This window comes from Myxocyprinus asiaticus, chromosome 42 (assembly GCF_019703515.2).
Source record: "Myxocyprinus asiaticus isolate MX2 ecotype Aquarium Trade chromosome 42, UBuf_Myxa_2, whole genome shotgun sequence".
Classification (NCBI taxonomy): domain Eukaryota; kingdom Metazoa; phylum Chordata; class Actinopteri; order Cypriniformes; family Catostomidae; genus Myxocyprinus; species Myxocyprinus asiaticus.
In genome coordinates this window covers 27516495-27569475 of record NC_059385.1, presented here as the reverse complement: position 1 = coordinate 27569475, position 52981 = coordinate 27516495, and the positions used below count along the sequence as shown (strand labels likewise).

At 37.7% G+C, this 52981-nt stretch overlaps 1 protein-coding gene and 1 pseudogene across 2 annotated transcripts; one reads left to right on the top strand and one right to left on the bottom strand.

Annotated features, from left to right (window-relative positions):
• Positions 1–3058: 3058 nt before the first annotated feature.
• On the bottom strand, positions 3059–9714 carry LOC127433057 (peptidylprolyl isomerase domain and WD repeat-containing protein 1-like; annotated as a pseudogene).
• On the top strand, positions 9040–52749 carry LOC127433054 (trafficking protein particle complex subunit 13-like). 2 transcript variants are annotated; one of them, XM_051684679.1, is made up of 13 exons: positions 9040–9279; positions 24248–24316; positions 26096–26195; positions 31196–31280; positions 31370–31497; positions 32409–32481; positions 32778–32822; positions 36177–36194; positions 45243–45376; positions 47777–47975; positions 49414–49514; positions 49606–49753; positions 52461–52749. In XM_051684679.1, the coding sequence occupies exons 1-13, from the start codon at positions 9234–9236 to the stop codon at positions 52566–52568; spliced, it is 1254 nt and encodes a 417-aa protein (XP_051540639.1). In that variant the 5' UTR covers positions 9040–9233; the 3' UTR covers positions 52569–52749. The 2 variants fall into 2 exon arrangements, with proteins under 2 accessions (XP_051540639.1, XP_051540640.1); XM_051684680.1 differs by lacking the exon at positions 36177–36194.
• Positions 52750–52981: the final 232 nt, after the last annotated feature.

Sequence of the window (52981 nt, the reverse complement as noted above, 5' to 3'; positions counted from 1 at the left end):
CATTTACATATTACATATTCTTCATCTATAAATCATGATGTGGCTGTATTTAAACACTCCATTATTAGACAAAGTTTGTTTTTAGAAACAATTCTTTGGTTTGAAACATTGTTCCTCATTGCTATGTAATGTTGACTAACTGTACTTAGGTAAAGAGCATGTGTGGCACATTTCCCTCTGACCTCTCGGAGGATCTCAAGTTGTAAAAGATCGTGTTCTTAATGTGGCTTTTGGAAACCTCAAGAAGCACAGTGCACATCCAAACATTTTTGTCTTGTTGATTTGATGAAGGCTTTTTGTATAACCATTCATAATGTTATGCTATTAAAAACAAAGCTGAAAAACACTGGGCATTGTGTTACGAATGATGCAACAAAAACATGATTATTTAAAAAAAAATTTAAAAAAATGTATTTGACAAAATCAGAAGAGTAGAGTTGTGACTGCACATCTGTTTGATGGTGATGTTTATGATGCTGATGTCTTCATATGGCTTGTCGGTTTTGGGGTTGACTTTAAAACTGGAGATCCTCTGGACCATCTCCATACCTTTCGTGGTCCTCCCAAAGACAGTGTGCTTATTGTTCAGCCAGGGCTAATTGTAGAGGAAACGAGACAAAAAGAGGATTTTTTTTTTCTCCCACACAAAATTTTCAACATTGTGTAATACACCTGAAGTGAACAGATGTAGGACAAAATTTTTGGTTCCTCCTCATGGTTTTGGCTTTTTAATGGTTCCATTAATGGTTCTTTTAGTACTTTTGAGGATGAAGTATTTGGAAATAAGAAATGACATTCTTACTAAATTTACTGCATTTAGAAGTCTGTTACCAAAGGATGAGATCTTTTCAGAGTTAAGCAGAACAAATTCAGATGTGCTTGTTATATGGAACATTAATCAATCCACAAACTGTGTCCTCTGTATTTAAATTTAAGTGTGTTTGGAATTACGCTAAAGTGAAAATAAAAAATGTTAAGCATGAGGGAACCATGCTGCAAAGCGCTGCTGACATTTACAGTGTACATTTTCACATACGGAACAAGCCAAAATTCTTGCGAAAAGCAATTAAATGAATCAAGAATGTGTAGGGACAAGACTGTTTATCAATGCAGCCAAATAAATCTGTCAATGGTGGGTATGCGTTTCAACATCCACATCACTTCAGTTGCGCACTCTCTCCTAAGCGCACACAAGGAGAGATAGAAGCCGCACATATCAAGGAACGTAAAGATAGTTCAAATGAAATTTGAGGAGCTATGGTTAAAATGGTTTTCTTATGTTTTATCTATCAAAATGACGGACATCATTTGGAATTATCTGTCAGTGTTTAAAAAGTGGAGGTGGAAATTAAATTTTTTAAATAAGATGGACATTGACTCGGTGTTCTGTCGAAGTTCCCCCTATGTTTCCCCTTAGGTTAGTGTTCCCCTAGTGCCGTTAAACATTAAACATAGTGGGAACAGACTTCGACACTAACCTTAAGAGGAAACGGGGAACATACAGTTGAAGTCAGACGTTCACATACAAGCTCAACCAAATACATTTAAACTCAGTTTTTCACAATTCCTGACATTTAATCGTAGAAAACGTTGCCTGTCTTAGGTCAGTTAGAATCACTACTTTATTTTTAAGTGAAATACTCATATAATGTGAGTATTTCAGCTTTTATTTCTTCCATCACATTCCCAGTGGGCCAGAAGTTTACATACACTTTGTTAGTATTTGGTAGCATTGCCATTAAATTGTTTAACTTGGGTCAAACATTTTGGGGAGCCTTCCACAAGCTTCTCACAATAAGTTGCTGGAATTTTGGCCCATTCCTCCAGACAGAACTGGTGTAACTGAGTCAGGTTTGTAGGCCTCATTGCTTGCACATGCTTTTCAAATCAAATCACTTTTATTGTCACACAACCATATACACAAGTGCAACTGTAGATGAAAGTCTTGGGTGCAGTTCCGAGCAACATAGCAGTCATGACAGTGATGAGACATATACCAATTTACAATAAACATCAGATTTACACAACACAATAATAATATACAATGTACAGTATACAATACACACAATATAGAATACACATACAATAAAAATAGTATATAAAATGTATATAAAATATACAGTAGGTTGTATTGTACTGTATTGACATTCAGGCTGTCGGCTGATAGTCAGTTGCCAGTGTGTTGTTAAGAGAGAATATAATTTATGACAGTCCAGTGTGAGATTAATAAAGTGCAGTGCTGATGTATATTGATCGTGAGAGATCAAGAGTTCAAAAGTCTGATTGCTTGGGGGAAGAATCTGTCATGGATTCAACTGGTGCAGGTCCTGATGCTGCGATACCGCCTGCCTGATGGTAGCAGTGAGAGCAGCCCATGGCTCGGGTGGCTGGAGTCTCTATTGATCCTCTGAGCTTTTTTCACACACCGCCTGGTATATATGTCCTGGAGGGAGGGAAGCTCACCTCCGATTTTGTGTCTGGCAGTACGCACCACCCTTTGCAGGGCTTTGCGGTTGTGGGCGGTGCTATTGCCATACCAGGTAGTGATGCAGCCAGTCAGGATGCTCTCTATAGTGCTGGTGCAGAACCGTGTGCGGATGTGGTGGTTCATTCCAAACTTCCTCAGCCATCTCAGGAAGAAGAGGCGCTGGTGAGCCTTCTTCACAATGGCCTCAGTGTGGATGGACCATGTGAGTTCCTCTGTGATGTGGACACCGAGGAACTTGAAGCTGCTGACTCTCTCCACCGGTGCTCCAATGATGGTAATGGGGCTGTGTTCTCTGTCTTTTCTCCTGAAGTCCACCACAAACTCCTTGGTCTTGCTGATGTTGAGGGAGAGGTTGTGCTCCTGACACCAGCGTGTCAGAGTGTGCACCTCCTCTCTGTAGGCTGTAGGCTTTTTCAGTTCTGCCCACACATTTTCTATCGGATTGAGGTCAGAGGTTTGTGATGGCCACTCCAATACCTTGACTTTGTTGTCCTTAAGCCATTTTGCCACAACTTTGGAGGTATGCTTGGGGTCATTGTCCATTTGGAAGACCCATTTGCGACCGAGATTTAACTTCCTGGTCTTGAGATGTTGCTTCAATATATCCACATAATTTTCCTTCCTCATGATGCCATCTATTTTGTGAAGTGCAACAGTCTCTCCTGCAGCAAAGCACCCCCACAATATGATGCTGCCACCCCCATGCTTCACGTTTGGGATGGTGTTCTTCGGCTTGCAAGCCTCACCCTTTTTCCTCAAAAACATAACAATGGTCATTATGACAAGAATGTTCCATTTTTGTTCCATCAGACCAGAGGAAATTTCTCCAAAAAGTAAGATCTTTGTCCCCATGTGCACTTGCAAACTGCAGTCTGGCTTTTTTTATGGCAGTTTTGGAGCACTGTCTTCTACCTTGCAGAGCAGCATTTCAGGTTATATCGATATAGGACTAGTTTTACTGTGGATATAGATACTTGTCTACCTGTTTCCTCCAGCATCTTCACAAGTTCCTTTGCTGTTGTTCTGGGATTGATTTGCACTTTTCACACCAAACTACGTTCATCTCTAGGAGACAGAATGTGTCTCCTTCCTGAGCGGTATGATGGCTGCATGGTCCCATGGTGTTTGTACAGATGAATGTGGTTCCTTGGAAATTGCTCCCAAGGATGAACCAGACTTCTAGTTCCCAGTTCTCCTCACACCTTTTGACTGATGAATTTCCAAAAAAATTTCAGTAAATTTTACATAATTTTTCCTGTTACTTGGATTAGTGGATAAGGATTTTTAAAAATGATAGGATCGCACTCACAAAAGAGTATTTTCTAGTCAGTGAAATAATTTAAAACCGAGCATAACATGAAAACATTTATATTCACTATATAAGTTAATATATAAACATAAAATATAAAATAAATTATATATTTTCACTATAAGTACCATTGCTTTTCCATGACTTTTTCAAATGAACCTAATTTCCATCACTTTTTCAAGCTTCGAAATCCCTATTTAAAAATCCCCTGATATTTCCAGGTTTTCAATGACCGAGGGTACCCAAAATAAACCAATAGCCTGCACAGCCTTGGTGATGTCAGCCGTAAAAGGAAAATAATTTTTAGAGGCAGAGCAAGTTACATTTTGATGAAAGACTATGAAGTCAAGTGTTTTTCTTTGGAAAAAAAAAGTGCACTTATGAATTGTGCACAATAAGACCAGGAATATGTATTAAGAAAGAAAATAGTGTCCATTTTTATTTCATGCTGATTTTAATATGTGTGTACTAGCCCAGCTATGGTAAACTTTACCTGTTAGTCTCCACATTTATAACCTTGATGCCCAGCATTGTGCCGTATCGCACAAAGTGTCCCGTCTCATCGAAGATTATATTGGTCAGTCGGATGCCATCCACCTTCTCCAGCTCTCTCTCCTCCGCCATTCTGCATCCGAACTCCATATCATACAACTGCTGCCTCATCTGCTGGAGCTCCGTGAACATCTGCCATTGCACAAAGATAAACTATTTATAAAATAATATAGTTTACTAGTTCTGAGGTATTTTAAGAAATTCTTCATGAAGCTTTAAATGAAGAGTTCACCCGAAAATGAAAATTATATGATCATTTACTCACCCTCGTGTTGGTTCAAACCCATATGACTTTATTCTGTTGAACACAAAAGGTGAATATTTAAAGAATATCCTGGCCACTTTGTCACATACAATACTGAATATGAGACTGGGACTGTCAAGCTCCAAAATGACAAAAAGTGTCATAAGGGTATTGTTAAAATAGTCCATATGACTCATGCGCTACATTCCAAGTCTTATGAAGACATATGATAGCTTTGTGTATTTTTCTTTGCGCACTGTAGCTCTCAAATTAAATATAGCAGCATTAGATGTGGTGCATCAGGTTTGAAATCAATGACATTTGGTCCCAAGACATGCGAGAACCAACATTTTTGGTATTCATACAAATTTCAGGCCAAAGTATACTTTGGCTGTCCGCATTGCATGACATGAAGGTGAGTAAATGATGACAGAATTCCCATTTTGGGGACAATTCAGACAAAGAACTGCTGAATTAAAATTGTGAATGTTAGGCCAAAGTTTAGGTTTACTAATGTAATATGTAATATTGTAAATGTAAAACACTAATTCACCGTTAATGATTCGTCGAACACCCTCGTCAACTTCCCAGTCAGGAAAAGGAAAATCCTCACTTTGCGATCAATGGCGATGGTGGCCATTTTCTTGCCGTCTTGGGAGAATGCCACGCTGGTGGGATATGTCTTGCATTTGGCAAACTCATACAAGTCTGTGTCTTGTACTCCCACTCTACCTGCCATGGAAATTTTAATTCACTAGGGAGTCCCGTCAAGTATTCCAGCATCCCTGCTTTATCAGCTGACACAATGACATTAAACTTTGTGTTCAGACGGATCTGGGACAGTGGTGCAGTGTGCACCTGGTCAAAAGTGTGCAGGGGCTGATTACTTCTTGCCCATCATAAACAAAAAATCTTCCCTGTTGATTTTTCCGAACAGGCACTGTGGAGATAGCATCACCTGGATTATAGATCCAGTTGCACTGGCCCAGATAGAAGCTGGAAAATTATTAACACAAAAATGAACATTTGAACCAGGACAAACATGTAAGGCAAGACAGTGATTACTTGCAGGCCAAGAAGAACAAGATTTTACCCAAGTTTGAGCATGTTAATCATGTCAAAGTTGATGACATCAAAAACTTTCATAGCCTGATCGTCACCCATAAAGCAGAGAATTGCACCCTCTGCACTCACAGAAATACACTCGACCACACCTACAGGCCAGAGAAAACATGTGAAAAAAGTGTGAGTGCAAATTGGTTACAACAGAATTCATGGACCGTTGAAGAGGAGCAATACAGAAGTTTGGTCTCATAGACCAAACAAAGAAAGAACTGAACAAAAAGGCTGTAAATATTTATAAAGATGTTTATAGCATGGGATTTTTAATATGATGACACATGGATCCATGTCCAAATCAACTGAATCTCAGACACTTCCCGGTTGAAATCTGTTTTTCTTTATACTTTTTCTGGAGAATGATAAACATATCCACTACCAGTCAAAAGTTTTGAAACACTTGACTGAAATGTTTCTCATGATCTTAAAAATCTTTTGATCTGAAGGCGTATGCTTAAATGTTTGAAATTAGTTTTGTAGACAAAAATATAATTGTGCCAACATATTAATTTATTTCATTATAAAACAAAAATTTTATAAAAAAATTAAAAAAATTACCAAATAATAAAGAAAAGCAGCCAATAAGTGCCCAACATAGATGGGAACTCCTTCAATACTGTTTAAAAAGCATCCCAGGGTGATACCTCAAGAAGTTGGTTGAGAAAATGTCAAGAGTACATGTCTGCAAATTCTAGGCAAAGGGTGACTACTTTGAAGATGCTAAAATATAACACAGTTTTGATTTATTTTGGATTTTGCTTAGTCACAACATAATTCCCATAGTTCCATTTATGTTATTCCATAGTTTTAATGACTTTACTATTATTCTAAAATGTGAAAAATAAATTATAATAAAGAATGAGTAAGTGTTTCAAAACTTTTGACCGGTAGTGTATGATTATGAAAGACAAAATATTAAGTGCAATAGATCAATTTGCTGTGTAATCCATTATTTTGTTCTATTATTTTATAACTTCTGTTGAAAAAATTAATCTTAAAAAGGTGGCAGCATCATTATTTTATTTTTACACAAAGAAGGGAGGTCGATTACTAAAATCATTTGACTTCAGCACCCCTTGTTGCATTATGTGCCAATAGTGTGTCCAAAATTGGAAAAAACACTTGTGTTGTTTCATCAAAGTTTGAGTGCCAATAACATCAGAAGTATTTAATATATCTGAATAACCTTTTAGATTCTGGTTCAGAACAAATGTTCCTTTTTGTATCATGTAGCATATTTAAGGTTCTATATGGTTAACTCCTTACACAATGAATGCATTTTTAAAAGATTTACCTTTTAAAGGGTAATTTTACCTTTTAAAGGGCATTACCTTGTCTCTTGTATGCTGTATTTAGTTTAGGTCAATCCACTCAATCCATGCCACATTATCAATCAGGTAGAACTACTCTTTCGACCACTAAAAATGGCTTCACTTAATAATCTTCCAGATTTGTCTAAAATACATAGTAAGCCAAAAAGTTCAGAAGAATTGTAGTCACAGAAAATATGAATAGTTTTCTTTAGCACATTAAATACTGTTGCCCCACGTAGAATAAAGAAAGTTAAAGAGAAAAGCCCTGCACCATGGTATAATGATCACACTCATGTTCTCAAGAGAGCAGCTTGGATAATGGAGCGCAAGTGGAGGAGTACAAAATTAGAGGTATTGCATTGTGCATGGAAGGATAGTGTCTCGAGCAACAGACAGGCTCTTAAAGCTGCCAGGTCAGCATATTTTAGCAAACTCATAGTAAATAACCACAACATTCCTAAATGTTTATTCAGTAACTGAAACTAAGCTGACAAGAAACAAAGCTTTGACTGAACCAACTATTCAATCGCAGCACATTAGTAATGACTTTATACATTAATGATAAAATTAAAACCATCAGAAACAAAATTACAATTATGCAACCATTTGCCATAGCACCTCAAAAGACAGTGTCTCATATTATTCCTTATGTGCAACTTCAATCCTTTGCTGTTTTAGCTCAGGAAGAGCTAACAAAACTTATCAAAACATCAAAAGCAACAACATGTATGTTAGACCCCATACCTACTAAGCTCCTGAAAGCGGTGTTTCCTGTTATCTCAGAATCTCCTCTTAATAATAATAGCTCCTCGCTATCCTTAGGACATGTCCTAAGAAACTTTAAGCTGGCAGTACATGTCTCTAAAAACACAAGCAGGTCAGCAAAGTAATACACACAACTAGCTAACTGAATCATACACATAAAACCAGCCTGTTATGAAGTATCAGCAAGCTGCCCTGCTGTCATGGAAACCAATAAGGCTCGGTAGCTGCTAGCTAGCAGCTAGGTATCTGACTAATTTAATATTGTTGTGTACTGAACAAGAGAGCACTGACAATGCAGTAAAACATCTGTCGACTGAACACAACTCCAACATCAACACCATCGTTGTTTATTTATGTACTATTTAGTTAAATGTTTTTTTTTCATGATACATAGCGCTGTCAAAGGCAAGAAAGTTTTCTTCTGGTGATGTTTGGCAATCCAGTTTGGAGTTTACTTGTAAACAAACAAGTTGTTTAATTCATTCTTGAGGTCTAACAAACATGTGGGATGCGGTTCTGCCCCCATTAATGATATGAAATGTCTATTGTTATAAATATCGATATATATGAAAAATCGTGATAATTTTTTTGGGCCATATCGCCCAGCCTTAGCTTGATCCTGGAGAGTTGGCTAATTATAGACCTCAAATCTCCCATTTATGATGAAAATACTAGAAAAGGTAGTGTCCTCCCCCTTATTTTCTACAGAGAAATGGTATCTATGAAGAATTTCAGTCAGGATTTAGGTCCATCAAAATCTTGATTTTCAAGAGTCCAAAACTACACTATTATTAAGAATAAGTGACCCAAGTGGCTTTTCAGTTAGTGTAATACTAAATCTAGTTTTTGTATTTCAGAAATGAAAATAACTGGAACAGTATGGGCTGGAATCAAAATTCTGTTCCATTCTCCTCTGACTCCTTTTGTGTCCCCAAATTTCCTAAAAAAAAAATAAAAAAATAAAATAAAAAAAGCAGTTTATCCAGAACACTTAATCCACCATTGACATCCATAATAAAAAAAAATAAAAAAAAAAATAAATAAAAAAATAAAAAAAAAAACAGCCTCTTGTCTGGTTATCAGAACCCTTCTACCAAGCGAGAGCATACAAAGTTAGCAAAGCAATGCATAACAGCGGTCCCATGCATCAGTGTGCTGAATAAAGCGGTCCCATTCTTAAAGTCCACATGGCCTTTTTTTCGCAAAAACACAGACAGAAAACAACACGTAGCCAATATTTAGGGGAGATGCAGTAGATTTTTTCAATGTCTTTATACAAATGATTATAATAAACTACCAAAAGTATATATTTTTTGCCAGTGATGAAGAAATATCCAACGATTTCTTGCTTCCTGTGCCGCTGTAATTAGAAACGCGGTTTGTCTCTCTCTGCTCGCCGTGATCCGCTGCTATGCAGGTGAAAGGCACAGTGTAGCTGTCACTATGGATGTGAACCAGGCAAAACAAGAGCATCTGCTCGCGTTAAAAGGTACTGCGCGGTTTACTCTCTTTACTATAGTACTGAAACACACGCAGAATGTCTGAACAAGCATGCGTATCTACCTTCATGTATGTAACATTGCTGAAATGGCCACTGCAGCTGAGAGATCATCACTGCTAGGCTGCTAATCATTTCTGCTAGCAATCCAATGTTTATGTCCAATAGAAATGACCGTGTCTCTAAACCGACACATAGACCACATGTTTGGCATCATTGCTTTGCTCTGTGCTGTAATAAACAGTTACTGCCAGTCTGATAGTTCACGGGGTGGGCGGGCTTATCTCATTCTCATTGCATTCACTTTGAACGGTGACTCACAGAAAAGTACTTGAAAGCGAGGCTCTGAAATGAAATGAAATTAGATGAATTCGACATAGTCAGCCTTTTCTGTGGTTCTAAAAAGCTTTAATGCTGCCATATTACTTGCAGAATATCTCTTAATTGGCATGTAACTGGGTTTTTTTTTTTGACATGGTAAAAGGACATAGCGTGTATAACAATCTTTTTTATGTTTTTAAGGGCATTATTCTGAACTAGTGGTCTTTTCTGTATAAGTTCTCCCCTATTTACCGATTTCACTGTATTCAGGTAACAAAAGTAACAGACAGACACACACACACACACACACACACACACACACATACAAGAAAATGTGTGTGTGTATATATAGTGTGTGTGTGTGTGTGTGTGTGTGTGTGTGTGTGTAAAACGATATTAATAAATAATGTAATATATTTTTAAAAACTATTTAACAATCAAATCTCCTAAAATTCCTTCCATAATTACCTGCTGTCCATTCCAGAACAATACATTGTTTTGGTGGTAAATGTACAAATCTGGTTTCAAAAACTGTATGGGGTTCTCAGTAAGCTAAATGTTATAGCAAACCACATATTTAATGTGCCATATGTGGGACTTACTAAGAGTGTCATCATGGCACATGTTCTAACAAAAATGAAACATAAATTTCTTTCATCAATCATCAATCAATATTTATTTATAAAGCACATTTGAAAACAGCCATGGTTGACCAAAGTGCTGTACAAGGTAAAATGGTTATTGCAGGAAAATAAAACGTACAAAAAAAGTAGATAAAAATGCAACAATAATAAGATAAAACTGGTCACAATAATTAGAGTATTGAAAGCCAAAGAGAATAAATATGTCTTTAGAGCAGACTTGAAGGTTGAAATTGAGGGAGCTAATCTAATATGTAGAGGTAGACTATTCCATAGTTTCGGTCCAGCAACTACAAATGCTCGATCACCAAGTTTTTTTTAGACTAGATCTAGGCAGAGAGAGTAAACCAAAATCTGAAGATCTCAGAGCTCTAGACGGAGTATATGGCTGAAGCAAGTCTAACAGATATTTAGGGGCCAAATTATGTAGTGCTTTGTAAACAAACAGTAAACTTTTATAGTCAGTTCTGTACTTGACAGGAAGCCAGTGCAAAGCAATTAGAATTGGTGTAACTGACTCGTACATGCGAGTCCCCATGGTAAGTCTGGCAGCTGCATTTTGTACCAGCTGTAGACAAGAGAGGGAAGACTGAGAGACACCGTAGTAAAGTGAATTACAATAATCTAAACTAGAGCCCTACCGATATGGGATTTTTGAGACCGATACCAATTTTAGAGAGGGAAAATTCACCGATTACCGATATCTTGGCCAATATATTTAATTTTTGAGCTGGAATGAAAACAGACCTTTTCTATGTGGATTTTTCACCGATATGTCTATGCAAAGGTACTCAGAAGGCTGCTTTCTTTAACAAATATTTTTATCAAAGAATATTTGACATTATTATTATACATTGTCAACAAATTCTAGAAATGAACATTGAGAAAATAAAGAATAAATAAAAATAAAATAAATAGCTTAATAAACATCAGTACTGTATGTTTAGTATCAGTCAATTGCTTACCATTTAAATAAAGAATAAATAAAAATACAATAAGTAGCTAAATAAACATCAGTATTGCTGTTTAGTATCAGTCAAATGCTGACTATTAAAATAAAGAATAAATAAAAATAAAATAAATAGCTAAATAAACATAAGTATTACTGTTTAGTATCAGTCAAATGCTGACCATTAAAATAAAGAATAAATAAAAATAAAATAAATAGCTAAATAAACATCAGAATTACTGTTTAGTATTCTGCTATACAAGTTCAGAGGAAACTTTCATCGGTGGAAAACCAGACTTTTAAATATTATATTTTATAAATGCCGCGACTGGAATTGTTCGTTTGAAGGGGGTACCAAACTGTGAATCCTGAACAAAACAGTTTGGTGAATAAATGTTTACACATTAGCTTCCACTCAGCTGACAACAATGTAAGTAGCTGACGTGATTAGGTAGTTAGCTATAAGCTCGTTGTCACGGAGAGTAAAAGACGGACGTTGTTTATTTTACTTTCCAGCATTGTGTTTCACCAGCTAGGTAACAACATAGCATGAAATCAACACTCATCAGACACAATCCACCACTGCACCGTTGTCTACTGAGCTGCAAAAAGATTCTCTGATGTTCACCTTTCAATATGCTACATTATTGACTGCACTGACAAACTATAGCTGGCTAACAGCAAATAGACATGAGTGACATGGTTGTCAGGGACAAGGTTTTTTTGTTTTTGTTTTTGTGATTAACATTTTTATTGATTTTTTTCAAAGCAAACAAAACAAACAAATCATATATACAATAAATCAACATTAACTCCCACTACTACCCCTCCCCAATCAAGAACCCCACCCGACCCCAAACGAACATCCCATTGGTCTTGCCTAAATACACACTTATACAGAGAATAAAATAATAATAATAGTAATGAATAAATAAAAAAATATTATATATATATATATATATATATATATATATATTACACTATATTGCCAAAAGTATTCGCTCATCTGCCTTTAGACGCATATGAACTTAAGTGACATCCCATTCTTAATCCATAGGGTTTAATATGACGTCGACCCACCCTTTGCGGCTATAACAGCTTCAACTCTTCTGGGAAGGCTTTCCACAAGGTTTAGGAGTGTGTTTATGGGAATTCTTGACCATTCTTCCAGAAGCGCATTTGTGAGGTCAGACACTGATGTTGGACGAGAAGGCCTGGCTCGCAGTCTTCGCTCTAATTCATCCCAAAGGTGCTCTATCAGGTTGAGGTCAGGACTCTGTGCAGGCCAGTCAAGTTCTTCCACACCAAACTCGCTCATCCATGTCTTTATGGACCTTGCTTTATGCACTGGTGCGCAGTCATGTTGGAACAGGAAGGGGCCATCCCTAAACTGTTCCCACAAAGTTGGGAGCATGGAATTGTCCAAAATCTCTTGGTATGCTGAAGCATTCAGAGTTCCTTTCACTGGAACTAAGGGGCCAAGCCCAGCTCCTGAAAAACAACCCCACACCATAATCCCCCCTCCACCAAACTTCACAGTTGGCACAATGCAGTCAGACAAGTACTGTTCTCCTGGCAACCGCCAAACCCAGACTCGTCCATCAGATTGCCAGATGGAGAAGCGTGATTCGTCACTCCAGAGAACGCATCTCCACTGAGTCCAGTGGCGGCATGCTTTACACCACTGCATCCGATGCTTTGCATTGCACTTGATGATGTATGGCTTGGATGCAGCTGCTCGGCCATGGAAACCCATTCCATGAAGCTCTCTACGCACTGTTCTTGAGCTAATCTGAAGGCCACATGAACTTTGGAGGTCTGTAGTGATTGACTCTGCAGAAAGTTGGCGACCTCTGCGCACTCTGCGCCTCAGCATCCGCTGACCCCGCTCTGTCATTTTACTTCGGACTGGACTTGTTGCACAGGTGGCATCCTATCACAGTACCACGCTGGAATTCACTGAGCTCCTGAGAGCGGCTCATTCTTTCACAAATGTTTGTAGAAGCAGTCTGCATGCCTAGGTGCTTCATTTTATACACCTGTGGCCATGGAAGTGATTGGAACACCTGAATTCAATTATTTGGATGGGTGAGCGAATACTTTTGGCAATATAGTGTATATATATATATATATATATATATATATATATATATATATATATATATACATACACACACACACACCCATATACATATATCCATATACGCATACATATACATACACATTCTCATACACATATATACTTAAACATATAATAAACATACAACTCTAAACTATATTCCTCTCTCCACAGACCTACTCCGAGAGCCCCCCAAAAACATCAAATATTTACCCCATTTCCCATTAAAAGAATCCCATATCCCCAGCCTTCTACATATTACCTCTTCGAAGGCTGCCACCCTTCCCATCTCCTCGCACCACTCCCGAACTGAGGGTGCTCCCTCCGACTTCCAACCCCTTAAATCAATCTGCCTGCCTATCATCACACTGGTGTGGACCCAATCTTTTATGTATTTATTGCCTACGTTGATGACCGCCCCATCACCCAAGACACAGAGTCTGGGGCAAAACGAAATCCGAATGCCCAACATGTCACATACAAAACTCTGTACCTTCAACCAAAATTCCTGAATCTCAACGCACCACCAAAAAACATGGGCCATTTCTCCATCCTCCGATTGGCAATGCAAGCAGGTGGGTATGTCTTTAAGACCAAGCTTATACAGTCTAGAGGTGGTCCAATAGAATCTGTGTAGAATCTTGAACTGTATAAGTTGCACCCTTGCGTCCCTAGATGCAGTCTTGATGTTTTTTAGAATCCCAGCCCACACTCCATCTTCCAATACCAAATTAAAATCTTTCTCCCATAGTCTCTTGATAGAGGTTAAAGCTCCATCCCCCAGTCTCTGAACTAGCAGGGAGTAATACACTGATGCCTCATGACCCTTTCCGAAAGCAGTAATCACCACTCCCAAAGTATCTGCCGCTTTAGGGGGGTGTATGCTACTCCCAAAAATAGAACAGAGCAGGTGGCGCAACTGTAAATACCTAAAAAACTGAGATCTGGGAATCCCAAAATGTTGAACCAAAGGATCTCAACACTCCACTCTCATATAGGTCACCAAGTGTATTAACCCCCCTCACAATCCACTCTGACCAGCTGAAGGGGGACTTATCAGTACATAATTCAGGTTCAGCCACATGTTCGAGGCATTATGTTGTAATATATGCAAATGCGAAATAACGGGGTGCAACTTAGCTTCTCCGGTTAGTTTGATAGAAAGGCTTTGTAATGGCGAAATAGGGGCGAGGACTTCTTGTTCAATACAAAACCAGGGAGGGGCTCTCTCAGGTGTAAGCAACCAATGAGCCAAATGCCTGAGACTGAACGCATAATAATAAAACAAAATCTTGGGTAGGCCTAGCCCACCTTTGTCAATCTGCCTATGCTGCTTACTGAAATGTAACCTGGGACGTTTACCATTCCAAATGAAGGACTTCGCTATGCTATCAAATTGCTTGAAATAAGAGAGGGGGACATCTACAGGGAGAGACTGTAGCAGGTAGTTGAATTTTGGAATACAATTCATTTTAATAACATTAACCTTCCCAATCATCGATAAATGTAATGAAGCCCACCAGTCCACATCGCTTGAAAATCATTTTATTATAGGGGGCCTGGGTAGCTTGGTGGTAAAAGACGCTGGCTACCACCCCTGGAGTTCACTAGTTTGAATCCCAGGGCATGCTGTGTGACTCCAGCCAGGTCTCCTAAGCAACCAAATTGGCCCGATTGCTAGGGAGGGTAGAATCACATGGGGCAACCTCCTCGTGGTCGCTATAATGTGGTTTGTTCTCGGTGGGGCGCGTGGTGAGTTGAGTGTGGATGCCGTGGTGGATGGCGTGATGCCTCCACACGAGCTATGTCTCCGTGGCGACACGCTCAACAAGCCACGTGATAAGATGCGAGCAGATTCGTCCTCCGCCACCCGGATTGAGGCGAATCACTATGCAACCACGAGGACTTAAAAGCACATTGGGAACTGGGCATTCCAAACTGGGAGGAAAAAAAAATATTTATATTATAAGGTCAAAATTAACTCAGACAAATTTGCTGGGAATAAAATACCCAAATATTTGATGCCCTGTTTGGGCCACTGGAAGGCGCCCAGCTGGAAGGCCACTACTGGACAGTACGCTGTCAGAGCCAAAGCTTCAGATTTAGCCCAATTGATTTTGTATCCTGAGAACTTAGAAAAGGAATTAATAATTCTGGCAAGACATAGATCTAGTAGGGTCAGAGACAAATAATAAAATATAATCTGCATAAAGCAGAAGCTTATGCGCCATACCTCCAGCAATCACCCCTGGAAAATCATCCTCCTTTTTTATCGCGGCGGTTAATTCTTCAAGTGCAAGACAGAACAATAATGGGGAAACAGGGCAACCCTGCCGAGTGCCCTTATTCAGAGTAAAATAATCTGAAATTAATCAATTTGTTTGTACCGCTGCTACAGGGTGTCTATAAAGTAACTTAATCCAGCCAGTAAATGTACTCCCGAACCCATATATTTCCAAAATCTTAAAAAGATAATCCCATTCTACCATATCAAATGCCTTTTCGGCATCAAGTGAGATGGCAGAGACCGGAGACTGATCATTCGCTACTGACCACATGATATCAATGAAACGCCTAATATTATCAGAAGAGGTACGACCCCGGATAAACCCCACTTGATCTATATGTATAAGAGATGTCATAAATTTAATCAATCGGTTAGCCAGAATTTTTGCCAAAATTTTTACATCTAGCTGGATCAGGGAAATTGGACGGTAACTTTTACACTCGCTTGGATCTTTGTCCTTTTTAAGATTCAGACTGATCCGGGCTTATGTCATGGTTGGAGGAAGCTTTCCATTCTTTAATGATTCTGTATATACTTCTAACAAAAGTGGAGCCAATTCTGTAGCATAAGATCTAAAAAATTCAGCAGCAAAACTATCTGGCCCCAGAGACTTGCCTGTAGGTAAAGCCTTAATTACCTCATCAAGCTCCTCCAATGTTATCTCAGAATCTAGAGAATTTTTTTGCTCAGTCGTCAATTTAGGGAGTTCTAATGGTTCCACAAATTTTCTAATATCTTCATCAGTAGATGAAGACGTGGAACTATAGAGATCGAGATAGAATTCTTTAAAGGCATTATTAATATCAATGGCCGAGGTAAAAATTTCACCACCAGCATATTTCACTGAGGGAATGGTAGAAAAAGACTCTCTCTGCTTTATATATCAAGCCAAAAGCTTCCCTGTTTTGTCCCCCTCAAAGAATGACTGTCTTGCCCTGAATAACCAAAACTCCACTTTCCACGACAAAATAGTATTATATCTGTATTTCAATCTGGTCAGTTCTCTGAGGCTATAAGATGACATTCTGTGCTTCAGCTCTGCCTCGGCACTTTTAATATTCCCTTCCAACTCCACGAGTTCTCGTACTTTGGATTTTTGGGTGAATGAGGATACTGTATGATCCGACCCCTAAGAACCGCCTTAAGTGTCTCCCAAGCCACGCCCACAGAGGATACTGATGACCAGTTAGTCTCCATATAAACATTGATTTCAGTCTTTAACATTTGTTGGAATTTTGGATTTTGCAATAGGGATACATTAAAGTGCCAACTATATGATTTCTCTATATATATTTTCTCTATATGTGGCAACACCTCTAAACTCACCAGGGCGTGATCTGAGAATAAAATGTTTCCAATTGACTAATCAACAACAGATGAAATGAGGGACTTAGATATATATAAAAAAATCTATTCTAGAATAAATCTTATGGACTGATGAAAAAAATTTATAGTCCCTACCAGATGGGTTCAGAAGTCACCAAATATCTACAAGACCAAGATTTTTACACATCCTGTGAAGCGTCAATGTTGCTCTAAGGGGCTTACACAATTTTGCTTCACTGTGATCAAGGACTGAGTCCATCAAAAGATTAAAGTCTCCTCCCAATATTATATCATGAGGGGTGCCAGCGGCTTGCAACATCCCTTCAAGGTCTATAAAAAAGCCCTGATCATCAGCATTAGGTGTGTAAATATTAGCCAAACTCAACCTTTGCCCCTGAATTTCTCCTAAAACAATAATGACTCTTCCTAATATATCTTTAATCTGTTTGAGACATTTGAATTGTAGATGTTTATTTATCACTATAATGACTCCCCTGCTCTTACTTGAGCCAGCACTAAAGAAAACATGTTCACCCCATATCTTCCCAAATTTTTCCGCTTCCTGCGAGGAGAGATGCGTTTCTTGAAGAAACAGTATATCATATTTCTTACATTTAAGAAAATGTTTATGTTTTTTTATGGGGTGCCCCAACCCATTCACATTCCATGTGGAGAGAGATAACCTACTCATAATAACATTTGATATTTTGAAATAATAGAAAAAATAAACTGTGTCAAAAATAAGATTATACAGATCACCTGTGTTCCTCCACAAAACAACTTCCAGCTGATATAAAGCCATTCAGTTTCCTCAGACAGACAAACAGTTGTTCAATGAGCCGGCTGTTATGAGTGCAGCAGATGACGTAATCATTCTAATGTCCCTTAAAAATATTCCACAAAAACAAACTCCAGCCAACAGGAGGCGCAAGCACAAAGAATGAACAGATTCATCCACAACTGTCCCGTGTTATTCCACAAAACAAGCTCCAGCCGCTAGGCGGAACCAGCACAAAAAGAAACAAAATAGGTATCCCGGTTCCTCGGATGATCAAGAGTCAAATTCACTCGGAGGCCGCGCAGAAAAAAAAAACCCACCATGACTTACTCAGTCCGTCAACTTTATAAAGGATGTCCTTTATGTGAGCATGTAAATATTTTGCGGTCATCCATAGTGACCATTCTCAATCTGGCCGGGAACTTCAGAGTAAAAGCGATCTTCCGTCAATGCAAAAGTTTCTTGAAAGAGTTTCATGAAACAAGACAAACTCCAGCCGCTAGGCGGAGCTAACGCAAAAAGAAACAGAAATGGCACCCAGCTTCCTTAGATAGTCGAGTGACTGAACAGCGAGTCAGTCCACTCACATAAGAAACGCCCAATGGTTTTGCTCGCCCATAGTTTCTATGTAGGCCAGTGCCTTTTTGGGGCATAAAAATACTTTGCTGCCGTCCTTGGTGTCTATTCTCAGTTTGGCTGGAAACATCAGTGCAAAAGCGATCTTCCATTGATGTAAGAGTTTCTTACATTCCTTGAACCGATCGCGTTTCTCTCTTGTCGAATTCGCAAAGTCCGGGAACAAGAAAATATTGTGATTCTTCCAAGAAAGCTTTCCTTTGCTCCTCGCCTCGAGATCTTTATCGGATGATCTCAAAAACTTTGGCCAGAATTGATCGGGGCCTGTCCCCCTCAGCAGATCTGCGAGCCTGGACCCTGTGATCTTGCTCAATTTCCAGCTTATGGCCTGTTATGTCGAGCAGATTCGAGAATAGCTCGTCTAGGAATTTCACCATATCTCTGCCTTCATGCTCAGGAATTCCAACAATCCATACGATATTTTGTCGGCTCCTATTTTCCAAATCTTCCAGTTTTTCCAAAATGCTTTCCACGTCTATTTTGGTCACTAGCGGATAATTCCCTTTCCGATGACTCCAGATAGATCCATTTCTCAACATCTGCCACTCTTGTAACCAACTCAGAGAATTTTGTTTCCATTGCCGTAATCGATCGACGTATTACAGCGAGATCCTCCAAGTCAGCAACAACCTTTGTCAGCATCACCGAGATGTTGGACAATTGACGATGAATTTCTTCTCCCGTCGTGCTTTCCAAATCGAGTTCCCGGCTTGCAGGCCCATCAGAGGTTTCAGCTAGAGCACGTAAGTGTCTTTTAATGTCTCCAGAGTCTGAGGATTTTGACTTCTTTGCCATGTTCTCAAAGAGAAAGTATGTAACTGGGTGTATCGAATCTCACCAGATTATAACATGAAAATAATTTAAAAAACTAGCAAAGTGCACAGAGCTTGTTGCTCACATGTCTGCCTCTCACATGGCATCACGTGACGCCCCATCAGGGACAAGGTTAATGTTATATTAGTTATATTGAAAAGGGAAAATGATGGGGTCATTGTTTATTAAGTATATATATATATATTAGGCTGATAATAACGGCTGACCGATATATCATTTGAAAGTTGCACGTGGATAAAAAAGGTTTAACTTTGGTGAGAAGGTGAAGATGAAAAAAGCATGACTTTACAACCATACTAATTTGTTTATCGAATTTAAAATGATCAAATTGTACACCCAGGTTTCTGGCGCATTGTGTTTTATATGGGGCAAGAGAACCTAGGTCGAGGTCAGCAGCACAATTTTCCTTAGGCCCAAATAAAATAATTTCTGTTTTATCTTCATTTAGGTTCAGGAAGTTATTTGCAAGCCATAACTTAAACTCTTGTAGACAGTCCAACAAGGGTTGTAAGGCTGATTTATCATTATGTTTTAGTGGAAGATAGATCTGAGTGTCGTCAGCATATAAATGAAAAGCAACTCTGTATTTATTAAAAATAAAAGTGAGAGGGAGCATATACAGGGAGAACAACACTGGACCAAGGATTGATCCCTGAGGAGCTCCACATTTGAGAGGTATGTTAGAGGAGGAGTGATGACCAATGCGAACACTGAACCACCTATTTGTCAAATAGGAGCGGAACCACTGTAGTACAGTACAACGAAGGCCCACTGCTATCTCCAAGCGAGTCAACAAGATCTCAGGGTCAACCAGATCAAATGCAACACTCAGGTCTAACAAGACTAAAGTCATGGATTTCCCTGAATCAGTCGGTGAAAATATCGTTTGAAACTTGAAAGAGCCGATTCAGTACTGTGTAAGGGTTTAAAACCAGACTGAAAGATTTCATGTATAGAGTTAACAGTCAAATATGATTGTAATTGAATCAATACCACTTTCTCTAGAATTTTCTAAATAAAAGGTAGATTAGAAATCAGCGAAAATTAGACAAAGTGGAGGAATCAAGGTTTGTTTTTGGTTTTTTTTAGATATGGTGACACCACAGCATATTTAATTTTCAACTGTCAAAATGAATAAAGCACAATACATGACTTTATTCTTTAGTCATTTTCTTCTTTTTGTTAGATCATTTGGCTTCTCAGTCTTTATATGGAGTAGGTTAGTGCAAGGGTTTTCAAGCTGGGGTCTGGGGGCCACAAAGGGGTTCTGGGGGGTCTGTAAAAAATTTCTGTAATTTTAACGGTAAAAGACTGTAAAAATGCTACAGGAAAAAAAACGTACATTTGTTAACGAGTAGTTACCGTAAAATATACAGTACTGTGCAAAAGTCTTAGGTACATAAGATGTTTCACAAAAACATTTGTCTTAAGATGGTTATTTATATCTGCTACTTTAGTGTGCCAATAGGAAAGATACATTTTATACTCCCAAACATTCCTTTTGCAAATAGAAAAGATTAGAATAGAAGAACAGGGAGCCCTGCAACAGATGGCATGGCCCTCACAGAGCCCTCCACTGAACATCGGGTCAGTCTGGGATTACACGAAGAGACAGAAGTAATTGGAACTTCTGCTTGGAACATCCTATCTGCCAGCAACCAAGAAAAACTGTATCCAGGTGTAAGTAGGAGAATTGGTGCTGTTTTGAAGGCAAAAGTGGTCACACCAAATATTGATTTAGCTCTTTTTCTGTTTATTGGAATTTGTATGACATTAATTGATTAATGAAAACTATTTATGTCATTATTTTTTTAAGAAATCCTCAGAAAGTTTTTCAACTTTTGCACAGTACTGTACGTTAATTTTTTAAAATATATTTAAAAAGACAATACTGCAGTTTTACAGTAAAATGCTGTAAAAATTACATTAAAAAGAATTTAAATGTAAAAAGTATGATTTTCCCGGTAAAAATGTATATTATGTTTAACAAGAGAGTACATGTACTTTTACGGTAAATTATTGTTAAAATTACGGTAAAAAACAGTAATCGAGCATTCCCAGAATTCCCTGCGTGAACCATTACATTTCATTATATTTTATGGGAATAGTTATGTTTCTTCTTATTTTTAATAACAGTCATGTACTTTGGTGTGTTCTGTTTTATATTTGATGTAGTGTAGTTAATGTTTACTGCATTATTTAAATTTCACATGTGTTACCCTGATTAAGTGTTTAGTGTTTGTGTGAGTGACACTGATCACTGTCTCTATATGTTTATTGGTCATTGCTCCTGGAAGGGCCACTATTGGTGAACTTCATGTCATCATGTGCCCTTCTGTAATTACTACGGTGATTAACAATACAGTTTCAGAAGGTTAATATATTAAAATACATCATAAAAACAACCGTTTTAAACTAAAATGTACAGGTTGTTCTATAAAGTTTTATATTTTCACTGTATTTTATTACATAATTATTCTGGCAACCACAGCTGCCAGTTTTTGTTTTTTTACAGTGTATACATAAATGTACTATTTAAAACAAATCTTACTTGTAAAAAATAAGGGTTGTAATTCACTATTCTCTGTAAAGCTGCTTTGAAACAATATTAATTGTGAAAAGCACTATACAAATAAATATGAATTGAATTGAAAATGTTTTCTTTGAGTTTAAACATCTAACATTACTCCAATAGAAAAAAAGACACTGTTAACTAAAAAGTACATATTTTCCATATGTAATTTTAATAATTAATTTAGCTATAATTACAATACAAAAGCCAGTTATTTAATTTTTACCAACAATATGTCTTTGTAATTTGCAACTCAAGGGCAGATTCTAAAGTTTGAAAACTCCTGTGTCAGTGAACCTGCTATGAATCAACAGGTTATATTACAGAGCTTAGGGGAAAACGTACCTCTTTAGTGGACTATGCAAAGAAAAAAGCGCAATAGTCAGTAACGTAATTAGCAACACACAGAACTGCTCAGAGCTTATGATGCTAAAGGAAGAGAGCAGCTCAATGCAGTATTCAGTGTTCAGTACATTCTTTCCATATTTCTTAATTTTGTGAGTTTAAACAGCAACGAATGCGATTTGTGAATTTGTGATTGGTACTGTATAGCTGAGGACTGGAGTTTCAGGAATTGAGGTCAGAGTATTCTGATAGCACATGTTAAACACCTTCCAACTCTGCAGGTGGTCGCTACATAAAGGTGTAGCACCAAAACAGCACCACACCAGAGTCAGCAAGTGACAAGAGTGTTGCAAGCTTAGAACTCATGATGGACTCTGCAGATTTGTGGAGGTTGCATTTCTTTGACATGTAGCCATACCTTAATGTGTGAAACAATCTAGTTAATTGGGAAGTTAATGTCCTGTGGTGTGACATGCTATATATACTCCATCTAAACTAGGCAATGTTAAACAAGATTTTGCTAATCCTTTAAGGATTATTTTGCATGCATCTCTCATGACATGACCCCATGTACATTGAGAGACTACATAGAATATTTGTACTTTAACCTTTAAACGCATACTTCGGGTCTTTAGTGACCTGGGACCTCATTCCACCCCCTGTACCTCATCCATTTTTTTTTAAGAGTTATGCCCACACCTCTTTAGTATTCCTCAAACTTTCTCTTCTGAATTGTCTAAAAAATATATATTTTTCAATATAAACAATATCACAATATATATTTCCACTTTTATAAATCATATTTTTTTGATTATATCATATTTCTATTATTATAACAGGATATATATTTATTTATTACAAGACAAATGAGTAACATATTCATAAAAATAAATACTATATCACTTTGATTTTCTGTGTGAAAATGGTGAATTATCAGTATCCCATATGCATTTACTCTTACATATTATACATGTTATTTGTTAGTCAAGGTGGCGTTGATGTTTCAGTGATTTATTTGATTTACATTTGACATTGCTATTTGTCTAAGCAGCAGCGTGGAAGTAAACTATAGCAAGTGTAACACATGAACAGTATTATTTGGCTATTGCCATTTGGGTGTACTACTGAAATTCTGTAAGTTGTGCATCTATTTAGACTCAATAAGTGCCTGAGAAAATACATTTGTGTAGCTTATGTGTATCTTGTGTGTAGCTCAATATGTGTTTGACAGCTAGTTGAGTCTCATAAAATTACAGTGTGGAAGTGATGAATCCTGTTCTATCATTTGTTGCATCATCTCTTTGATATATGAAAAATAAAACACCAAAATATATTAGAATATATTCTATTCTATTATTTTCTATTTGTTTTGAAAATGCTTAAAAAAATTACACTGTCTGGGCATTTTGTAGATCTGTTTGTGATTGCTAAAGACCTGAGGTATGTAATAATGTTTGGTGAAACACCCATGCATTTAAGGGTTAAGAAATGCATTGTCGGGGGCCTGGGTAGCTCAGCTAGTATTGACGCTGACTACCACCCCTGGAGTCTCGAGTTCGAATCCAGGGTGTGCTGAGTGACTCCAGCCTTGTCTCCTAAGCAACCAAATTGGCCCGGTTGCTAGGGAGGGTGGAGTCACATGGGGTAACCTCCTCGTGGTCGTGATTAGTGGTTATCGCTCTCAGTGGGGCGCGTGGTAAGTTGTGTGTGGATCGTGGAGGGTAGCATAAGCCTCCACATGCAGAGTTTCCGCGGTGTCATGCACAATGAGCCACGTGATAAGATGCGTGGATTGACGGTCTCAGAAGCGGAGGCAACTGAGATTTGTCCTCCGCCACCTGGATTGTGGTGAGTAATCGTGCCACCATGAGGATTTACTAAGTAGTGGGAATTGGGCATTCCAATATTGGGAGAAAAAGGGATAAAAAAAGAAATGCATTTGTCACACAAACTGCAGGACCCTTTAAAATGAACTAGCGAAGGCAAAAAATTATTCAACAAAAGTAAATAACTTGAGAAAGTGGTTTCGCCTTCAATAAAACTTTTGAGAAGTAACTAAACTGCTAATTATATATGTAGCCCTACATTATGCATATTTAATACTGAAGTAACTCTTATTAATAGTCTGTTACTGTACGTTTCTCTCTCCAGTGATGAGACTGACCAAACCTACACTTTTCATGAACATGCCCGTAACGTGCGAGGACCGAGATCTTCCAGGTAGAATTCAATAATACTCAACATGCTGTTGTTTTAAGAACAGCTACTCCAAACATCCATGACAGTTTTATGCTATTTTTGCTCTTGTTCATATGTTTGGATTAATGACTATTTTATCACCAAAAAGGAATCTTTTGAAATATTAAGAATAAGATTTTTATTTTTACACAGATTGATTGTTAAAATAGCTGGGATTCCGCTCGTAGTGGTTGCCTTATATACCAGCCACTGTGGTGGGTGACCCATGTTCAGTTTCATATATGGGTGATTCTTCAACTTTCATGTCCCAGGGGTTGATTTTGATTCAAACAGACAGATTTAAATATATATATATATATATATTTGATAAATGGTCACATTAAAACTGACTTAGAAATGTTTTACCAGGCCTTCATCATTTATTTTTGGTACTTTTCAGATGCCTTTTTATGTATAGATTTAACTGTTTTAGTTTTGTCCCAGACCCAGAATTTAAATTTACCTATGAAAATCCATTGTATACCATGACTTTTGCCATTTAATAAAAATTTTTCTAAGTTGTTAACTAAGTCAACAAAAGTGTCATTATAGAGCATGCTTGAGATAAAGTGAGTGATGTTTTTGCTTTGAAGAAAACAAAGAAAAATGAAGGTAAAGAATATTTTATTGGGTGTCATTTCCAATCAAGCTGTAATTTTGCCAAATTATTCAAAAAGTGTAAAATATTATTTAATTGTGTGTATTTAACATACATGTTAGCTAAATGAAATTAGCCTCAGCAGTTTTATTTCAAAAACATTAAAAAAGTAATTTCCATCAGCGTCCACCACATAATTCTATTAAACACAATATAGAATTTGACGTGCTGGAAATTACACTGTAAAAAATTACAAAAATGGCATAAATGTCTTAATGCATGTATATACATTATTGGACATTGGTAGTAGACATTGGAATAAAAAAAAATAGTGAGAGTGTGAAAAAGTTTTATAGAGTCTTTACTGTCTAGAAATCCCCAGTGCTAAACTGCCCAAAGTTGAAGAAACACCCATATATTGTGAGCTATTTTATATATATATTGTGAGCTCATTCACCAGCTGCTATGGCTGGTGGCCAAGAAAATAATTTCCCAACCTGATTACACTACATCAGTTGTTGTTTTAATATAAAGCATTCATCTCCCATCCATCACTGAGTCCAGTGATTTGTTTCTCTCGGAGCTATAAGCAATTTGACACTGCCTCATGTATCAGCAATTTGCAATATTTGTTTTCCCTTTTGCAAAGAGCCAACAACTCTGAAATGTGATCGCCGCAGCGCCGCATGTCATTATGACAGTTCTGAGTAGCACTTCTATTTATATTAGGGGCTAAAATAATTTCACTATAAATCAGCGTGAATGAGCAGATTGTAATATTGGAAACATAAAATGAATGGAATAGATCAGACACCATCTCATATACCTTTGTTTTAATTTGTTTAAATATTCAGCAGAAGCATGACTTGCAAATTGTTTGTCTGGTATTTGGACATCAGCTTTGCTGTTATATCAAATGACACTGGAATGCAGTAAAATGTAATTGGTTTTACAGACCTGTCACGCACAGAAATAATGTATACATGTTGGCAAATTATCAAAGCCCTGTGGCCTACATCTGTGGCCTTCAAAAAATTATTGACTATGCATAAATCAGTCAGGAAGAAACCGATCTATTGATTTAGATGTCTAATAGAGGTCTAAATGTAAAATCTGGCTGTCAGTCAAGCAGTTTTACAGCTCAGAATATGTCATGTTCACAGGTGATTTGTTTATACGTCTCATGAAAGATGACCCGTCTACTGTGAAGGGGGCAGAATCACTAATCCTTGGGGAAATGCTCACCCTGCCACAGAATTTTGGGTAATGTATTTGAATCAAACATACTGTATCGCAAGCCCTTTTGACATTTAATCACATGCAGGATGTGAATATTAGATATTAACAATTCAATTTTCACTTGTTACATGATACTAATTAACATCAGGAATTGCATTGGCACTCGGAGAAACATTCATTCTTGATATCAAAAATGATGTCATTACTTGCGGAAATACCCATTCTTGATTTCAAAAATGGAATTTCATCTAGTAAAAACAAAATTGATATCTGTAACTGCATTTTCACTAGTAGAATTTCATTATCTGTCATTCACTCCAGTTCAAAATGCAATCGCTGATATCTATAATAATTTCTTACTAGTTGAAATAGGAATTCCAACGGACAACCCTACTGAAATCACACAGGATTTCCCAAGTAAGGCTTGATATCTGGGCAGATTTAGTTTAGAAACTGTGATTTTTCTTGTGAATCTAAATCATATTTTTGATTCTAAATGCTGATGTTTTGAGTATATTTGTATGTTAAATTCTGCTCGTTGCTTCGAGTTGGGAGATTTGTTTTAGTTTCTTTTGGGGTTACGTTTGTTTTGTTGAGTGATTTGAACTAGTAATTCAGTCCCGCTGTTACGAGCGGTTACCCTTAAATAAACTGCATGCATTTTTCCTCTCTCTCGCTCTCATTCTCTCTCTCTCACTGATACTCATTGAGTGAGCGGCGCCACGGTTTGTGTTCGACTCAGGCTGGTGAACCAAATTCTCCCGCCTGTTCCGTCAGTTCCTTTGTGTGTCCGCTCATTTCCACCCGCACGTGGTATCAGCTCCATTTTGGATTTAACCCTCCATTTTGAACCTGATCCTCCATTTTGATTCCTTTGTTACCATACCTGGACACACACACACACACACACACACACACACACACACACACACACACACTAGCATATAGCTCCACTGTTAGCTTAGGATATCCTTGATTTTATTTTTGGATTATATTCGGATAGTATTGGCTGTGTTCACTACTGCTTGATTATAATAAATCCTGTTATATTATAATAAGTACTCCTGTTTGTTTTTGTTTGAATATTGTGTTGAAGCCAACCTCTGCCACGTGAAGAACTCCCAAGTTACCTCAGAGTACTATTATTTTATTGGTGTTAGAAACTAACTGTAACTAGATTACTATTAGATTTGTTTACCAATAATTTAACTAGTTTTTCCCCTTTTTGATTATTTTGATTAACAATTAAGATACTCAACCTACAGGGTAGATTTTGTTTTATGAGACTCAATCAGTAACTTGCTATCATTTTTCTCTTTTCAAAGAGTGGTGCCCCGAGAATAGAGTTTAATGAGTTAAATTCTATTTAATTACTATTTAGTTGTTATTTGATTATTCCATAATTAATAACAATTAATTATTGATTATTTCTGATAGTAAAACCGATTTAAACAACCAGTATCACCTACACTGGGTGTATCGAATCTCACCGGATTATAACATGAAAATAATTAAAAAACTAGCAAAGTTCGCAGAGCTCGTTTCTCACACGTCTGCTTCTTGCATGGCGTCCGTGGACTCATCATTTTTTATATTAATAATTGGGCCGTTCTTGGAATTTGGTAATATTCTTTTTTTTTTTTTTTTTTTTTTTTTTTTTTTTCTACATTTGATTATTGTCTGAATACTCCACAACATTAGGCACATATTAAACTTCCAACAATTCATATTTCCCCACCTCTGGCATCAAAGCAGTTTTAGTATTTTTCTGATTTAGACACCTTCTGTTCTCAACCCCGTCACCGACATTAATGGAATGGTTTGAAAATTACTACACAATACTGATTATAAAATAAACATCAATCTACTGCTCATGTGTTCCTCAAACCAATTTAATGACTACAAATATGACATTTATGACAGTTTTATCATTTTTATGTGATGAAGCTACAAATAGGCAAATTGTGTCTGTAGTCTCATTATTTTTGTTAAACATGTTTTAAGTCAGATTTTTAACTAAACCCCCAACTTTTTTTTTTGTGCTGGCCATTAAGATGTCAGGCTGTGCTCAGCAAACATTGATTTTTAATTGTGTTCCCATTTTAATTATCCAATATTGTCACTCTCTTCTCAACCCCGTAACAACTCTCGCACCCAAATATTTTGAACATAGTTTCATTCAAGTAAATATATAATATTTGTAATGTACTGTATAATATATTGACTGTTCCATATTTTTGTTACAATATTCACAAATGATGTGAAAAACTCAACCATGTCACAGGACGACAGTGAAAAATGTGAAAGGGTTGTGTGTGATGGAGTTGTTTTTTTGTTTTTTGTTTTTGCTCAAAATGGCCACTGTTTCTCATGTGGTGTAGAACAGAAGACCACAAAGCATGCATGAAGTTAATAAATTCTATATATATATATTTATGGATTTAAATATAATTTTGAAAAGTTCTGATTTAATATTTTAATTTCATGTGATGTGGTTGAGTTGTTGAGCTTGACCATACCCACCAGACTATAATACACTTAAAAATACGAATACAAATTATGATACATTATGAAATTATGATGTCACCTCTGATTAATGTCACATATGGATGAAACCAAAATTTGTATTGGCTAAAAATAGTGTGACGGGGTTCAGAGTTCAGACTGGGGGACAAAACTTTATAGCCTGGTCTTTATAAAAAAAATCATAAATTTATTTTGGGTAAAATATCTTTCTCAGCAAAGGAACACAAATAAATGTTTACATTAATGTCACAAATTATAGACATGGTGCACACTTTATTATTTTTTTCTTGGTCAAATTTAGTGAAGTGCCTCAGGGACATGACCAAATGCTTGGTTTAGTTCTTTTAATTCATAATAACTGACATATTAACATCTTGTGAATTTTAACATTTTCTTTTAACATTTCATTTTAGTGAACCACCACTTTAAAAAGTCTGGGGGACTGAAATATTACAGAATCCCAAGAATCACCCAACATTGTAACTAGTACAAATATTAATTCCTGATATCCTGATAACAACATTTACTACTAGTGAATTCACAAGTGAAAAACAACTAATACAATGCTAAATTTTGATATATGTAAATGTATTTCAACATGTTAGATTTGATGTTTCAGATATCTGGAAATAGATTTCAGATTAGAGCCCGATCGATATGGGATTTTTGAGACCGATACCGATTTTAGAGGGGGAAAATTCACAGATTACCGATATGGTGACCGATATAGCTAATTTTTGAGTTGGAATGAAAACAGACCTTTTCTATGTGGATTGTTCACCGATTTTGCACCGATATGACTGTGCAAAGGTACTCAGAAGGCTGCTTTCTTAAATATTTTTATCAAAGAATATTTGACATTATTATTATACATTGTCAACAAATTCTAAAAATGAACACCGAGAAAATAAAGAATAAATAAAAATACAATAAATATCTTAAACATCAGTACTGTATGTTTAGTATCAGTCAAATGCTGACCATTAAAATAAAGAATAAATAAAAATAAAATAAATAGCTAAATAAACATCAGTAGTAAAATAAAATAAATAGCTAAATAAACATAAGTAGTACTGTTTAGTATCAGTCAATGGCTGACCATTTAAATAAAGAATATATAAAAACAAAATAAACTGCTAAACATCAGGGGCCGGTTGCACTAGCTATACGTACGTTACAACTTAGCCTAGTTGTGGCGTATATGGGCACTAAGTCAAAATTTATGCACTACTTAATATTTGAGCGTTGCACCATTAAATTTACGTAGGACGTAAACCTACGTATAAACTAAATATTTACAGAAGCCTCCAACCAGGATCAACCGATGAAATAAAAAGGCAGACTCAATTAATGACATCAATGAGCTCATATTTTGGTTGACAGGCATCAGTCCTTTCGACATATATGGTGTTGGCATTTACACTCGTTTACATTTACGAGAGAGAGAAAAAAAACGTACTTTTAAGAGGCTCTTCAGCATGAAACTGTTCTAACGGTGCAGTTTTCAGGATGCGTCGCCCGGTGTCAAGTTTCAACACATTCAAAGTATATATAGGATATTAAAATGAATAAATGTCTATTTTTCCAGCCTGTTGTTTTAGTATTTATTTATCACCCCTCATTTATTTTAGATACAGTTCCTATATATTATTATTTACACAGGGCAAATATACTATTTATTAAATCTACTTTTTTTACGTATCCTATTTTAATGTCTGGAAAACCAGACTTTTAAATATTACATTTTATAAATGCAACGACTGGAACTGTTCAGTTGAAGGGGGTACCAAACTGTGAATCCTGAACAAAACAGTTTGGTGAATACATGTTTACATGATGACAAGGTATGAAAATAGCTACGTGGTTAGCTAGTTAGCTATAAGCTCGTTGCCACGGAGAGCAAAAGATGGACTTTATTTACTTTCCAGCATTGTGTCTCACCAACTAGGTAACATCATAGCGTGAAATCAACACTCAACAGACACAGTCCACCACCGCACTGTTGTCTGCTGAGCTGCAAAAAGATGTTCTGATGTTTACCTTTCAATCTGCTACATTACTGACTGCACTGACAAACTAAAGCTGGCTAACATAACAAACAGATGTGATCAACATGAGTGACATGGTTGTCAGGGGCAGGGTTAACGTTATATTAGTTATATAAAATGATGGGGTCATTGTTTATTAACTTTCCAGTATGTATTTCATAAACTTTAACGAGAAGACACCGCTGAACTCCGCCCTGTCTGCAGAGCCACTGTCAGTTCAGAGTCAGCTCTGTAAACAATGGAGTCGGAGCGCACTCTGCTGGACAAATTACATAATGACACCAATTCTGAAGCATTGTTTTCTGCATTATATGTTCTGAAAAAAGTTGTCATATCTGTGCATATCGGTAAACATATACTCTCTTTGGATTTATTAATGAGATCAGGCCTGTTTGAATCTCCGAGCACTCCAGTGATCTGACACATGCATCCTCTTTATTTCCTGTACAGAAATATCTTTCTTGGTGAGACCTTCTCCAGTTACATCAGTGTGCATAACGACAGTAATCAAGTGGTCAAAGATATTCTCGTAAAGGTAACGGCTCTTATAAAGCAATGCTCAGTAGTTGTGGCAGCTTGCGTCATCTATTATCTTACTGGCATCCCATGATTGTCTCTGGACAGGCGGATCTGCAGACAAGCTCCCAGAGGTTAAATTTATCTGCTTCAAACTCTGTGGTTTCAGAACTCAAGCCAGAATGCTGCATTGATGATGTCATCCATCACGAAGTCAAGGAGATCGGAACACACATGTAAGAGAGCTTCTCATGGACTCAACACTCAAAGCCTTTCCTGTTATTTCACAAAGAAATATTCCATGTCTCTCAGTGTGTAAAAACTTTTGTTTACAGTAATGCACTTACAGTGGAATAATGCTAAACATTAAAATGCATATTAACATAAGACTAGTGTGATAAAATCACTCACTAGCCTTGCCTGTGCAATTTTATGTGCAAACTTTCAACTCCTTTCATGACCGTGTAAAGCCAATAAACACACTTTAGCACAATACGCGCAAGGATACCAGGAAGGGATGTGACATAACTATCCACAAAGCACTGTTTACATTGTGCAAACTGCCCCATAGACCCGGAATATATATTTAAATAGAGTGCATCAGTATCAGTGGTTTGCTTTCTTAACATAAAATCATCAAAAAAAAAAGTAAATGACTATGTCAAAAGTCTCAAATAATCTTTTATCAGGAATGTTAAAACACTGTTCTGGGGCCTGGGTAGCTCAGCAAGTAAAGACGCTGACTACCACACGCAAGTTCGAATCCAAGGCGTGCTGAGTGACTCAACCAATTGGCCCGGTTGCTAGGGTGGGTAGAGTCACGTTGGGTTAACCTCCTCGTGGTCGCTGTAGTGTGGTTCTCGCTCTCGGTGGGGCACGTGGTGAATTGTGCATGGATGCCACGGAGAATAGCGTGAAGCCTCCACACACGCTAGGTCTCTGCGGTAATGCACGGATTGACAGTCTCAGACGCGGAGGCAACTGAGATTCGTCCTCCACCACCCGGATTGAGGCGAGTCACTACGCCACCATGAGGACCTAGAGCGCATTGGGAATTGGGCATGCCGAAAAGGGAAGAAAATCCCCCCACCATCCCCCCCAAAAAACACTGTTCTACTCACAATTTTTGTGTGTCATCTGATTCCAGCTTGGTCTGTGCTGTCAGCTACACCACTCAGTCTGGAGAGAAGCTGTACTTTAGGAAGTTCTTTAAATTTCAGGTGAGCTCATTTTCTTTTTATCTTATTCATTCTGCTTATTGATTCGATGTCAACTCCATGCCATCACTCGCACAACCATTTAGCAGAGAGTTGAGACATTTAATTCACACTTAAGCTTCACATTTGAACTCAAGGCATGAGATCTCATGCTGTTTGAGACAACCAGTAGCAGTAGTAATGTATTGAAGAAATAAAGCTGGGTTATTCTTATGTTGTAACCTGAGTGTAACATGGATTTTGTGGAGGGGGAATCAAACTGCAGCTCAGACTTCAGTTTTAACTCTATTTTAAACTAGGTTCTCAAGCCTCTAGATGTAAAAACCAAATTCTACAATGCTGAGGTAAGTTTACATTGTATAGTTGAAGCTTTTAAATGTGCTTTTTTTATTATATTAAGAGAAGATACATACAGTGGGGTCCAAAACTCTGAGACCACGTTGAAAATTCTAATGGGAAAAAAAAGGTATTTAAAAAAGCTTAATATAAGCATTTTCACCTCCCTGGCATGGGATTATCAGGGAATAGGTCATGGAAATTTCTATAGTGAACAATTTATTTCTGTACAATAAGGTTCTATTTGTTAACTTTAGTTAATGCATTAGGTATGACAAACTCACAATGAACAATGTTTTTTAACAGCATTTATTAATCTTGGTTCATGTTAATTTATGAAAATGCAATTGATTATTGTTAGTTCATGTTAGTTAATAATGCATTATTTAATGTTAACTTATACAACTTTTAATGTTAAAAATGTATGTATATATATATATATATATATATATGTTGGAATTGACATGAACCAAGAATAATATTGTTAGTTGTTAGTTCATGTTATCTACTGTACAGTGTAGTTAACTAATGTTAACAAATACAGTGCATCCGGAAAGTATTCACAGCGCTTCCCTTTTCCACATTTTGTTATGTTACAGCCTTATTCCAAAATGGATTAAATTCATTATTTTCCTCAATTCTACAAACAATACCCCATAATGATAACGTGAAAGAAGTTTGTTTGAAAGCTTTGCAAATTTATTACAAATAAAAAAATGAAAAAAATATCACGTACATAAGTATTCACAGCCTTTGCTCAATACTTTGTTGAAGCACCTTTGGCACCAATTACAGCCTCAAGTCTTTTTGAGTATGATGCTACAAGCTTGGAACACCTATTTTTGGGCAGTTTCTCCCATTCTTCTTTGCAGGACCTCTAAAGCTCCATCAGGTTGGATGGGGAGCGTTGGTGTACAGCCATTTTCAGATCTCTCCAGAGATGTTCAATCGGGTTCAAGTCTGAGCTCTGGCTGGGCCACTCAAGGACATTCACAGAGTTGTCCCGTAGCCACTTCTTTGTTATCTTGGCTGTGTGCTTAGGGTCGTTATCCTGTTGGAAGATGAACCTTCGCCCCAGTCTAAGGTCCAGAGCGCTCTGGAGCAGGTTTTCATAAAGGATGTCTCTGTACATTGCTGCATTCATCTTTCCCTCGATCCTGACTAGTCTCCCAGTTCCTGCCACTGAAAAACATCCCCACAGCATGATGCTGCCACCACCATGCTTCACTGTAGGGATGGTATTGGCCAGGTGATGAGTGGTGCCTGGTATCCTCCAGACATGATGCTTGCCATTCAGGCCAAAGAGTTCAATCTTTGTTTCTCATGGTCTGAGAGTCCTTCAGGTGCATTTTGGCAAACTCCAGGTGGGCTGTCATGTGCCTTTTACTGAGGAGTGGCTTCCGTTTGGCCACTCTACCATACAAGCCTGATTGGTGGAGTGCTGCAGAGATGGTTGTTCTTCTGGAAGGTTCTCCTCTCTCCACAGAGAAATGCTGGAGCTCTGTCAGAGTGACCATCGGGTTCTTGGTCACCTCCCTGACTAAGGCCCTTCTCCCCCGATCGCTCAGTTTGGCCGGGCAGCCAGCTCTAGGAAGAGTCCTGGTGGTTCCAAACTTCTTCCATTTACGGATGATGGAGGCCACTGTGCTCATTGGGACCTTCAATCCTGCAGAAATTTTTCTGTAACCTTCCCCAGATCTGTGCCTCAATACAATCCAGTCTCGTAGGTCTACAGACAATTTCTTGGACTTCATGGCTTGGTTTGTGCTCTGACATGCACTGTTAACTGTGGGACCTTATGTAGACAGGTGTGTGTCTTTCCAAATCATGTCCAATCAACTGAATTTACCACAGGTGGACTCCAGTCAAGCTGTAGAAACACCTCAAGGATGATCAGTGGAAACAGGATGCACCTGAGCTCAATTTTGAGTGTCATGGCAAAGGCTGTGAATACTTACGTACGTGATTTTTTTTTTTCGTTTTTTATTTTTAATAAATTTGCAAAGATTTCAAACAAACTTCTTTCACGTTGTCATTATGGGGTATTGTTTGTAGAATTCTGAGGAAAATAATGAATTTAATCCATTTTGGAATAAGGCTGTAACATAACAAAATGTGGAAAAAGTGAAGCACTGTGAATACTTTCCGGATGCACTGTACATCATTTTTGTAAAGTGTTATTTATTTATTTATTTATTTAAGCTGTAAAATATTGCACTGGCTAGAACAGGGGTTTTCAAACAGGTCCAGGGTCCCCCAGTGAGCCGCAAGTGGGTGCTAGGGGGTCCACGAGAGATCTCGGAGGAAAAAAGTGCAAATTTCTTTCTTTATTTTTTTATTTAAAAAGGTTAACATTTGACAATATTTCTGTTTCATTCTGCTTTCTAAAGACTGGTCAGAATTCATAAGGTTAATCTGAATTATTTTATTCTATTGAGAGCCATAAAGTTTAACTGTAATAAATCAAAAGAAATCTACACATAGTTTTATGCAAAATAAATTTCTTATTTCATAGTGTTTTATCTCACCTTCCTTGCCATGTACATACTATAGACTTATAGATATAATTTATTAAATAGACATACTGTGATTGTACTTGTACAGTGTAAAGCGCTGTACTAATACATTTGAATTGAAAATGTTTCACTTCAGATTTATACAGTATATATATATATATATATATATATATATTATTATACTAATATTGTGCAGTAAAAAGATACACTGTCAATTTAATACAGAGTTAATATTTTCTAGATAATATTTATTCATTTATTTTGTCTAAAACAGTCACGCAGTATAAATGTGACTTCATACATTAAAATGAATAGCTGTGGGTCCTCGCAAGGGGATTATCATATTTGAGGGTCCTTGGCATCGGAAAGTTTGCCAACCCCTGGGCTAGAAAATGCTCTTGTGAGTCCAATCTCTAAATAGTGATTTCAAAAAATCTTTATCCAGAAATCACAAAAAACTAGAAAATTCAGAAGTAGTAAGAACTCTGACTAGTGGTCTCAAACTTTTGAACCCTGCTGTAAAAGCACTGATTGTAAAGACAATATTGTAAATTACTCACCTGTTGTCTATACTATTGTTCCATAGTCTTATTTAACATGCACTTCTGCATTGCCTCTCAGCTTTTAAAATGATTTATGTTGAGGCTATGCTTTAGAGTTTTCGTTTTATAAATATTCATTTGTGTCATTTGATATCCTTTTGTAATTATTTTCTGTGTTTCATTCATACTTAGCAGTTTTGTTCACATGTATGCTGCCTGAAGGAGAAAACTGACATTGTCATTTTCTGGTGCATGTAACATTCACTTCTCTAATGTTTATTTTTGTGCTTTATTCCTTCATTAGAGTGACCTCAGTTCAGTGGTAATTGTTTTCCCTTCTCATTGCAACTTTTTTTTTTCCAGCATAACCTTGTTCATTTTCCTCTTTTGAGCCCATGAAACAAGAAAGGGGAAAAACACTGAAAAAGTATTTTGATATTCATTGAATGCACGTGGTACATTAGAGAACGGTACCTGCGGAGAGGTGTTTGTTTTTTCCATACAATGAAAGTTAATATTAACTAAGTCTGATGATTACTTTGTTTGATTTCTGACATTAAAAAACCCTGAAAGTTAGCTGGAAAAAATGCTTTTTTTCTGTTTTTCCACACATGTTTCCTATCAATGCCTTTGCTTTCTTGCTGACTCACCTTACCAGTGCAAACTAATGGGTTACTACTAAATCAATTATACACTTTCTCTAGAGACAACCGATATTTCCTAATGTTTTTTGACTGGGAGAAATTAATGCTTGTTTTAATTGATCAATTATGCCAATTGCTGCTTTCTTTGACAGATTTAAATATTTGTTTGTCTACGAATGCCAAATATGTTGTTTTTCTTGTTAGCTGTCCGTCATACACTTAGTCATATCAATAATAATAGTGTGATACGTTTAAAGTTCAATTCAAGGTGAGCTCAATCGTCAGCATTTGTGGAATAATGTTGATTACAACAAAAATGTATTTCAACTTCTCCCTAGTTTACTTTGGTTAGGTTACTTTGCATAACCTTGGTTCCCAGAAGGGACGGAACGAGATGCTGCGTCAGAAGCTGAAGCTATGGGAGAACCCGTCAGGGGGTGGGACTTTGAAACCCTATACCATCACACTAAATTGGTTGGCTGGTGAAGCTTAGTGCTCCACCTTTGCTGACGTCATCGTGAGCATATAAGTGGAATTTTATCAACCTTGTTCCTTCGTAAATACGTAGAAGGAGAGGGAAGATGCATGCAGGTTATAAAACCTGGTGAAGGTGTTACGGGAAGCCCAGCCTGCTGCCAGACATATGTCTTTTTGAGACATGCCCTTTGCTCATGCCCAGAAGGAGGCCATACTCCTGGTCGAATGAGCTTTTGTGCCCATGGGGCATTGTATGTCTTGCTAGTCATATGCGAGCACAATAACATCCACGACTCAGTGGGACATACTTTGCTTGTAGATGGCCAAACCATTTGTGCGGCATCCAAAGCAAACAAACAGTTGTTCTGATACCCAGAATTGACTCGTTTGGTCAATGTACTTGCGTAATTCCCTCACTGGGCAGAGCATGAGTAGTCTCTTAGCCTCGGCCTACTGAAAGGGAGGAGAAGAGAATGTTTTTAGTGTAACTCTTGAGCCCTAAAAGGGGTTGCCAGCACTTTGGGTGCATAACCTTTCCTGGGCTTAAGAATAGCCTTCGATAGACCTAGTCTGTAATCAAAATACATTTGACTGATGCTAAAGCGAGTAGTATTACAGTGTCAAGAAAGAGTAAGCATGAACTTATCGCCTCGAGTGGCTCAAATGGGGAACTTGTTAGTACGTTTAACACCAGCGCTGCTGGCCAGAGGGTGTTGCTTATAGACAAGCCCCTCAGAGGTCTTGTATGGTCGCTATGGCAGTGACATATACTTTGAGCGTGAATGGACTAAGTCCTGCATCCAAACGCTCTTGCATAAAAGAGAGTATCATCTGCACAGGGCAATGCTTTGGGTCCTTACCCCAGGAGGAGCACTAATTAGAATTGCCATTTTAAGGCATACAGCCACCTCGTTGAGGGGGGCCTGGCCTGTTGTATGGTGTTTTACATCAGTTGCGACAACCCTATTGTGTTAGACAAACCCCGTTCATGACATGGAGTCTCCATAGCTCTGGCCAAGGATGCCCAACAGGTTCGGCTTTCCCGAATACCTCCCAATTCCTCTGAAATGATTTAGGGTGGAGTCTCCATTCCCCAATCCTGGCACCCTGATGCTAAAGTAAACCTGCTCTGCTGTTTAGGTGGCTGGGGATGTGCGTTGCATGTAGGAGAAATGATTAGCTCCAGAGGACAATTCGGCTTGCCGGGTTAAACATTAGGCGCTTTGACTGCACTCCTCCTTGCCGATTTATATTCACCACAACTGCAGTGCTGTCCGTATGAGTCAGGATGTGAACATTCACATCTGACCAAAAGGCTCTCAGAGCTAAGGGAACTATAAGCAATTCCAGGTGATTTATGTGGCACACAGTTTATGCACCTTTCCAGGCACCAAACGACGGACGTCCATTGCACAGGTCTCCCCAGCCTGTATTGGACGCGTCCATGGTGACAACTTTGTGTCTGACTATCTTGGCAATTGTCAAATCTTTCCAATAAAGCTCAGTTCTTCTCTAACAAGTGTGGCTTAACAGCGATGCGTCTATGAAGCGAAGGTGACCGTGTTGCCAAGCGTGATGAGGGACCCTCGGGCTGAATCAGCACTGGAGATATCTCATCCGTAGCAAGCCTAGCAAGGCAACGGCGACTGCAGCAGCCATCAAGCCCAGTAGTCTTTTTTTTTATATATATATTAAATTATGGTAAAATGGACTGAATGCATTCGTCGATCAGGTGTCAACATGGTGACTGAGTCGAGTTTCGGTCCTAGTAAAGAAAGTTGCTGATTTGGCACTCACTCTTTGTCCACTTGCTTTTGAGGTCCCAAAGCACTAGCACAGGTCTCTGTGCTTGCATGCTTGTACCGTCCATTCAGCTATGAGCTATCGCGAGCTCAGCATCTACACATTCATGCAAAGGGCCAAGGACAACCAGCAGGGCAGGGTCTTGAACTGGAATGCAGTCCCCTTGAAAGGGAATTAAAAAATTGGCCTGCAATAAGGGGATATCTGCATATATGCATCTGCAAATTGCTTAACACCAACCAGTTCAGTGGACAGACAGAAGCATTTTGCATCTTCGGCGAGGAGGAATTGTACTTCTGATCTTAATGCAATGGCTGGGAAAGCGAGAGCATTATCCTGGGAATGTGTAAGAAACCGCTCTAAAGGGTCGATCCAAAAAGGAGACATGCAAGTCTTGAGCCAGCGAAAAACCCTCCTTAAATCTCCACACTCTATATCACATCCACTCGCGGCTCACTCATATGGTCCCTTGGGAGACGATGAGAAGCGTTAGCGGGAGGCAGTATTGGGTAAGTTACTCTAAACAAGTAATTAATTACTAACTACGAATTACATCTTCTAAAGTGTAATTAGATTACTGTACTAATTACTCTGTCTGAAAATTAATTGCATTACTTATTACTAATTACTTTCTAAAACCCTTATCAACTTCAACCAGATGAAAAATACAAGGATAGACATGAAACTGTTCTTTTATTTCTTTCAAATAAATAATATAAAATTAAATAAATTATTCATGAACTGGCCAAAGAATTTAAGGGGACAGCGTTAAATTAGAAAACCTATATTTTAACATTAGACGTTAAATTTCGATTTTAAATTCACTATTGTTTTATATAGAATTGTTCTATAGTCTATACAGTATTTAACACAATTACATCAAAAGTAACTGTAATTAAATTACTTACAAATTAAGAGTAATCTCTTTATGGTTTATCAGTGAAAAAGTAATTTATTTTCAGTAATTAATTACTTAATAATGCATTACACACAACACTGGCGGGAGGTGAAGGGAGTAGCTTCGGTTTTGAGAACGAAAGTGTTTGCCGAGAGCATAGCGTGTTGAGTTTCATGTGTTCACAATTAACACAATCAATCTCAGCAAGGGCTGTGTCAGCGAGGCTCAGCCCATGCTATTTACAGCGCTCGCACTAAACTGGCAACTGCCTAATACGGAGAAAAAGGAGGCATGCAAGGCTTGAACCTGCAACAAACCCTCCTAAAATCTCTGCGCTCTACGTCCCCTCCTTTCGCGTCATACTCCTATGGTTTGGAGCCATAGAGGAGCAAGCAGCAGGAGAGAGGAGCGGCTTTGGCTTTCAGAATGAAAGCGTGCCTCTAGAGCCAAGGGTCATGAGTTTCATGCACTCCACTGAACGCAGTCAGTCTTTTAGAGAACAGCGCTCAGCCAGAGGGATGTATCGCTTGCAGGTGGAACACACTTGTGAAACATTTGTCTTAACAAAGATGTTCTGTTCATCAAGTGGGTCTTTTAGTTTTCTTCAATATACTCTTTTATGAGTGCAATGTAAATGCAATACAAACCTGGAAGAGATTTGAAGAGGTGCTTCTTTGCTGGCACATACAGGTAGAAGAGCAGAACTCATTCCCGCTGATCAGTTGCAAGATGCTCAGCGAAGCATTGATTTAGGGTTCCAGTCACACGATAAATGTCCATGCTGCCCTGAAAAAGGAAAATCCTGATGATGTGAAGCAGGCTTCAGCGAATATGCTCATGATAAAGTCAGCATATGAGGAGTGCTGAGCTTCACCAGCCAATAAAATTGGTGTTATGGTATATAGGCTTTCAAAGTCCTGTGCATTGACTGGTTCTCCAAAAGCATCAGCTTCTGACTCCGCGTCAACGCTACCTTCTTGAAAGGGAATCAAGGACACTGTAAGGCAATTACAATGGAAGTGAATGGGGCTAGTCCATAAATGCTTAAAAGTGCACTGACTAATTTTTTTTTTTTTTGTCAAAGTGAATTACATTGGCTTACAGTGACAACTAGTGCCCTGGAAGCTGCATTATTCAAACAGTAGTTTTCAGTTACCAGTGCCATTGTAGAAATTCACTATGCACAGTAAACCAGGATTAATTTAATCCATGAATGGAAGTTTTCAATAATAAGGCAGTTACTGAGATTAAACAAGTAGTATTCAGCTGGTCATATGATCCTAACGTGGCTGCCCCCATGAGGGTGCCCCTGTCCCACGTAGAATAAAAGAGCTGATATAAATTTACAGATATGACTTGAGCACTTCATCTCATGTGAGTGGTCATGATTTCATACATATGTTTCAATACTACTATTCATTTTTTTTAGAAGTAAAACTTTTTAAATGAGGAAAAAAATTACTGAGCGCACCTTTAAAGACACATAGTTTCAAAAGTATAGCCACAGGATGTGTAAACATTATACATATTAACATGATTTTAGTGTGATAAAATTGTTAACAAACCTTGTGTAAAGTTATATCTGATTTTACCGCGCTAAACTGGTTTTGGATAAAACTTTACACAGATAAGGTTAGTAAGCAATTTTATTACACTAAAATCTTGTTAATATGTGTTATATATATATATATATATATATATATATATAAACAAGAGACGAGTCAGTTATTTTTGTGGTAATCAACATTGTCACAAATGCTGTCGTTTGAGCCTAACTTGTATTAACCCTTGTGCGTCAATTTAAAAAAGTTACTCAGAGGTCCTTAGAGGACAAAAATGTTTTTTGTGCAGTGTCAGATTAACAAAAATGTCCGCATCAAAAAAACTGCCATAAAAATATTATATATTAATATTATTTTCCACTTTCACTGACTTCAGTGAAAACATCAGTCCTGATCATAGCTACCAAATATTCATACATTTTCAAGATTTTAACCCTTTAAATGCCAGTTTGTTTACATAATGCCACTGTTGTTTTTTACATGCGCACACATTTCTCAATACACACATAAAAAAACACACTCTGACATCCATATCAACACACCCACACAATTTTAGCTGCATCATTTATTGAATTGGCCTGCAGTGCTCTATAATACAGCAAACAGAAAATAGGAAAAAAGCATGTAGACTCAGCAAAAAAGAAACGTCCCTTTTTCAGGACACTGTATTTTAAAGATAATTTTGTAAAAATCCAAATAACTTTACAGATCTTTATTGTAAAGTGTTTAAACAATATTTTCCATGCTTGTTCAAATGAACCATAAACAATTAATGAACATGCACCTGTGGGACTGTCATTAAGACACTAACAGCTTACAGACGGTAGGCAATTAAAGTCACAGTTATAAAAAATTAGGACACTAAAGAGACCTTTCTACTGACTCTGAAAAACACCAAAAGAAAGATGCCCAGGGTCCCTGCTCATCTGCATGAACGTGCCTTTGGCATGCTGCATGGAGGCATGAGGACTGCAGATGTGGCCAGGGCAATAAATTGCAATGTCCGTACTGAGACGCCTAATGGTGCGTTCAGACCAGAGGCGTCGAGAGCGTCAAATCGACCGGAAGTCGTTCATTTTCTATGGCAGCCAGCGTCTCTCGGCGGCGAGAAGCGGCGCGTCCGTGGCCGGGGCATCTTGGCCGTTGTGGGCATCAGAGGAAAGTTCAAGTGCGGGCAACATTATGGTAATGAGCTGTGACCCAGTTTGGCGGCAAACCTATTGGAATATAGGAATGCTCCGCTCTAGCGAAGTCTAGAGAACACAACAGTGTAAACTTTGGTTCCCACCAAACAATAGTTCCGAAGACAAAATGGAGGAGAAACTAATTATTGCTGTGGCGGGTTTTCCCGTAATATACGATCTGTTTGCTTACAGGGAGATAAATTTAAAAAACGATGCGTGGACAAATGTGTCTGAAATTGTTGGTGTGCCAGGTGAGTTGATGAAGTGGATATTAATGGTTTATATAATATTATATATAATATATTTCATGCTAATTTTGGCGCCATAGCATGCAAAACCGTGTTGCCTGATCAATCGGTAACACATTTATACCATCAGCGTTTGTCTTTTTATATTTAATTACTTTCTGCCATTGATCGATTTCTTACTTTCACATTTAAAAGATTTCATGAGGATATTCGCTACTTGTGATAGGTCGGCAAAAAGATACCGGTCAACATGTCTGGATGTTTTGCGGCCCCTTTAAATATAGTTCACAAAACCAAGCATTCCGAACGAACGTTGCTGCCTATTTCAACTACGTCAGAGCGTCCACGAATCTTCAATAGCGTTGTTGGCAGGGCAGCCAGAGGGAATTTTGATGCTCTCACCTCCTCTGGTCTGAACGCACGGTAAGACAGCGCTACAGGGAGACAGGAAGGACAGCTGATCGTCCTCGCAGTGGCAGATCACATGTTACAACACAGGATCGGTACACTCCGAATATCACACCTGCGGGACAGGTACAGGATGGCAACAACAACTGCCCGAGATACACCAGGAACGCACAATCCCTCCATGAGTGCTCAGACTGTCCACAATAAGCTGAGAGAGGCTGAACTGAGGGCTTGTAGGCCTGTTGTAAGGCAGGTCCTTACCATACATCACCGGAAAAAACGTCGCCTATAGGCACAAACCCACCTTCGCTGGACCAGACAGGACTCTAGACAGTGTTCTTCACTGACGAGTCATGGTTTTGTCTCACCAGGGGTGATGGTCCCACTCACATTTATCGTCGAAGGATTGAGTGTTACACCGAGGCCTGAACTCTGGAGCGGGATTTGGAGCTTGAGGGTCCGTCATGGTCTGGGGCGGTGAGTCACAGCATCATCGGACTGAGCTTGTTGTCATTGCAGGCAATCTCAACACTGTGCGTTACAGGGAAGACATCCTCCTCCCTCACGTGGTACCCTTCCTGCAGGCTCATCCTGACATGACCCTCCAGCATGACAATGCCACCAGCCATACTGCTCGTTCTGTGCGTGATTTCCTGCAAGACAGGAATGTCAGTGTTCTGCCATGGCCAGCGAAGAGCCCAGATCTCAATCCCATTGAGCATGTCTGGGACCTGTTGGATCGGAAGGTGAGGGCTAGGGCCATTCCCCCCAGAAATGACCGGGAACTTGCAAGTGCCTTGGTGGAAGAGTGGGGTAACGTCTCACAGCAAGAACTGGCAAATCTGGTGCAGTCCATGAGGAGGAGATGCACTGCAGTACTTAATGCAGCTGGTGGCCACACCAGATACTGACTGTTACTTTTGATTTTGACCCCCCCCCTTGTTCAGAGACACATTATTCCATTTCTGTTAGTCACATGTCTGTGAAACTTGTTCAGTTTATGTCTTAGTTGTTGAATCTTTTTATGTTTATACAAATTTTTACATATGTTAAGTTTGCTGAAAATGCAGTTGTAAGTGAGAAGACGTTTCTTTTTTGCTGAGTTTATTTGCTCCATAGGCTAAACATGAGAAAAATGGTGCCATTTGGTGGAAAATATAAAAAAATTACATTTTGAAGCCAGGGCTCCGGAATGAAAGCATAATATCATAGAATTCATGATTTTATGCTTTAATGGCACTGGGATCAAATACTGCAGATTTAATGGGTGTCAATGGGGACATTTTTGTCCAGAAGGTCCTGAGTGAAACTATTTTGTGTACACAATGTATTATAGATGTATTTTAGGAACTGAGGTTGAAATATCAAAATTCCCCCAAAATACACACCTTTGGCAAAAGTTATGCCGTTGGCATTAACACAGCCAAAATGATAAAAAACAAATGAAAGAGACAAAAATGTCCCGAAGGTCGCACAAGGGTTAAACCTAGAACATTCTTTAAAGATTTTAATTGTCCATTTTTCAATCAATCAAAAATCAAGCAAAATTTTATTTTATTTAAAAAAAAATTTCACTGTTGAATTAATCAGGCTTGGCATGGGATGCTTTCTTCTGTAACAAAAACAGTACTGTAGAGAGGTGCTGTTGAACTGCAGGCATGAACTAATTTCCACTTTTAATACACACTCAAAATAATACTTATCAACTGCTCTTAGTTCAACTGGGCAAAACCGTCCTGATTTGGCTCTCAGCAAATAATCAATACGTTACACAAACTGTTCTAAACAGCTTGATATGAGGGGCCACATTTAAAGACTCTTTACAAAATATTTTTCTTAACTTGTAATGGTACACAGAACCAAAGAGATGTGACCTCATTGTGATATCATTAACTATAACACTGAGTTTAAATGTAGTTGTAAATATATTTTATTTAAACACGTTGATTCTATGTGCGGAGCATTTAATATAAAAAGCCCTTAATGCCCTTCAAATGAAGTGTCAGTAAAGTGTCACAATACAGTGTGAAAGTGTCAGGATAATGTGTATAAGATAATAATACTGCAATTAATTTTACCTGGGTTGAATAAATTATTTTGATTGGATCTCTAGTTGGTTTGATGGTTATGACCTTTGACCCAACAGACAGATGAGGTGTTTTTAGAGGCACAGATCCAGAACATCACCACGTCACCAATGTTCATGGAGAAAGTGTCTCTGGAACCTTCCATAATGTACAACGTCACTGAGCTCAACAATGTGACCTCTGCAGAAGAGAGGTAACATCAACATACACTATTGCACTCATTCTGTGCATGTATTTGTGATTAAAGGGAATTAAAGTATCTGTCACATGCTGTTTAAGTAATGCATTTACAGTGCAAGCCTGTGGGGCATGGGATTGCACGAGGATAAACGCTAAAAGTGTAGCCACAAGACATTATATGTGTTGACATGATTTTAGTGTGATATACAGTTGTGCTCAAAAGTTTGCATACCCTGGCAGAAATTGTGAAATTTTGGCATTGATTTTGAAAATATAACTGATCATGCAAAAAAACTGTCTTTTATTTAAGGATAGTGATCATATGAAGCCATTTATTATCACATAGTTGTTTGGCTCTTGAATGTTTGGCCTTGTTACAGACACACAAGGTGACACACACAGGTTTAAATGGCAAGGCACACAAGGTTAATTTCCCACACCTGTGGCTTTTTAAATTGCAATTAGTGTCTGTGTATAAATAGTCAATGAGTTTGTTAGCTCTCACATGGATGCACTGAGCAGGCTAGATATGGAACCATGGGGAGCAGAAAAGAACTGTCAAAAGACTTGCGTAACAAGGTAATGGAACTTTATAAAGATGGAAAAGTATATAAATAGATATCCAAAGCCTTGAAAATGCCAGTCAGTACTGTTCAATCATTTATTAAGAAGTGGAAAATTCAGGGATCTCTTGATACCAAGCCAAGGTCAGGTAGATCAAGAAAAATTTCAGCCACAACTGCCAGAAGAATTGTTTGGGATACAAAGAAAAACCCACAGGTAACCTCAGGAGAAATACAGGCTGCTCTGGAAAAAGACGGTGTGGTTGTTTCAAGGAGCACAATACTTGTTGACCCCTCTCCAAACATAGCGCTTATGGTTGTGACCATAAAGCTCTATTTTGGTCTCGTCACTCCAAATTACAGTGTGCCAGAAGCTGTGAGGCGTGTCAAGGTGTTGTCGGGCATATTGTAACCGGGCTTTTTTGTGGCATTGGCTTCTTTCTGGTAACTCGACCATGCAGCTCATTTTTGTTCAAGTATCATCGTATTGTGCTCCTTGAAACAACCAAACCGTCTTTTTCCAGAGCAGCCTGTATTTCTCCTGAGGTTACCTGTGGGTTTTTCTTTGTATCCCGAACAGTTCTTCTGGCAGTTGTGGCTGAAATCTTTCTTGGTCTACCTGACCTTGGCTTGGTATCAAGAGATCCCTGATCCACTTCTTAATAAGTGATTGAACAGTACTGACTGGAATTTTCAAGGCTTTGGATATCTTTTTATATCCTTTTCCATCTTTATAAAGTTCAATTACCTTGTTATGCAGGTCTTTTGACAGTTCTTTTCTGCACAGTATCTAGCCTGCTCAGTGCATCCATGTGAGAGCTAACAAACTCATTGACTATTTATACACAGACACTAATTGCAATTTAAAAAACCACAGGTGTGGGAAATTAACCTTGTGTGCCTTGCCATTTAAACCTGTGTGTGTCACCTTGTGTGTCTGTAACAAGGCCAAACATTCAAGGGTATGTAAACTTTTGATCAGGGCCATTTGGGTGATTTCTGTTATCATTATGATTTAAAAAGGAGCCAAACAACTATGTGATAATAAATGGCTTCATATGATCACTATCCTTAAAAAAAGACAGTTCTTTTGCATGATCAGTCCTATTTTCAAAATCAATGCCAAAATTTCACAGTTTCTGCCAGGGTATGCAAACTTTTGAGCACAACTGTAATTGCTTACTAACTTTATCTGTGTAAAGATATATCCAGTATTACAACTTTGTTGTCATGACAATGAAATGCTGATAAATGCGGTAACCTGCTAAAATCTGTAAATATCTGATTTTATCACATTAAAATCACGTTAACATATAATATTTACGTCTTGTGGCTGTGCTTTCGAAACATTGTATATTTTTATGCTTATTTACTGGCTCCATTTACTTCCATTGAAAGTGTCTCAATATAACTGGGATTTTTGCTTCTTTTTTTTCTTTTTTTTTTATAAGCGAGAGACAAGTTGTTGTTGTTTTTTGTGGTAATCAACATTTTGCCACAAAGGTTGTCGATTGAGCTTTACTTGTATTGAACCAAGAACATTTCTTTAACAACAATAAGAGCCGCAAATTTCTGCTTTTAAACCCTCTGGTAAACTTGCCCCATAGACTTCCATTTTCACAAACTAAGGGACAAGACAAAATTATGTTCTGTAGTAACTGACAGCACATGCCACATACTGTCCATAGATCTTAGGTGCAATTAAGCCTGTAACTTTCCTTCAATACAGTAGTTACATGTTTTCTGACTTTAGCGTTGCTTTTGCGTAACTTTGAACCGTTTAATTGGAGAGCAACACACATGTCTGCTTTACTAAACTGACTAAGCTCTGTGTTTTTGTGTTTCTACAGTGAGTCTACGTTTGGAAAGATGTCTTATCTGCAGCCCTTAGACACAAGGCAGTATTTGTATTGTTTAAAGCCAAAGCCAGAGTATGCGGAGAAGGCCGGAGTCATAAAGGGGGTGACAGTAATCGGCAAACTAGACATTGTGTGGAAAACCAACCTTGGGGAGAGGGGACGACTACAGACCAGTCAACTACAGAGAATGGTATGATGACGTTTAGAGTAGATGAAAGCAGCAACCTGTCAAGTGGATAAAAAAAGTAATATTATCAAATTAATTTTAAATTAATTCTAACCATACTCCAAGTTATCCAACTTGGATTTTACAACCGCAAAACTTAGCAGCGGTTAGTTTATTACAAATTTTGATTCGCAGTCAGCCATGATGAATTTGTTCCAATAGCAAAAACATCCATTTACAAAGAAGCGCCCAGCACCATATGTAGAATAAAAAAGCTCTTTCTCAGATATTGATATGACTGTATTCTTCATCTCAAATGAATGTACATAGTTGTAAACATATTTTTCAAAAATACTATTCTACTGTTACTATTTATATTTGTTTAAAAGTTTAGCAGTCAGCCAAAAAAGTGCACTTATAAAATGTAATAACATGCTCCACCTCTGAAATGACCTTCCTTTTTGGCTGATGTCACAAATCCCTCTTACTTTTCAACCCCTCACATTCAACCAGCTGGCTCCATTCTGGTATGGAACAGCCATTTTCACAATCCGGTCAAATCCCGGTGAATAAAATCCCATCCAACATTTCTTATGTTGAATATCCCGTTTCATTCAGAAATGTGTCAGATTACGAAAGTAAAATAGGTTGCCAATAAAGATGGTAATCGTAACGAATTAAATTATTCCAGTTCCTCTGAATGATTCCGGTTTCTTAACGGTTCCATTAGAAAATAGCACATATAAAATTCAAATTATATTAGAATTTTGAATATAAAATTCGAATATATTAGAATTTTAAAAATTCACTTAATTCAATTTTTTTACTTAAATATTACCAAAATTTGAATTATATGGAATTATATAAAAAAATTGAATTAGAATCTAATTTAATTGATTAATTGAATTATATAAAAAAAAATTGTCACCTAAATATTACTCAAATTCAAATCATATTCAAAATTGTATTTTTTCCCCACTTATCCATTACGCATAAGTCGCCTCATAAGAGTAATTCATTCGGGAATCGGACTACAGTGGTCACGCTGTATGTTTCACGCTGCTGATTTAGTTGCGGTGTTGCAATGATGTTGGTAGGTTGTAGTAAGGTCTCCCGTTTTCATCAGCGGAAGAATGCACGTTCAAGAACCGTTTATGGTACCGAAAGTCCTGAAAATCATTTGGTTCCGGTATTTAAAAAAAAAATGGAACCGGTTCTTGGTTCCCAAACCTAGTTGTGAAAGGCATTTCATTTTTATTTTAATTCAACACCTTTTTTCCAAAATAAGTTTCCATCTGGGCCTGCTAATTGGGTAGAGATTGTTTAGTTAATAAGTGGATGCAAGTAAGCCTTGTTGGACAATGATGCAGTGGCATTAAAGAAATGAATCATGAGGAACTCTCCAACATCACAGTAGATTTCCCCATACTATTATAAAGACAACACTCCTGCTCTGTTCTAGGCGCCTGGTTATGGTGACGTCAGGCTTTCCCTTGAGCTAATCCCAGACACTGTCAATCTAGAGGAACCCTTTGACATCACTTGTAAAATCACAAACTGCAGGTAAGAGCAGCACTTTGAAGCTGTCAGATCATAGATTAACTCTCTTGTGCTGTGATCTGTCAGTCTGAACTGCTGGTTTGTTTGTTGTCAGTGAGAGGACTATGGATCTGCTACTGGACATGTGTAATACTCGCTCCATCCACTGGTGTGGGGTATCAGGCAGACAGCTGGGTAAACTCAGCCCCAGTGCCTCTCTCTCCATTCATCTCAAACTCCTGTCATCCGTTCAAGGCTTACAGGTAAGACAAACTTCAAACAGTACTGTCAGCATGTAATGACTGATATGCAGTCACTGGGGCTCATTCTTTGGTATATTGACTGGTCTCCACCTCATATGGACTGCGCATTGATGCATATGATGCATGTTGCACACAAAAATGGCAAAAGGTGGCCAAAATATCCAGATCCAATCTAATTGGTGGTCTTCTACACAATTTACAGAGGTCAGGGTGCACAGGTTTTGTCAGTACACCTGGAAAAGAAAGTTGTGTTTACTAGTTCCCAGACTGGGGAACAGGTCATTTTCCTTTTTTCCTTTGCTGCAATGAAAAGAAAATCACAAAAAACAAAAAACAAAACAAAAAAACAGAAAAATGCACCTCTTATACAAGCTATACTCTATCCTGTTCAGGCCCGGGGCTGAAGTTGCCCTGGCTTTTTCTACCACCTGCCTAATCTCGCTCAATTTGGGCAGAGATACATCAAATCCAACTAATGGCTCTGCTGGTCATGGGACATATCTGGGGGAGCCAAGCTGGCTGTGTCTCTGGGGATCACAAAGTTCTTGTTTCAAGTGGTCTTCTAGTTCTTGCTTTGCCATCACCAGCTTTCCACTCTTCTTCTCTTTCAAAAGCTTTCTGGCAAATTTAATAGGATCCTTGATTAACTTCACTCTCTCATGCTCCTTCCTTCCTTCTCCCGTAAAATCCCATCTGCTGTCGAATGCTCCATGCTTCATTATCATTAGATCTTGGCCATTTGATTAGTTTCCTTCTCCCTGGCTCCTTCTCATTGACTTGCCTTCCCGGTCATGTCTGTGGGTTGATGCTCATATCCTCCTGCGGCTCACCTCGCGGGCTTGACTTTTCTTACGGGCGTTACTGGTCTTCTTGGTGCCCCTCCTCAACAGTGGATTCAGTAGCACTGTGGTGCTCAACCGGGCTTACAATTATACAATGTTGTGCTGCAAACTATGACATTTTTGTTTCTAAATGTACAATAGGTGGAGTGGGACACTGTTTTGTACGTGATATTTATTAATTTTCCTCCAAATAGTGTTGTGAAGATCTTGAGTCATTTAGAATGGTATACGCACACAAACTTGAATTTGGCTCGCCCATGTTTAACGTGCTGTGATGCAGCATTACGGTTCTGAGGAAGGTTCACAGACTTTTATACATTTATACTTGCATATATCCAACAATTGGATAGTGCATTGCCATTACTACTTTTGCTTAATATCGCTTGCTCTGGCTTTTGTTCTCACTTCAGTTTTCCACTAACAACCTGGCTAGATAGCTCAGTAACAGCAGTTGGTCAAAGAATGAAACAGATCTTTGTCTCTTGTCTCTTTTGCGGTGCCTATTGTCACGTGATACTACATGAAATTGCAGGATTGGTTTCCTTTGTAGCGCATTCTCAAAGGTTGCATCTGTTTTGTATGATGAGCTGTCTTTTGGCACCATATTTTAAAAGTATATCTGCTGTGTAGCGAGTAGAGAACAGGCTTACTGCTCTTACCTGCAATTACCCACTATACCATTATGCTAACGCATTTTGGGGGGTCTTATTTATGGATGCTATGTTAAATAACAGCATTAACCAGAAGGCTATTAACTTACTAATGAAAGTCGTTATTTACAATGTTTCGATATGTGTGAATTTGTAGTTATGTTTGGTAATTTGCATCGCAACATTTTTTAATAATTTCCACCCAGCCTTTTAAAATGGAAGCCACGGGATCATTATATAGCCAGTTGTTGCTGAGTTCAGTTGGTGGGCTGTCAGATACAGTAAATCCATTTTGTAGTTGCTTAATGTGCCAGAGTTGCAAAAAATATGCAACCAACAAATGTTTGGAAGAATGTCCAACATTTGTTCTAAATTAAAAATGATCTGCTGAGTTGTATTGTGTTGAACTCTTATTCTGATGAACATGATTGAGGCAAGTGTAATTTATATATATATATATTTTCAATTTCAAAATAAAAAACAAATGCAACATACACTACTGTACCTTTTCACTTAAATATTATTATTTTTTAATTATATTCACATTTAGAAAATTATAAATTCTTATTTTTTTTCACTTTGACAAAAATTCTAATTATATTGAATGATATGTACATTTTTAATTTTTTTTATAGGGTACTTGAATTATAATTGAATTTTGAAAATTCACTAAATTAAAATATTTATCACGATAAATATTTTACCAAAATTCAGAATATATTCGAAAATGAGCTAAATTAAAAAAAAATTCACTTTAAATAATTCTGAAATATGTATTATATTCAAAAATAATTGAATTTCAAATGAAAAATTCTCTAAATTATATTTTTTTCACTTAAATATAATTAGAATTTAGAAAATTAACTAAAGATAAAAAAAAAATCATTTAAATGTTACCAGAATTCAAATTCTATTAATTTATATTTTTTTTAAATACTAAATTTTATTTTTTTTCACATAAATATACGTTTTTTTTTTATTGAATTGTATTCAAATTTTGAAACCTCACTTAATTCAATTATTTTTTGGGGGGGGGGGTTTGAGCAAAATTAGATTTCACTTATCCATCCCAGATAAGTCGTACATCAAACATGTGCTGGGGACACTTTATTAGAGACATTTTAATAACTGAAATGTGAATGTCATATAATTAAGTAGGTATTAGAATGGGAATATGCATCAAGACATTTTTGTCTTGTCTGTTTTTTCTTTCAGAGCATATCAGGACTGAGACTAACAGATACCTTCCTGAAAAGAACGTATGAATATGACGACATTGCACAGGTCTGTGTGGTGTGTCCTTACACAAGTCCAGAAAGCTGAAAACCATGTGAAACTTTGCACTGTGTATCTCAATGGACCAACTTCTCAAATCTGTCTGCAACTATTAATCACCTTTTGTTGTAATTCTTTAAGGTGGTTGTTTTAAAATGTAATTTTTTAAAGCCCTTAATCATGATTTTAAGTGCCTGTCAATGTGAATAAACACTTAAATTAAAAATCAGGATTCTGTATTGTGATAAAACAGGTTTGCCGCATCATATTTGGGTTAGAAGGATACATCAAAGTTCTGAGATGCGCTTAGTGCTGAATTTTTTAGATCTTATGCTACAGAACTGGATCCACTTTTGTTAAAAGTTTATACTGAATCATTAAAGAATGGAAAGCTTCTGCCAACCATGACACAAGCCCGGATCAGTCTGATTCTTAAAAAGGACGAAGATCCAAGAGAGTGT

What these genes read in the sequence shown, in the direction of transcription:
- LOC127433054 (XM_051684679.1), top strand. Translation starts at nt 9,234, where the DNA reads ATGGATGTGAACCAGGCAAAACAAGAGCATCTGCTCGCGTTAAAAG. An exon ending in GCATCTGCTCGCGTTAAAAG is followed by an intron (nt 9,280 to 24,247) that starts GTACTGCGCGGT and finishes TTCTCTCTCCAG; the next exon opens with TGATGAGACTGACCAAACCT. An exon ending in CGAGGACCGAGATCTTCCAG is followed by an intron (nt 24,317 to 26,095) that starts GTAGAATTCAAT and finishes TCATGTTCACAG; the next exon opens with GTGATTTGTTTATACGTCTC.